The following is a 67,098-nucleotide window of genomic DNA, read 5'->3' as shown; positions in this document are numbered from 1 at the left end:
GAAATCGATTCTGTAGCTGTAAGCTTACAGAATGTTCCCTGGTTTCCCTACTTCTGTGTGTGACCTTCCTCCAACTATCTCCTTCTGTTGTGTGGTGAGAGTGACCTCCTCCTCCCCAGCAACTTTCTTCTGTGTGTTTCCTGTCCAGGACCATCTGGTCCGTTCTGGTTCAAGGAAAACCTCTTGCTCCCTATGATGGCTGGAGTGTAAGTGACCTGAGCCTCCAGCTGCTGAACTTCTCTCTGACGAGGGCTACCAACTTGCACTTAGTGCAGGTGAACGTTCCCCATATCCATAGGCAAGAGACAAAACATCCCACAAGTGTTGCAGGTGACTGCAGCAAACCTTCAGTGTCCATACTAAGTCTTTAGGAGACATGAACCAAGACTGTGGGACTCCCCTGCTAAACTTGGCCTTTGTCCCCAAGCTCTGGCACTGAGTTCAAGCACTGGGCCCATAGTTATGTAGAGCTCATGGTTACTTGCTCCTTCCAAGAGGAAAGTCTCTTGACTCACTTCCTCTGAGGTAAAGTCCCTACAAGCCGCCTTAAGGAAAAGCAAAAGTTGAAAATTTAAAGCGCCCCTCCAAACAATGTTTTCAGAGTCAGCTTTCTCCTCTATTTCCCAAAGCTCTGTGACTATATAGAAAAATTAAAATTCGCGCGCCATTAGACGCACGCCTCTGCCAGCCTTCTGTAGAATTTAGGATTCAAACCCCCCCCAGCAGTGACTCCCCCGAATGCAATAATTCAAAGTATAAGGTTAGATCTCCCACAAAGCCATGTGAGAAAAAGAAACCAGCCCCTTCCTCCTTATTGTTTTGTTTTGCTTTTCAACAACCATAAGAGTTCCACTTGCCATGCTAGCTGGAGGAATTTCTGGTAGAAGTCCAAAAAGACCCTAAAAAAAAGTTTGCAAACTGTGGCTTTTTATTACATCTATTACTTAGCCATCCTATTGTTCTTATGAATGGGATGACTGAATTGTAGACTTGTGGAATTTTTCACCGTTTTCCATGCATACTTGAAGGCAAAGAGAGGATTTTTAAAGGTCTTTGTTAGTGGCCAGAGTGCAAACAAATATTTTACTTGGATCCCAAGTAATTCTCTTGGCCCAGTTTATTTCTTACCTCTCTCCATCCTCCTGTTTGAAACAGATGACTCTCCCATGAAAATGCTTTTTTAACAACAATTCCAGATCACTTTGTCATGCCGCTTTGGTTGGGTGAACGACTACTGAGCAGACAAGTTCACATTTCTTTTATATTTTTGGACCAGCTCTCCCAGTGCCAGATTCCATATATCTTAGCCAAAGCAATTATAGTTAATGTGTAAGTATGCTACATTACAAATATAATGTAACAAGGAATAAATGAATTCTGCTGAAATGTGTGGCTGTAATTTTAAAAGTTAATGTTTTACTTTTAGGTTGTGGTATTCTACTGATATATGGTGGAGGAAGAAAACATCACCATGGTTAAAGTGCTGCCATTGCAATATTTGCTATTGTTATGCATTGGAGTGACCAGGCGAAAGGAATAGAAGGAACAGTGTGTTTTGTATCACAGCCCCCAATATGCCATCACTAAATGTTTCCTCATCTCAAAATATGTAATGAGAAATAAGAATGTAAGAATGGCTTTATATACATTTTAACGTTGGGGATGCTTGTAATGTCAACAGTAACCAATTACTTATCCAAAAGTTAACTTTCCAGTGCCTTGATTTTAGACCAATTAATTTAAAATAGAGATCAAAGAAATCTTGATAGGTCTGGAAGCTAGGCTAGTTTGGAGTGAAGGGCCAGTTTGGAATGAACGGCTTTGTTGCCAGGCAATTCCCAAACTGTATAAGCATGCTTTATAATCTGAGGCTGAATGTCACTCGTACTGCATCTGGAAGAAGTTGGTTGTATCCACAAAAGTCTGTGCTTTAATAATAATAATAATAAAAATTTCCTTACAGGTACTGCCACATTCCCTTTTTTTCCTTTTCCCTTCCTTCTTCCCTTATATTATTTGCGAGTATATTCAATAGTTTTCCTTTGAAGCTGACCTTCACAGATCGGAGGGAAATCAGTTCTTCCTGACCTAGACCAGAAACGACTTCAGTTCATTCCGCCAGTGATTTCAATGGAGTACAAGCACCTACAAACATAGCAAATCCTGCTCGGGATGGGTTTATACAGCACGTTAGGGGACTATGTGGCTCTACCAGGGTCTAGTCAGGGTCTGGGTTGGTGGTCTTTACTAAGGGATCATTCACACCTTTGTTTGTTTTTTTATGTGCCAATTATGTTAATAATCTTATATTACACATTCCAGGTTTGTTGTTCACACTATGGGAACCGCATCTGTGCACATATCTGGCAAATTCTGTTGGTCACACATGCCAGCACTCAAATAAAGGATGGGATGATAATGGTCAAAAATACAGCAGGTTTTGAGGTTTGGGAACTGCTGGATCCAGTTTTAAGCAATAAGCCCAAGGTCAAAAGAGGCCTTATAAACCTGGGTAGTCATAGAATCATAGAATAATAGAGTTGGAAGAGAGACTGCAAGGGCCATACAGTCCAACTCCCTGCCATGCAGGAAATCCAAATCAAAGCATCCCCGACCGATGGCCATCCAGCCTCTGTTTAAAGACCTCCAAGGAAGAAAGAAGACTCTATCTAACACATTCCGAGGGAGGTGTTTTCCACTGTCGAACAGCCCAGCCCTTACTGTCAGGAAGTTCTTCCTAATGTTGAGGTGGAATCTCTTTTGCTGTAGTTTGCATCCATTGTTCCAGGTCCTAGTCTCTGGAGCAGCAGAAAACAAGCTTGCTCCCTCTTCAATATGACATCCCTTCAAGTATTTAAACAGGGCTATCATATCACCTCTTAACCATCTCTTCTCCATGCTAAACATCCCCAGCTCCCTAAGTCGTTCCTCATAGGGCATGGCTTCCAGACCCTTCACCATTTTAGTCGCTCTCCTTTGAACATGCTCCAGTTTCTCCACATCCTTTTTAAATTGTGGTGCCCAGAACTGGACACAATATTCCAGGTGGGGCCTATAGTCATAACATATATTAGTTAATTGATGTTCTCTGAGGTCATGTCTTATTGACAGAGCTTTTCATCTACTGATCTGACAGAGCTATTTAGCTTAAGCAAGATGAATGCATTATGTGCCCTGCTTAGAACATGCCCTGACACCTAACTGATATGTCTCAGTATCATGCATGGGGGGAAAAACAGAGGCCTAGATGCCATAGAAAGACTGTGGAGCAGAACGTTCTACTGGCATAGTAATGTGGGATTGTTGCTGTTTATCATTTCACATAATATAATCCCCATTTGGAAGCTGCAGCTTCCACTCATTCAGTTAAATCCTCAAAGTCTCATTACACAAGTGGCCAGTATGTCCCTGCTCTCACCAAGTCCTTCATGCAAGCAGTTTGTATCAATAAAATCCTGTCTACAGTGTTCCCTGGCCTCAATTGCCACTGCATCCACAAACAGCCCACACTGTGTTCTACCTGAGGTTGATCAAACAAGCTTTCAAGTTAGTTTAGTTATTCTTTCTCTCTTTCCTCCTGCATTCCCCAGCATGTCCTCCAAATATGCTCCAGAAGGATCCTCAACTCTTTTGATCAAATGTAGTGTGCGTGCCAGGAGCTGGATAATATTGTACAATTCACCAGTCATGACCATTGTGCTGAAGCCAAATACAGACCCCCCCCCCTTTGCTTGCTTTGCCTGTCTTTCCACTGGCCAGTCTGATGGGTGGCTTTGGTCACAGAACATTGTGAAAAGGCTATGAAACATTCATCATTCTTCCCTGTGCAGTTATGTAACTGAATCAATTTACAGCCACAGCATGATATATTGCTATCAACCTTCTTTTATTAATGAGAACAATGATGTCCAACCTAATCCCAGTATGGCAATTCACAAACCTGCATTACTGATGTATTACACTGCAATTTTGTGGGTCCCCCCCACATTTCTGAGTGTATGGTATATTTCTGTTGAATTAAGTATTAATCTCTATTGTTTGAACTGCTTTAAATTTTTTTGGAATGTTTTCAAACAAATAACTTCTTGAAGGAATGTTTACTTACGATTTTCAAATTTCTCTTTAGTTATTTGTCAATGGCTATTTTAATGTGGTGTTCACATCTTATATTTGTCTACCTCCCACCCAGAACACAGTGTTCCACAGTTCAGTCATACTGGTTTTTAATAGGCATGGTCTCCATTTTATTACATTATTCTAATAACCTTAGTGACTTGTTTAATATTTATTTTGTTTTAGGATTTATGATTGCTCCTTGGAAGTACAGGATGCAAGCAATATTGGTACATGCCTTTCTTTTTAATTACACTAATTAAGGGATGACAAACCACACAGTCACTACATTAGTCAAACATCCCACAAAGGTATACTTAAATGAGCAAGCTAGAGTGTTGGCAGGAAACAGGATCCAGTCCTGAAACTGGGTTCAAGCACTAGTTGGATATACCTTGCAGTGCAGTGCTCTATGTCTCTACCTGACTCATGGATTGAAAACTTAAGCTAGGGTCCTATTGAGTCATTATATTAGTATTATAGAATCCTAGAGTTGGAAGAGACCACAAGGGCCATCCAGTCCAACCCCCCTGCCATGCAGGAACTCTCAATCAAAGCATACCTGACAGGTGGCCATCCAGCCTCTGTTTAAAGACTTCCAAAGAAGGAGACTCCACATAATGGTTCATTTTTGCTAGTGAATTATCTTCCTCTGAACTAGTGTTTTAGTCATATTTTTAATTTGCACATTACTGTGTTTTACTGGCAACCTTTTCTAACTATGTTGAAAGATATGTTGTATCCAAACCTGAAAAAAATATCATATAGAAACCAATCAAACAAACAATATTGGTGAGAAAAAGATGAAGAAGCTACCAGATGTCATGGCCAGCCAAGAGCCGGACTCAGAGGAGGAGGATGTAGCTCCTCTAGTGCAAGGGGAAATTGAGGCTACACCAGGTGCTAATCCTGCTCTGTCAGATCCCAGCTGTGACCTCTCAGCCCCAGAGGAGGAGGCTCAGCCAGGTCCTAGTGCTGGAGGGATTTCTCCCGAGGCTCAGCAGCCTAGTGGTGACTCTGGGGAAGGCCTGGAGGTGCCTTCCTTTAAGCAACGCAGGGCTGAGAGTGCTTGCATCCGTTGGTTCAGGAGAATTGCTGGGAGACAACTGGCAAACAAGCCTCAGCTGGCACCAAGAAGAGTCTCCTACTTAACCACCTGGGAGAGGCTGACTTGGTGCCAGAGTTTATTGTAGTATCCTTCTGTGTGATTACTGTCAGCACTGGCTCCTTGCTCCCTGGAACCCTTGTTTGCCTTGAACCCTTGTTTGCCTTGAACCCTTGACTTTGGAACAGACTGGACTCTTGTTACCTTCTGTCTGCCCTGACCTTGGACCGAACTGACTTCTGTGGACTCTGAAATCCTGACCTTGGCTTTGTTACTGGTGTGCTTTTTGTGGACTAACTGAAAGGTCTGTAGCCTGCCTTTTAGCTCCTTTTTTGTTAAACAATCCTTATCAGTGTTTGTTTGGACTTGTGCTGGCTGTAGTCCAGGATAATTTCCTTATAAAATGTTAAGGTACAAATATACATGAGTACACAGACCAAAATATGTACATTAATCAAACAAAATATTTTTATTTCTATACTGTATTGATTGGGAGTGCGTGCAACATCCACATGTCAATAAAAAGTCTGAGAACCATTGGATTAGCTGGTACGTGTCCATGTTTCAATTTGGTAGTGTTAAGCCTTTCTTCCCTTTGTAGGATCACCCACCCAAAATTCTTATGGTGGTTATTTTCATGTCTCCCATTATTTAAATTTGAATTGTTCCAGCTCAGGGCCATTTCTATCTTTAGAGATTGGAACAGCTACTTGAGGCAGCAGACTCCAGATGTGACAGAGTACTGGCACAGTATAGGGAGACTTCTGTCTGTAGTACACGGCCTGCCTTGTCACTCATCAATTAACCAGTGGCCCTCTGGTGCATTGCAGAAGCCTGTCTGTCACCACTACTGACATAAGGTTCAGTTATTAGTCTAATCAACTTCTGTATGTGGAAATGATGGATGTGCTATATTGACCTTTCCCCAGCAACATTTCTTAATTTACTTGGGCACTCCATCTTTACATTGCCTGCATCTAAATATTTTTCTTCTTTTTGCATTATTTTTGTTGTTGTTACCCACCCTCAAGTTGATCTTGACCCATGGCAACCCTGTAAATGGATATCGCTAATCTCCAAGACTGCCTGCTCTCCACTGCTGTTCCTGCAAATTCATACCCATGACCTCTTTTATAGAGTCCATCCATCTAGCATGCACCCTTCCTCTCTTTCAGCTTCGCTCCACCTTTCCTAGCATTATGTTTTTTCCCATTGAGTCATGCCTTCTCATGATGTGGTCTCGAGTCACAAGACTGCAAACTTGACAGCATGGGATCTTCTGGCAGCAACTGTTGTACTCTGCCAACTTTGGGGCATTTGGCTTCATACTGAGAAGGAACAGATTGGGTCTTAAATTAAGAGACTTTATGGCTGCAACAAAAAACTGAAATGTTACTGCTTTCTTTTATTGCCTTTGTTCCTGTCATTTCTCTGTTTCTCTTTTGATGGAAGGCAGAATTGGAACCTTTGTTTAAATAATCTATAAAATTGTAAACAAGATGCAGATCTGTCACTTATGACTCCAGCCTTGTCACTTTTCTTGCCTTGCATGATTTTTGTACCAGCTTTGCCTGATGAAGGCTGTAGGCTTCAAAAGCCAGCTTTTTGTTTCTTTTTGGTGCCTTACAGTGGGCATAGCAAATATATCACAAGTGTACATTTTGTTTAATGGGCAACACAGCTATTGCTGCATTTTGTAAAATCAGGAAATTACCTTTGGGGCTTACTTCTTTTATATTTTGCAAATGTTGCTGTCCTGCTTTTGTTGCATCAGTGTGATTGTCAAAGAAAGAACATCCCCCGCAAATCCTACAAGTTACTTTTAATGATTGAGGTATCCATTCATCCTGTTCTGTTACACCCATCCAAGGCATAAACAACTGACATATGTGCAAGGCCAGATGAAAGTGGTGGAGACCTGGAGCAATTCCAAAAATGCCCATTTTCACATACAAGTTAAAGACACTCCACTGGAAGGCCTACTTTGGAGTATAATGATTTGGTGGTAATGAGATGGGAAGGGCTCTCATCAGGACCAGAGCAGTGACTGAGGGGGATCTCTCCATCTCATTATGGAAGCAACGAGCTCCAGTCAACCAATGAAAGTGCAATGCAGAGTTCTTTCTTGGAACAGAGCGCTACAGACAGATGGCAGCCCAAAGGATGCAGAAAGAACAGGAAAAATAAGGATACTGTGTGGCATATTACACAGCAACTGGGAGATGACAGCAGAACAAACTCTCCAGTGCCACCTTTTCTGTCTGTCTCTGGATGGCCATACAGCAGTTGAGACATGAATGAGGGGGCTGTTCTGGGCATCCTCCTTACCCTTCTCTCTGCTGGTGGCTACATCTTGGAAGCAATGAGTAAAATGTGCCACGTGTGTCTTCTTCATGACTATGCAATTTGAAAATGGAGCCAAGGCAATAGGTAAATATTACCAAGTGTTATGCAGGTTGAAGGAAGAGAGAACTACAGCTCCTTTCTCCCCAGGAGCATTACTCTCTTTATACAACATCACAGTACATGCAGAGTTAGGGCCCTCAGGCATTTTTTTTAAAAAACTGTACCCATTGATAATCTAGATCTTACCTATGGACAGTATTGAGAAACTACAAGTCTGCAAGCAGCCAGGCATTTTTAATTCAAAAGATCACAACCTATCTTATTTGTCAGTGATTCAAATAAAATATCATTGCATGTATGAGCATTAGAGAAAAGGATGAACTTTTAGATTTAAAAACTTGGCACTCTAGCATCCCATCACATCAGCCTGGAAGATGGCATCTAACATGAGCCATCCAATTTGGAAGCTCAGTCTTCTGCATACCGTAACTGGAATCTTGCATACAGAGCTGCTGAAAGAAGCAAAAGTTGAAGTGCTCTACTTAGTTATGTGTCAGTCATTACAAAATATAATGCTTGCTTTCTTGTACAGTCCTCAGTAGTTAAGTTTGCAATCTGATACTTTTTACTGCCACACAGCTAAGGTGACCTCCTGTTGTCTACCAATCACCTCCCATAGGAGGATGGTACTTTAAGTACAGTATGTCCTTTTGGAAGAAGTGTGCGCGCTAAATGCATCAGATCTGATCTGAACTTGAAAACGAAGTAGGGTCAGCCCTAGTTAGTATTTGGATGGGATACCGCCAACAAATACCAGGTGCTGTAGGATATATTTCAAAGGAAGGGACTGGCAAAGCCATCTCTGATTATTCCTTAAGAAAATCCTATGAAATTCATGAAATAGCTATAAGTCAACAAGCAACTTGAAGGCAGGCAGGCATATCTTACCAACCAGTTATGCCAAACAACCTTTAATGTGTGATTTATACATGCATGTGACTGTTGTAGAGGAAAGTATTATTTATTAATTTAGAGTATTTATACTCTGTTCTTCAGTTACAAGGGCTCTAAAGGGTATCTTTTTTAAATTTTTTAAAGAACAAGCCATATTGACTTGAACTGGTTTTTATCCTGCTCCCCTCTCCCCCCTTGCTCTTTCTCTCTCAGCATACTGTACTTAGTATAGTTTGCCTTTAGGAATAGTAAAAGGAGTAGGATATAATCTGCAGTTTTGGTAGTGGAGGAGTTGATGTGTTGCTTACTATTATCAATACATAGTTACTATCTTCTCTTCTTCAGTGAGAAAGTTCATCATTAAACCAAATGTAAAATAAGAATCCCAATACTATACTTTGGTTGAACAAAGAAAACATGCAGCTTCTCTAATATATTCCAATCCTACTCTCCTATACCAGAGCTACCTAGAACAACCTTCCTATGTCAATTCATGGACAAGAACCATGATCACCAAATTACTCGGATTCCTTTTTTCAGGCAATGACTTTGGATGTTTTGTCATACTACAGCCAACCTGTTTTGTCATACTACAACCAACCCATGGCATTTATAATCTAAAATGCAAAGCTTCCTAACCCATGAACTAAAGGATAGAGGCCATATCCCCTGACACATTTCTGACTGCTCATCAATCAGGTCTTTCTCTGACAGGTCTTTATGTAGATAATCAGATTTCTTTTTATATTCTAGTTATGATGAACATGTCAACTTTTCCAGATATGGATCAAGTGCAACTTCCATCAGTCCTATCCCATATAACTAAGGTTCAGGGAATGATGGGAGCTGCAGTTCAACAACATCTGGAGGGCCATTAACTCCCCATCCCTGTTTTATATCATCATCCAAGTGTATTCTACCAAATGCTGACAGTTTGTTTCACAGGCAAAGGTGGAGATAATCCTGTTTACCTTTTGTCTCAAGCATTACCAAGATGATGACAGAACAATGACATAGATGAAAATCAAACATATGAAAGTTTGGCATATACGTGAATAGGGGAAACTTCTACTTTTTTGTAGATCTGGAATACATCTGCCAAATTATTCCTCATGAATTATAGTGATGCTGATTGATACAACAGAGATACTTAAAATAAGAAACGTTCAAATGAATGTTCCAAAACTGTTATTATTATCCTTGAGACAATTTAGTGTATGTCCACTGCTAATATACAATAGCCTGCTCCCATTTAAAATAAAATTTAAAAAACACACAAAGAGTAAAAAGACCTTAAGATAGCAAAACAAGATTTTTTTAAAAAATAAAACACTCCAAACTCTTGACACCAATTTGTAATGTTTTGTTTTACAGTAAACTTACTCCAAATTATGAATTAGTAGGCTTTTAACATCTTTTTTTAAAAGCCCAGAACATTCTTTTGGAAAACTTTTCCTTGACAAATAAAAATGAATATTAAGCTCCCATTTTAAACAAGGTATTTCAACAAAATGTCTGCCAAAAGCAGCCTTTTGAGCTACCACTCAAATTCAGTTTTCAGTTCCTCATTCATTTGTACCAGAAGTCCCAATTAACAACAGCAGATTAAGAGAAAAATGTAACAGTCAAACAACAAAGCTACATGTATAGTTTACACCAAATCAAACCATGGACAATGCTATTAAAAATAATACAATTGGGGGAAAATCACTGTACATTACGTGAGGTTGTTAAAGTGACAAATCCGGAAACTGTACAGTGTAAGACATGTTTTTCCAGTTATAATTTCAAAATGAGCGGAGTGCAAAAGAAATTAATTTTTTTTTGTATGAAGTCAATTTACTTTTTAGGATAAAGAAATCTGGAACACAGTATTACAGAGAGTTCTTGCCACATAACAATAAGTTCTTTTGTCAACAGAAACTTTTAAAACTTGAACCATGCCATAGCAAACCTGTATTGTCCAACAATTAATAGTCTTTTAAAACTTCTAACAAGCATCAGTAGTGTAGCATGAGAAACCCAGAGACAAAAAGGAACCAACCTCTGAAGAACTACTTTAGCTGAGTACCTCTGCTATCTACAGGCAAGTAGAAGTTGCAAAATAGCTTGGTTTATATATTCTCCTGCAGAGGTGAGACAAAATTGCCTCACAGAAAAAGAAACAGCTGTGCCGAAAGTATATGCAGAGTCATGGCTAAGGAGCCAAGAAATTGTTTTACAAAAAGATGGGAGAGGCCAACAATTTAACAGCAATTTCAGGCAAATGCTTTACCAAGCTGACTAAGCAATGCATGCATTCCTCCATGCAAGATAAAAATATGGCTCCTGATGCTTAGAAGTAGGGTATGCATTTGTGAAAACTAGACTGACACCCCTTGCTTGTTAAATTTACAAAACTATATATAACCAATACTGTAAGCTTAAGAAGTCATTTTTACTTGTTATGCATACTCTCACATGTATAACCTACATCTCAAACATTCTAAACAAGGTCACTTGCAACAAAAAGTTAACCTTTTCCCCTCAAAACAAAATAAATTTTAAAAGTGGGTCTTTTTGAGTGAACAGGACATCTGCTGTTTATCCATTTTTAAATTTATAACCAATTAATTCTGGATGTATTTCAGATGCTGAATTTATGGGAACAGATGCATAAACATAGGTTTCACTTTAATAGTTATCTGCACAGAAAATGAAAATTAACCTCTGAGAACATGATAGAGCAGTTCTGGTTAGTACAAATCTATGGCAATTTATAATGATCCTGTGCAGTAGGCCCACTCAAACAGAAGCAGGGAAGGTTTGAAAAATAATGTCTCAGCAATGAGAGAAAGTCACTGTTTAAGTCTATGGTGTTCTGCTGAACCAGAAGCTTGAAATGACACCATGCTGTGAATTGCAGGATCTAGACCAGACAACCTGCTTAGGGCCACTAAAGCAGTGCATTCCTTTGGTGGTGTCATTTCCCCCAGTTATTTATTATTTCGAAGGCGTTTTGACTTTCTAAGGGAGCCTATTGATTCAACAACCTTCTTCCTTTTCCTAGGAGTCTCCTCACTTGGTGCTGACCGCGAGGAATCTCCAACTGCGCTTTCCATGACTTCTCGTAGTTTGCGTTCGAGCTCAGCCAGTCGGGCATTCTGCTCACCAATGATCTGGGTTTGTTCAAGCAGTTTCTGATCTTGGTCTTGTAGCTGTTTCTGCTGCTCTTGCACTTTGGTGCGAAGCTCTGAAATTTCACGCCTCAGCACAGTCACACCTGCACCATTGGTTTTAATTTGCTGCTGGAGTTTGGTAACTTCTTGCCTTGATGGGTTTTGTTTGGAGAAGAGCTGCATTGTAGTTAAGGCTGCAGAAGGACCTGGAACTGCAGAAAGAAGAGATTTAAGCCTTCCCATGCCTAATTTCAGATTTTAACAGAGTATCACAAAATTGAACTTGATGGTTTGTAAAGTCAATATGAACAGGCAAATCTATTATTTTACAAGGTAACAAACAAAACCTTGGGCTTCAGGTGGCAAGGCATTATTTGAATATTTTAACATGCTTTCTTATCAGGTAAGGAGTAAAACACTGGTTAGTGCAGCTAGGACTCTACACTGCAGCCAGTAGAACAGGTTGCACTTCAAGCTAACATATCCCTTTTAACTGTGTGTTGTTTCAATGCCACATTTCAAACTGTGTATTCTGTCCTGTAAACTTTTACCCTAGGTGCATCAAAAGTGCTTTTCTGTGAGAAACTCCTGTGTCACTGGGATAGCATATAAATGACCAAACCATGTTAGCAGAGGCTTATTCTATGATTCTCTCGAACAAAATCAGTACTCTTCTCCTCCTACCCTACTACCTACCTGGTGATGCACTGATACCATAGTCAACGCTCATATACCACGTTTTCCCATATGATCTTGTCATTTAAATGCCATCACAGCCATGCAGGAGCCATTTGCAAAAGGTACATTCAATAACAAGGACTACAATGAACTGGACATATTCTGCAGTATTAGTATGGATATCCGCACTGCAAATTAAATCATCCAGCCTGGGGTGAGAAAAGATGCGAGACTTCCATCGTTTTGCTTCAAGTTCCTTTCCACTAGTGGAACACTGCCTTTTCTTAGGCAATAATCAGAGGTATTTTTGCCAGTTCCTTCCTCTGAACTATAGGGACTGGACAGATGGGGGGGAGGGCAGGCAGAGGCTGCCCCTTTATCCCCTGCATCGTTGCTGTGGCAATGTGCTCCAAAATGGAAACGGGGTTCCTTACTGCGCTGCTGCTAAGGCGTCATTAGCACTCTGGAGCAGTGCGGTGACATCTCTTGTGCACTGCGCCATTTAGAGGCGGTACACAAGGCACGTCATTGGTGCGCGCACCCGTCTAAATGTGTGCGTGCCCAAAATGGCACCAGGACAGCACAAAATGGTCGGACACTCCATGCTCCCCAGCCCTAATTTTGGCCCCATGCTGCCGCAAAGCAGCAGTCTGTACCAGGCCATAGTCCACAGCACCTAGGTTTTTCTCCCATTTAATTACTAACCAGGACTCTCTTTGCTTTGCTTCCAAGACCAGAGAGGGATCTGGTGCCTTTAAGGTATATGAGTATAATGCTGATCATAAAAACTGAAGTTGCCACAGGCTGCATTTGTCTGGTTTCTACATACAAAATCTGTACTCTTAGCACTGATGTTTCACAGCCACTTTTTGACTGAGTAGGGAAGCAGAATGGATGTGGTCATTCAGCTGTGAAGAAAAATGTTCTGAATATGCTCAGAAACTCTCAAATATTTCAGATTTAAAATTCTTCCTTTCTTGACTCAGTGACTGATCTTTGTAGTTATCCACTTCTTGATATGCTGTCAGTGCATCAGTGCCCTTTAACAGATATAACTCTTTATTAACCTTTAACGAACAAAGTATTTGAAAAGTCAGTGAAGCATACATGTTGATGGGCGGAAAAAAAGAGATGCAGCTAAGTGACAAACAGAATTGAAATGATTGTAAGCTGAGATGCTATGCTTGCGACAGCATTCCCCAGTCTTAAAAGTTCCCAGATATGCTGCACTCACCCCATTCCTAGGCAACAATCATATTATGGCCTCTGTAGCAGGACTGCAAATGACTATTATTATTTTCCAACCTTCTTAATGGAAAAACAATGACTATTTGAATTTAAGCTTTTTAACTTTAACAGTTACTGTCAGCTGTTCATTGTTAGACCAGTATCCAGTATCAGCTGCTGCTTTTAAATCACTTTACTTGATAGTAAAATCTTCAATTTACAAATCCTTCAATTTACTTAATTTCAACCAAAACAACTCTAAAAGTATTTTGTGTATAGTCTACATATATTAAGATTTAATAGGAATAATAAGCAGTAAAAAATGTTGTTTTATATGATGGAGAACATATAAAAGCCTAATAACCGTTAATGTTAAAAGGCATTAAAACATGGTGGATCAAGCTAATACATAAAATAATGTTTTGCAGTGTTGATAATAGTTGATAATAGCCAAAAAAAAACCCCAAAACAAACAAACACACAAAAACCAAAACGACCCAGTTTAAACCAAAAACACATTTTAAAGATTGTCTTTTCTGGAAGCTTCCAAGCATAGATAACATACTTTCTCTATTTGGTCTGGAAAAGGGGGGTTTGGGAGACTGGAGAGGCAAGGGCCACAGTCTTGGGTGCTTCACATGGCCCCAGGCCTGCATATGACTCATGATCAGAGAGCTGGTTATGAAAGATATGATTTGTTACTTCCAGAGGTCATGATGCCTATGGGCAACCACCATGAAGGTATCCTAGATCTTAGAAATTTTTTAATAGTACTATTTGGTAAGAATCACACTCAGGCTGGCTTCTGAATTGAAAACTGAAAATCATCGCAAACTTGAAGTTCCAAGTTTGTTTTTGTTGTGTGACTTCAAGTCATTTCTGACTTACGGTAACCCTAAGGTGACCCTATCATGGGGTTTTCTTGGCAAGATTTGGAGTTCCAAGTATTATTCTATAAAGAATGTGGTGACACAAAATACAAGAAACATTAGGTGAGATCCCCATCTACTGTCCAATGCCTCAATCCAAGTCATGACATGATTTCTGAATATGTAGCTTTACTTTAATAAGGATACCTCGGATATCTGCCTGTCTTAATGATGTTTCTTCAAAACAATTTTGGTTCTAAAGTCAAATTTCAAGTATAGACCTAGTACTTTCCCTGGTTGCAAACCTCCTACCAGCAAGATGCAGCTGAAAGTTATACTCCCCACACCAGTTCTTAAATGCATGTAATTCTTCAGTACTCTGTGCTACATCTTGTTAATGCAGCTTTACCAAATCAGGTATAGTAATAATATGAAGTTACACTTATTTGTGCAAGACATTAATGAACAAAGTTCCTAGAGAATAAAGGCTCTCTCTTTTAGAAGCCACAGTATTGGATCCAAAGGGCTTCTTTCCTTCAACGAAGGGCATTTAATCAATTGGCGGTCCCCACAAGCTGATTTATTTGGGGCTATATTGCAGCTCCTTCCCACAGTTTCTAGTCTGATCTTCAACCATTCACTCTGAGCTTGATGTCACAATTGCTACAGAATCAAGGCAAGTGCCCAGTGATGCCACTGATCATGGTATCCTACTTGCCCAGCAATATAAATTGAGAGAAGGGGGCACTTTGTTTTGGTGATTCTACTCCTTTGTACAGATTCCAGTGGCAGTGGGGGATTACTGTTCAAGCCCATGGCCACTAAAGCTCTGGTGTGCCAAATACTGTCCTTCACATTGTTTAATAGCTTGGTGAAGCCATTACATAAGGCCATTAGTAGTTTTGGTGTTGGGTATCATCAATAATTTTGTGATACTCGGCTCTGTTTTTTCTTCTCAAAATGAGCTGGGGCTATGTAAGTGCTGACTAGCTCTTTTAAGCTTAACGAAGTAGAAATTGAAGCTGAATTGCACACAAAATTGATGCTTTGTGGATTGGTGGTTCCTGGGTCCAGGAACTATGTATACAATGAGAAAGAGAGAGAGAGAGGAGTTTGCATGCAGGAAATCCCTATCTGTCTTAAGGAGGGAGAAAGTGAATGCAGAACCTGCCATGGATAGAGTTTGCCTCCCTTGGGGGAATAAATGCATAGCTTGGGAGTACTCCTAGATTCATTTGTCACAGGAAGCCCAAGTAAACTCTATGAGGAGAGTTGTGCTCTTAGAAAACATACTTTCATTTCCTGTGCTTGCTTATTTATATAATGTTTATATCCAAGCAAGTGAGCAAGCAAACACAAATAGAAACAGAAACGGCTGCATAACAGAAGATGCCTGAAACTAGTTAAAAGAGGTACCTGGAGCTGCTGCTATAAGTCGTCCTGATACATCTGATCCTGGCAACTTCCTTTTGAGAATTGGAACTATCTTCTCATCAAAATATTCCATTGCCATAGATGAAATGTCTCTTAGTTCCTGAAGGACTTCATGGGCTCTCTGTGGTGCTTTAGTAGAATTTACATACCTTAACACACGATATATTTCATCGATTACCTAAAAGAAACAGAAAAGGCTAAGACACTGGTACTGCCAAGATCAAAGAGAAACCTAACTTTTAATACGAACTTTGATCTTCTACAGTTTATTAAAACTAAGTGAAGGTTTCTTCAAATGACCTAGAAAAACTAGGGGTAATTTATAGTTTTTGATTTAGAAGTACAGCAAAGCCATAGTATTGGGAATTGGGAAACTAGCCAGTTTTAATTAATGTTTTGTAAATGTTCTCAGTGATTAATTTTGTATACCATACAATCAAAGCCCTAGCAACAAGATAAATCAATCTGTTATACAAATGGAACAGCAGCCTCACAGAAAATCCTTTTTAGAGAATAGCTCAGAGAAGTTATGAATGCCCTCAAACTCCTACAGGGGATTCTCAAAACAATATGTAGTCCAAGCAACTTGGCATTTCTTGTATTCCATTACAGTTTAATGCAGCACTTTTTACCTTTCCGGGTATAAAGCAGCAGAGATTAGAATCCACATACTTCATAAACGTCATATTTAGCAGTGAGAGCCTTGTTTCTACAGCAGCAAGAATATCTGCATGGCGAGCTAATGAGTGATTTCTCCTTTCCGATTCCCGTCTAAAAACAAAAATACATTCAAGGCAGCCATTTCAAACACTTTACTGAGATCAGCAAGTAGCAAAAAATGTGAAACACTATAGGAAAAGGGAATTTTGAAGTTTTGACCCTTACAGAAACAATTTAGATGTGTGCCAGAAAAAGAATCTGACCCTAGAAAGGATATATGTTAACAGGATCAGGAGTAGAATAACTGATTACAGGATGAAACAGTTGTCAGTTTCACCTTCTGCATCCTTTTACTGTGGTTCGCATGTCAAAAGCCTACAATGGGCTATAGGAACATGTAGGCCGTTGACATGCAAACCAGATGGCCCTTGGTATCTACTGGGGATTGATTCCAGAACCCCTTGTGGATACCAAAATCCATGGATGCCCAAGTCCCATTATGTACAATGGAATAGTAAAAAGATGTCCCTTATATAAAATGGCAAAATCAAAGTTTGCTTTTGAGGTTTTATAGTAATATATTTTCAAGTTGTGGATGGTTGAATCTGTGGATACAGAATCTGTGGATATGGAGGCCTAACAGTATCAAGAATCCTTTAGATTTTTTTTCTTCTCTTGCCCTCCCAAAAAGCTCTCCTCAGGTGTCATTTAAAAAGAATTTGAGAAAAGTTCTCTTATTGAACTTTTTACATTTTCCCTGTTTCTCAGTTTCTGATACAGTCAGCCCTCCATATCCACCAATTATTTATTCACGGATACAACATCCTCAGCTTGAAAATATTTTTAAAATGTAATAATTCCAAAAAGTAAACCTTAATTTTGCCACTTCATGTAAGGGACACCATATTACAATGCTATCGTATTTAATGGGTCTTGAGCATCCACAAATTTTTTATTCACAGGAGGTCCTGGAACCAAACCCCAGGAGATATGTTATTCACCCTCTGGATGTGGCATTGTTATTCCACAGTGCATTTTGATTACTTCTAGAAGCAGACAAAATGAAGCACTTCATACCTTACTATCACAGAAAAAGCTGACATTGCTCACTTTTTCTTGTCAGTATACAGTAGGTTATGTTTCAGGTTCTACTACAGTATCTGTTGTCAAAGGTCAACATGACTCCATAACCACCCAAACATTATCTCAGTAGAGTACAAACAGTAGTTTATTTCATAATACCATATTAAGAACCTAGATACCAATGACACTGGCCAGTTTTTCTATTCTAAGTTAAACAAAGTAAGAACCTGAAAGTGAAATACTACAAATACTTGCTATTTTGTTTTTACTTCAGTTCCTTTTCATATGCTAAAACTGTTTATCAGCTTCTAATAAAGTTAAAACATGAGCTGCTGCTGGAAGGGAAATTGGTGATTACGCACAAGCACCTATATTTCCTCCCTTCAATTTGGTATAGACATTTCTGAAAGAAAATAATGCATATGACTTAGCACATCTGCAGTTATATAGAGCTGGAAGACTTTTGCTGCTACAACACATATAAAGCCCTCCTTTTATTTTCTAAAATGTACAACTTGTCCTTCAGTGGGAGTAGGTACATATAACAAATGCTGCTATTATACTGTGAGGTTATAATGTACTCTTACATACATAAATACATTGAGTTGCATCCAGACTCAACCACTGTGGCACATAATCTGTGTTTTGTCTTTGATGGTTTGAGGTGGGATGTTCCCTAATGCTTTTGTTATTGTTATTGGCCAGCCAAAATACACAAAAACACATAGTGCAAGCTTCTGAAACTGGTTCTTCATCAAGCAAAAGATGTTAAATCATACAGAAGGAAGAAATGTGACAATGTTGGCATCACAAGCCTATGTTTTGTATAGCTGTTGTCTCTGCTGTAGTTCAGTTGGTTTGGAGGGATTTCAACATAGCAGAGGCCATGCCTCTCTTGGCAGTGTGGGGACTGAGACAAAGAAGAGCAAATTCTAAACTTCATTAGCTGCAGTAAACTAACTCCTCTTGGAATTCAGGGCCTCTCTATCTCTTGTGAAACCACAGGACTCTTATTTGGGCTGAGAACACTGAATTTCACAAGAAGTCTCTGTAGTGCTGCATCTGGAAAAACCTCTGGCATTGTACAGGTAAAGCTCAGCAGGAGGTATAAATCTCAGAGTTAAGTCCCAGTCCTTATTTCCCTCTTGTTTACGATTCCCCTGTTGTGACTAGTATCTTCAAATTTTTTGTAGATTTTCGATTTTGTTTTATTTTACTGCATGGCCAGCATGGATACCCTGCAATATGTTTTTTTTTAAACACCCTTTGTAACTTAAACTGCTATGGTTTTATGCTTGAAGAAAAATGGAGTATAAAGTAAACAAAAAGATAACAAATAAATATTATATAAAATTGTTTAATCTTTTTAATTGTTTAAATTGTTTAATACACTTTTAGTCTGTTTAAAATTAGCTTTTACTTAATTTTAATTTGCTTAAATTATGAAGTTGTCTAATACACTTTTAGTTTGTTTAAATTATGTTTTACTATTTTAAACTGGTTACACTTATTGTATTTGTAAAGCAGCCTAAACATATTTTAATCAATGGACAAACTAAATAATCCATGTTTGTGTTGATTTTTTATTATTTATTTTTATTTATTTATGGTATTTATACCCCGGCCTTTAGCCCTAAAGGCTCTCAGAGCGGCTTTTAAATTTTAAATTCCTATCTCAGATTACCAAACTTCCTGCCATATGAGTGTGGACACAGTGAAACTAAACAGATTAACTTGTCATGACTAACTTAAATTCAAGTGATTTAAATGGCTCTCCTCCAAGTATGATCAAATCTGGATGTATCCCAAAATTTATAATGCAGTTTGTGATCACACAGAGTTATTATCGTATCTCATTATTGGAGCACCTCTTCATCGCTTCTCCAGTCACAAGACAAATCTGACTTTCATGAAGAAAAAGGTAGTGTAAGCCCAGGCAGTAGGAAAAACAGAACCTACCCTTGAAAACAGTCTATGGCCTGTTACAGACTGCCCAAATAAAGCTGCTTCGGGTCTCTTTGGAGGTATGCTATTTAAATGATGCATGCATCCTAAGAATCTGGAAGCTTCACCAAAGCTGCACTCCAGTGCTTAGGAATGGAGTGTGGCTTTGGTGCGACCTCCGGACTCTTAGGACCCATGCATCATTTAAATAGCATACCTCTAAAGAGACCCAAAGCAGCTTTATTTTGGCAGTCTGTAACAGGCCTCTGGTAGTTTGTAGTTTGTGAGACATTTAGCCTTCTCTTCAGAGAGCTCTGCCAGAGAGCTGCAACAAATTACTGTTCGCAGAATTCCATAACATTCAACTTTGGCAGTTAAAGTCGTATCAAACTGGATTATTTCTGCAAAGTGGGTGCAGCCTATGTCTGAAGAAGGCACATATAGGAGACAGTGTGATGGATCCTCCATGCCATTTAGAGGTTTATCTGTCACCATAAATATTTCCAGCACAAGATGAAAATATCTTCTTCAACTTTTATATATTTGTACCAACTTTTATATATTATATAATATACCACAAGAAAGGTTTCCTTGTATAATTTTCTATACATGCAGAATTTTAAAAGGATTACTCCTGACCTTCAACTGTAGGGAGCGCTTACCTTGGAAGCTGTGCTTTAACCTGTTTCTGGCACAAATTGTGGTATCTTTCCACTTTCAGAAATCCCTGATTCAACATTCTCTGGCAGACCAAGTCCATTCGCTTACAAACCTACATTGAAAAGCCAGAAACAAACATTTCAGACATATGAAGTAGTTAAACAACTGGAAGTACCCTTCATCATTAACCAACTTATATTGATGTGAACATGGCACATCGTGAATTGAGGATAAAAGTGAACTGATAATGAGAACATCACTCTGCCCTTTCTAAATCACTGGTTCCACAGTATTTGTCTTCTAAAATCTTCCATCTCACCACTTTTAATTTTAAGAGATGCTAGCTGAAACACAAAAATACAAATAATGACAAACTATTAGATTCCAGCTAAAAGCTTTCTTTTTTTTTGACAAACTTATCTTCCCCATGACAGCAAGAAAACTGGGCTTTTAATACTATGAAGAAACTATAATTCAATTATATTTGCTATTTTCTTCTTTCACGTACATGCACAAATGCAAACAATAATACGCATGTGGCTGCTTTAATGTATTTAAAATTTTGTTTTAAGTTCACATCAATTCTATGGGTATGAAAAAAGTTCCCCTATTTGAGAATCCATTATTTTCAGAACTCTAATATGGCCAAATGACATACAATCACATACTTAAACCCCAATTGCTGCTTTTTCTTGGGAGGAAAAAGAGACTGTTTACGAGCTAGAAATATAGTTGGATTAGAATTGCATGAGATGGTCAGGACATCTATACATAATAGCTCTGTCACTTGGACTCTCTCTTTTCCTGTATGCTGTACCACTTTCCTTTTTCACATTTGCCCTAGGATGGCTTTTAGGGAATGCAAAACAGTTGATTTGGGGTCACCAATTGTGTTGTATAGTAGCCCCAAAGAAAATATGATCTTGAATAATTTATTTTCAACTTCCATTTACTTATTTACTTCCATTTTGTTGATAGTTTATTCATCATAGTATTTTTAGCTGATTATTGTGAAGATGCCTTCAGAAAAATGGGGGGGGGGGGGGGGGGGGCAAAAAAAGGATTAAACCAGGACTGAAAAATCAGACAACTAGTTCCTCACATCCAAGCCACAGGAACTTTTCATCACACATTTTTTCAAAGGCAACCCCACCCATGCCAAACCATTTCTGAAAGTGCAACCATCTCTGTGTTGTTCTTTTCCATTTTACCAATCATACCCAACCCATGCACAAAGCAGTTTCTGGGACTCTGCTTCAGAAGGTAATTTAGTCAGAACTGAGAACTCTGCTGCCACTCACTCTGAAAAGGGTTGCCATTACACCATTTTAATTAAAGAACAGGGGAAAGTTCAAACTACAGTAGTTTCAGTTGGAACCAACAACCCTTTTCTGGAGTTGTAAAGAAACAAAAACAGGAAGTAACTTAACACCAACTGAATGTCAGGGATGATGGGAGTTGTAGCTCTTCACCTCTGGCTCGAACTCACCACCTTGTTACGCACCGGCGCTGACCAGTTTTGGCCAGTGGTTAAAGCTTTGCTCAAAAGCAGCAGAGTTACAGAGAATAGGCTGAAGACCCTGACAAACTCTCCAAGCCTTCTCACTCTTGCTTCCACAGAAGTCTTCACCCTTCTTCAGGATCCAGCTGGCTCTTGTAGCTTGACCCAAGACACCAGACAACTCAGTAGTCTTATATTTATTCTTTATTCTACTATATACAGCTCCAATACAACTCCTCCACTACTACCCACACAATACATTGGAATTCATAGCCATTATTATAGTCATTGCAAAATACCACCCACTGTTGTCTGTTTCCACCCAGTGGGCGTGTACAACCATTCTCATTGTTCTCTTGGTTCATCCCACAATTAATGAATTTAATCATCTCACCTTGTCCCCTTAACATTCTCAGTGTGTTCAATTATTCACTTTGCATTTCGGTCTTGGCATTTAGGACTTGTTAATTACATTACCTTTTACACCTGTGTGGCTCCTAATTGCTTTTGCTGAGTCATCCTGACTCTCACATACATGTTTTATTTCAATCACTGTATATCCCATGTTGCTTTTTCCTTAACACTGAATGCATCTAGACAGTAACAAAATGTACTTATTATCAGCACACATCCACAGTGCACATGCTGTACTTGCTCCTCTGAAGACAGAAACACAGAGGATAACAGCAGCAATGATTCAAGTGCAATAATCTCATGATGAATACTACCAGCAGCCACTCCCTATGGTTGTTATCCAAAATCAGCCGCCACATTCATGGACTAATCCCACAGTTTGCTCCTATGCAAATAAACTGGGTGAGCCCTGATCTTGTGTGGTTCATCCAATAAGGAAATCTGACATGGGAAACCTACCTCACGAGAGATATAATTTGAGATAACCGTTTTAAAAGTTGTTTTTGAATTACAGCCCTCATCTTCCTACACCTATTCATTCCCACCTGAAATATGGGATTGCTTATCAGAATCAGGAATTTAGAAACATCAACACTATTCAAATTTGACATGGCACAAGCTTCAGCATTTCTCCAACTTCCAGAGGGAGAAGACTGGGGCCAGTAAACCAAGGGAAAAAGTGAATGCATGAAAGTTATGATGTAAGCAAGCCTAGCAAGATGTCTTGAAAAGTGTTTACTGTTTATATGACACAGTAGAAAGTTTAAGGATGAATGCTTTGAACTTGCAATTTCCATGCCTTTGGGCATGTGAGTCTGTGAGTGGTTTAATGAGTCTCTCAAACTGAAAGTTTAAAAATTCTATTAATGTTGTTTCCTGTTTTATTTATTACATGTTTACTGAATCTGTAAGATAAATATTGTCCTTGAAAGAAGCTCATAATGAGGGATACTGCCCTCATTTTTACAAAGTAAGAATGCAAGACATACAAGGGCAAGGAAGGAGTGCAAAAAGGCAAAGAGAGAGGTCAAAGATATTGCCAGAACAAAACTGTATTTATCTGGAACAGTGTGATTCCTGCACTGGCATTCTTGCTTCAATTGAGGTGGGAACACTACCTTCTGGGCCTTAGCCCTTTGACACTGCTGCCAGTTTCCATCCCCTTCTTTCTGCAGTTCCAGGGCTACTGAGTTAACTATGGCAAGAAAGAAGAGAAATAAGGTCCAGCTACTATATCTCTGGTCAATGACTGTAGCCAATCTGGTCTTTCCCTTGCCCAGTGTTTTTCCTTGGGGAGGACTGGGTGCAACTTTTCAGTGACTCTTGTCCTCAGTTAAAGTCAGAGGAGGAAAGTATTCCATCACTGTGAAAACAACAGATGCTAACACTGACGTTATTGCACAAGAATGAACAAAGTACAGACTTCTCAACCAGTGATACAAAGGTCCTGAACAACACATCAACTGGAAACTAAGTGGACACTTGGGTAGTGCAGCTAGATCTCTGGTTTGGGTCAGATTTTTGAAAGAATGTAGAAAGACTGGACAATATGAAGAAAGCAGAAATGATCAAAGGCTCATAATGCCATATGCATGAGGCAAGACTGAAGAAACTGATTCTGTTTATCCTTTTTAAAGGCTGAAAACAAATATTACCAAAACAGGTTCAGTTGAAATTCTGAGAAGTATGAAAGAAAGAAAGCACATTATATCCAAGTGGAATTGAAAAGAGAATGGAACAAGGCCCTTTGTTGTCCTACCTCAGTCATCCATGAGTAAGCAGAAGGTCCATGTAGATCCTCTACATGATCTCTGGGCACTGGCAGGGGTTCTGAATTCTAATTGTTTAATAATATCAAGAAACCACAGCCTTCTTCATATCCTAAATTACACTGTTGGAATGAATAAGGCTTGTGTTTACCAGAAGGAGACTTGTTTGCAGAAGAATTCTGAGTTCCATTTAGTTGTGCTGCACAAAACAAGCTTCTGGACACAGAATTCTTGAATTCCTTTGAATTCCTGAGGTTGGTGGACCTCCGGATTACAAGAAAAACAAAGCAAACCTGACATCAGCCTAGACCTGATTTACAACTAAGGAAAACCAGGTCAGCAAAAGGCTGCTGCAGAGTATATTTGCTTTTTTCCCAAAACAACAGCAAATAAGAAACATCCATTTCTAAAATTATTTAAAAGACAATCTTGTATAGTTTAAGGAGGAGACTAGAAATAATACAATGAAATGCAACTCAAAAATAAGTTCTCAGACATGTCATAAATCCAGTAATTTCAGCTACTTGCGGTATTTTGATCATCTGCTGTTTCAAAACACAAAACAGATATACATATACAGTACAATCTTTCAGACACTATTCTTTACATTCCTATTCATATCACAGGATACAACTAAATGCAGCAAGTCTCAAAACTGGAAAGCTTTGGCAGTTTTGTCCTGCCTAATCATAATGCACGGCAGAAGGAAGGTGGCTTTTGTTTTTTAAATTATCTATCCCGATGAAAGAAATATTTTTTGGACCTCAACAGGAAAACAAGCAAAAAAAGCACATTTTAAACATAAAAATAATATGTGGACCAGAACACAGAATTATAGAACGTGTATTGGAAATAATATTTCAATACAAGAAATGTAGATGCTAATGATTCAGCACTGAACAAGGGTAGTCAACTCATCAGAACCAGGACTAAATGTATACTTCTGAGACACAGGGGAATGGTGGTACATAAACTGCCAAAAATACCAAAAAGTGGGAAGGAGAGGAGTGACTGAATCTAGGTGTTTTTAGCAACCTGCTTAAAAGATGTATTGCCACTTGTATTGCCACTCCTGGAAGATTCCACAAAAAGCAATTCATTTTTTATTTTGTCCAGAAGCATGGCAGTTCAAACAGCCCCTTTGACTCTAGTAATTAAATTCTGTCATGAAAGCAACAACACTGTTCAATAAAGAGTTTATAAACTGCAAGTCTCTGGGAGAGAGTAATTATAACTGTCCCTTCTCCCTTGTAAATAAATGTAAATAGCTATGGATCTTCTGTCCTATCATGAAAAGATCTGTACAGGGATGACAAGAGATTACTATGTCATGCCAAGCTTCTTCACCCAGTATAAGGAGCTCCTTAATGGACAGACTATACAGCAGTCACTAGGAAAATCAGTAGGAACAGGCTGGCATCTAGTGGGAAAGCTAAGCACTGCAGCTACCGGTAATCATTTTATTATTAGAATATTTATATTCTGCCCTTTGTAGTGGGCTTTCAGGACAATATACAGATAAAACAACAACTTAAAACAATTTCAGCTTAAAACAGTGTACATGCACTGGTAATCTCTTGCCTTGATTTCTGTAATGCGCTCTACATGGGGCTACCCTTGTACCAAGTTCGGAGGCTCCAATTAGTATAAAACAGGGCAGCCAGATTGGTCACTGGTTCTTCAAAATTTGACCAAATAACACCTATTTTGAAAGATCTTCATTGGCTACCTATTAGCTTCCAGGTGCAATACAAGGTGTTGTTAATCACCTATAAAGCCCTACATGAGGGCCCGAGTTAATCCACCCCGCACTCTCAGAACTTCTGGGGAAAATCTGTTGGAAGTACATCCAACCAGACTGGTTTCAACTTCTCAAAGAACCTTTACTTCAGTGGCTCCTAAACTATGGAACAATCTCCCGGAAGAGATCTGTCTTATTACCTCCTTGGAGGGTTTCAGGAGGGCAGTTAAGACGGATCTCTTCCAGCAAGCCTATTCACCCAATCTTCTGTAAAGACATCATTGACTCTTCTATTCTGGATCAGAATATTATATCTTATGATTGTTTGACTGTACTGTTTTTAACTGTTTTAATATTTGAAAATTATATGTTTAATTCTTGTATCTTATTGTTATTGTTGGGTTGTAATCCTGCCTCTATTCACCTGGGAGAGGCGGGGAAATATAAATAAATTTTATTATTATTATTATTATTATTAAAACAATAAAAGAATTTAAACAAAATTTAAAAAGTATTAGCAAGTTAAAACAGCTTAAAAGACTACAATTAAAACAATTAAAACCATATACATTTGTTCCTCCATATTAGTGATTTTGACTTTTGCAGCTTTGATTATTCACTGATTTTATTAATATCTTCTTTCTAGGAATATCTAGGTCCTCCAGCACAGTTCTATGGTCAACCCACTCAACTAAAAATCGCACCGAAGGACCTAGAGATTCCCACAGAGAACCCTCCAGTAGACATTAGTAGCTTCTCCAGCGAAATTTTATGGTCAGTGTCTGGCAGATGTTGACCACAGAGTTGCACCGGAAGACCTACAGATTCATAGAAACGTGTTCGCTCAGGTAAAATCATAGTGTTTCTGTTATTTGCAGTTTTTAGTAATAGCAGCTTGATTTATATACTGCTTCATACTGCCTAAGCAGTCTCTAAGCGGTTTGCAACTGTAAGCTAATTGCCACCAACAAGGTGGGTACTTATTTTACCGACCATGGAAGGATGCAAGCCTGAGTTGACACTGAACCCCTGGCTGATATTGAACTCGCAACCTAGAATCAAAGAATCGTAGAGTTGGAAGACACCACAAGGGCCATCCAGTCCAACCCCCTGCCATGCAGGAAATCTAAATCAAAGCATCCCCGACAGATGTCCATCTAGTCTCTGTCTGAAGACCTCTAAGGAAGGAGACTCCATCACACTCCGAGGGAGTTTGTTCCACTGTCGAACAGCTGTCAGGTAGCTCCTCCTAATGTTGAGGTGGAATCTCTTTTCCTGGAGCTTGCATCCGTTTTTCCGTGTTCTAGTCTCTGGAGCAGCAGAAAACAAGCTTGCTCCCTCCTCAATATGACATCCCTTCAAATATTTAAACAGAGCTATCATATCACCTCTTAACCTTCTCTTCTCCAGGCTAAACATCCCCAGCTTCCTAAGGAGTTCCTCATAGGGCATGGTTTCCAGATCCTTCACTATTTTAGTCACCCTCCTTTGGACATGCTCCAGTTTCTCAATGTCCTTTTTAAATTGTGGTGCCCAGAACTGGACACAATATTCAAGGTGGGGCCTGGCCAAAGCAGGATAGAGTGGTACTATTACTTCCCTTGATCTAGACACTATACTTCTATTGATGCAGCTTAAAATCGTATTGGCCTTGTTAGCTACCGCATCACACTGTTGACTCATGTTCAATGTGTGGTCTACCTGGACTCCCAGATCCCTTTCACATGTAGTTTCATTCATCCAGGTGTCACCCATCCTATATCTGTGCATTTCATTTTTCTGCCCTAAGTGCAGTACCTTACATTTCTCAGTGATGATTTTCATTTTGTTATGGTTTGTGATTGAATGCCTGCAGTACAGGCATTTAATTATGGCACTACCAGGTTTTTCCACATTCACAGGGGTCTTGTGCCCCTAACCCCAGTGAATGTGGAGGGACAATTATGGAGCGTATATTTAAAAGTAACTTGAACCACTGTCAAAACCCAGCTGGATGCCTGGGAGGAAACAAGCCAGAATCTCCTCAACCAATTCATTTCATTCACTAAATGTACAAATAATTAATTTATATTTAATTCAATACAACTCTAACGGTGAATTAGTGAGGCAGCCAAGTTTGCAAACTTATAAACAGTTTTTCATGAAGAAAAATCCTCAGTAAACAGATCAAAATCTCATCTAGCCAATATGGATTTACAACATTTAAGTCTTTTCCAGGCCTGCCTGGGGAAACCAGGGACTGAATGTGGGACATAAAAGTGCTTCATAAATGAGTTTATGGACCCTTCCTCAACTCATGCACTTGGTGACAATGGGAAGCTGACCAAAAAGATGACGTGCCATTTTGAGGTATGGGGTATAGGAACCAATATTCATACTAAGTCTCAAATCTTTCAGGAATAATAACAACAAACTTGCTTAAAAGAATACTTTCATTTGAGCCTGAATACATGGTTCTAGCCCCTGAGATTCTTCAGAAAATACAGAGATATTCACAAGTGTTAGTCATAGTTATTGAATGTCTCTGTATTTTCTGAAGAACTGCAGGGGCTAGAGCCATTCTGAAAAGAGTCAGTACAACCTTTCTCAGCCTGATACCACTTGTTTCTTTTATATTAAAATTTCCATCATTTCCTACCATGCTGGAGAATAATCTTAAAGGGTACCAACCTGAGGAAGACAATCATAGTAGCAAGCTCAGGAGTATAGATGTGGCTTTAAGTCATCTGCTATGGAGACCCTATTAATTTCAGGTTTTTCTTATGAAAAAAATACTCAGAGATGGTTTTGCCAGTTCCTTCCTCTGAAATACAGCCTACAGTACCTGGTAATAATTGGTAGTCTCCCATCCAAGCTGACCCTGCTTAGCGTTCAAGATCAAATAGGATCTGGTGGCTTTAGGGTATTTAGGCCTCCAGTGGCACAATCACAATCAAGGAACAAAACTTCTTTTAATGTTTCAGCCATGCATTAGCAACTGAATCTATGGTATAAGCATCTGCTTAATTTGATATGAACACCTCTTCCTCCAGCCATTCATTTGGATAATTGCCTGCCCTATGATAATGTGTATCATAACTAATAATGTCCATTATTAATTTCAAAATATAGTAAGCCAGTTCTATTGCATTTGGGGGCTTTCCTATTCATGCTTTTGAGCCCTCAACTGCTGCCCTCAGGCCTATCCTGATAGAACCAATGAGAACAAGACCTTCAAAACATTTAATATAGGGAGGTGGGTACAACATTTACAGGTACTTAAAGGGACAGGGTAAATTACTTTTTCTACCCATTATCATTCAAACATTGTGGCTCAATAGATTGCCCAGAAGGGGCGGCATGCTGCCTCCCCTTTCCTATCCAGATCGGGGCCACAGCAACTGCACACTGTGGCCCCAATCCAGCCTTTCCAGGGCACAAAAAGTGGCTCCTTTTTACACCCTGGAAAGGGCAGCATAGCTGCACTGCCGCGGCTTGGCAATGCTCCTTTGGCACTGCGTCATATGGCCAGTCTAAAGAGGGCCATTGCTAATTATGAATTCTCATACAAGCACAATGTTTACTAGGAAACGTCTTTCATATATTCAGCGCAGCTTACTCTCAAACAATTATGTATAGGTTGCAGGCAGCCTTCATTATTACTGGGGGGGTGTTCAATAATAATCACTATCTTAACTCGGGCTCCGGGACCAGATGGGTTATCGATGATCTATTACAAAAAAATGGAAGAGATCTTAGCACCATATCTTAAAGATACAATAAATGATGTTCATACTTATGGCATTCCGGAGTCATGGAAAGAAGCGTTAATCATATTAATTCCAAAAAGTGAGGATAACAAAACTGAGTTAAGTAACTATAGACTGATCTCATTGACTAACTCAGACTATAAAATATATGCTAAAGTACTTGCGGAAAGATTCAAAAAAATTTTAGTTAATCATATCTCTGAGGATCAATGTGGGTTCTTGCCGAATCGTCAGATTAAAGACAATGTGAGGGTGGTGGTGAATATTATTGATTATTTTGAGCGACATAACGAGAAAAAATTAGCTTTATTACTGATAGATGAGGAAAAAGCTTTTGACAGACTTAGTTGGACATTTTTATTGGAATTATTGAGAGATATAGATGTTGGTTCTAGTATGTGTAGTTGGGTTTCTTCAATTTATCAGAAACAGCGTGCTCAACTCTTGGTGAATAATGAGAAAACAGAACCATTTAGTATTGCACGGGGCACTAGACAGGGTTGCCCCCTGTCTCCAATTTTGTTTGTCTTAGCTTTTGAAATTTTGTTAAATGCAATTAGGAAGGATCCGCTTGTGAAGGGTGTTAAAATCAAAAATTATATTTATAAAGTAAGGGCGTTTGCGGACGATTTGATTTGTCTATTGGAGGATCCGCTTCAAAGTGTTGAATACCTTAAAAAAATATTAGATGGATTTGCTGAATATTCAGGACTAGTAGTCAATCAAAATAAGACTACATTTATTACTAAAAATCTCTCGGTAGAAGAGGATAATAAGTTAGTGGAGTTATCTGGGTACAAAGTGAGCAAGAAAGCAAAATATTTAGGCATATACCTTACTAATAGGAATATAGATCTTTTCTCAAACAACTATGGTATTTTGTGGAAGAAAATAAAAAGTGAATTAATTTCCTGGTCAAAGCTGCATTTATCTTTTTCTGCTAGAATTGCAGTTATTAAAATGAATATTCTTCCAAGATTTATCTATCTTTTCTTAAATCTTCCGATTATTTCAGATGAAAAACCATTTGAGTTATGGCAGAAGGATTTGTCTAAATTTCTTTGGGAAGGAAAACGTGCAAGGGTAAAATGGAAAATCTTATCAGATGACTGGGAAAGAGGGGGTTGTGCACTCCCTAATCTCAAACTGTATTATTTTGCCGCAGGTTTATGCTGGTTAGAAAATTGGTGCTTATTAACTGATGATAAATTGTTAAATCTGGAGTGTTGTGATTTGAGTTATGGAATACATGCTTATCTGTGGTTTGGGAAGGACAAGGAGCAAAAAGAATTTAAACACCATTTCTTTAGAAGATCGTTGAGTTGGGTATGGACTAGAATTAAAAAATGGTATTATGTTAATCTCCCATATTGGGTTTCCCCACAAGAAGCCTTTTACAATAGAACCAAGAAAAATTCCAACAAATGGTTAAATTATGGAGACTTAATTGATAATCACAACAAAGGCACACTAACATTAAAAACTAGGAATCAATTGATTATGTCAGGATATGAGATAGATTGGTACCTTTATTTGCAACTGTGTAGTAGATTTAAAAAAGACTTGGATAAGACAGGAATTATGACGATGAAGAATGAATTGGATGTCATTATAGAAGATAAAAAAGGGAAACATTTGTCAATGTATTATAAGCGGTTTAATGGAAGATATTTAGAGAATGAGACTATAAAACATACAATGGTTAGGTGGGCTCAAGATATTGGGAGACCGATTCAATTGGAGGACTGGGAAAAGTCGTGGAAAGTAACTAAAAAATTTACCGCTTGTCAAAATTACAGAGAAAATTATACAAAGATGTTTTTCAGGTGGTATATGACCCCCACAAAGATAAACAAGATTTACAAAACGGGCTGTACCAAATGTTGGAAATGTGGCATCAAGGAAGGAACCTTTTTTCATATATGGTGGACGTGTGTAAAATCAGGAGAATATTGGAAAAATATTCATATGAAGATGGTGGAGATAACAAACGTTGATATTCCACTTGATCCGTTATTATTTTTGTTAAATATGACAAACAAACTAGATAAAGTCTCAGAAAGAAAATATTATAAGATAATTGTATATATGATTACTTTAGCCAGAATATTGTTTGCACAATGTTGGAAAAAACCGCATTGCCCTAATATGGATGTATGGTTATCTAAACTGAAAGATGTAAGAAATCTAGATTTACTAACTGCCTCTCTGCAAGATAAAAAAGTAGAAGAAACGGAAGATGCATGGTATTGTGTAGATATGTACTTGAATATTTGTATATAATAGGTACTTGCCAGCAGATCTTAAATGTGTTTTCTTGGTTTTTTTTTTTCTTTTTTATCTTTTTTTTCTTTTCTATAATGGTCAAGCGATTGTATATTTTTAGTATCTTTATTTATGTACTAAGGTGAACCATACGTAGGAACTTATGTAATCTGGCATAGGGAAGGAGTCTTGGAAGAATTTGAACAGAAGAACGAACATTTGGTACAAGATCGGGTATCTAATGTATCTAATTTATCTTGTAATTAGATGTGTGTGTTTCTTTTTGTATAAATACGCTTGTTTGTTATGTTACTTAATGATTATTTATATATTAATAAAGGTTTAAAAAAAATAATCACTATCTTAACATACCTTTCTCTACATAGTATGAAAGGCTGAAAGGTCAGTATATTGAATTAAAAAAAAGGGTGGTGGTGGTGGTGGACCAACAGAGCTATGGTTTTGAAGCTGACAATGCACAAAATGTGAATAAGGAGCAAAACCACTCAACCAAACTGCCAGGACAAGGAAGCACTTCGGCCAAAACCCCAACAGTACTGGGGAAGTAGTTCCACAGCAATGACAAGTTGAGCCCATGGCCCTGCCACAGTTTACTGTTCCTGTTGCACTGGAATGTGACCCATACCACCAAGTTCAAAAAACAATGTAATTGCTGTATATACTCATGTATACTCATCTACAAAGATGTCAAAAAATTGACCCCCCCAAAAAAAAAAACTGGGTCCACTTATGCATGAATCAACCCTTATTTTAAAAGGAACCATCCCGTTCTCTGAATAGATTGACAGAATGTGAATGCTTAGTCCATCCCAGGATTACCTTAAAGAAACAGCAACCCCCTGTACTCTCTCCTCCAAGGCACTGATTCTGACCTTTTTAAATACCTGGGCAGGAAAATGGCTGTGGTATCTTCCCCTCAAAGGAATAACAAGAGGAATAGGAGTTTGAAGGACCTGAATCTGTGTACATTTGTCAGCTTTTCTGAGTTAAAATCAGGTCAAATTATCACATTATAAAGATGGCAAATGTAGTCACAATTTGCTTTGCCTTGCCTTTTCATCCTTTTGGACGTGTGCATTTTCTTAGCCCCACCTGTGTCTGGTCGCCTCCCCCACACATTGCACAGCCATGATTTATCGGAGTTCCCTCCTCATCCACCTAGCCTTTATGCCTGCTGGAATTTTCTTTGGCATAATTTTCCTTTGCTTCGTCCTTTACATTGTTACATGTCCCTAAATTTTACTTTCAACTTATCCATGGGTCATATCAAAATCCATAATTTTGACCCCAAAACATCTCCGCAATTTATAAATGAGATTGTCTTATAGTCAAGTATAAACGGTAGTAAATGTTCAAGAGGGCTGAGATTCTAGGGAGGGAAATTCAACTAATAGGTACACCTCAGTTAACAAAGCTTCTTTATGAAGCTCCGTTTTACAGTCTTTTATTATTATTATTATTTTTAAAAACCTTCTCATCATTGGTCTGTTTAGCAGGAAGGTTGTTTTTTTTGTTGTTGTTGTTAGCAGCACTGCCATTGGTAAGATGGTGAAGAAAGGCTAGAGAAACACAGACTTCTGGTGTTAGGCTGCAGGAGCACCTGCAGAAAACAATGTCATAAACAACCTTGAGCTGGGAAAGAGTGGGATTTTACTCTAGCTCATCCTACTGTAGTCATGTGTCCCTGCCTACAAAAGGTGAGGTAAATGGAAGCTATCTCTTACTGAGCATGTCTGAACAGCAAAACAAGAGAGGCAGAGAGATAGGTCTGGCTTTCTAACTCCCTCCATTGCGTTAAGAAAGCATAGGTATGTAAGTTTGGCCACCAAATGAAGATCATAAGAAAAGTGAATGCTGGTGAAGGAAAAAGCCATCCTTTCTTCTTCATGGAAGAAACCATGAAGTGGTCTCTAAAAGGTTCAACACTTCTTGTTTATTTATGCCAGTTTACTTGACCTGTATTTTATTTCACGTAAGTATACTGTTAAGTTTTGAATTTAAAATGTTTGCTGAAACATGTTAAATTGCTCTTTTTTTGTGGTGTGGGAAGCTATCCCTATTCTTTTCATGTTGTTTTTGCATCTAGAATAAAGTTTTCTGTAAAAGAAGTACTGCCCAGGAAAACATTTCTTCATTAACTGAAGTGTACCTGTACAACTTATTCTAGTATCTGAGGGCCTGAACAGACAGGCCAAAATAAAGCTGCTTCGGATCACTTTGGAGGTATGCTGTTTAAATGACATTCACATCTTAAAGAGGCCAGAAGCTGCACCAAAGCTGTGCTCCAGTGCTTAGAACTGGAGCATGGCTTTGGTGCAGTTTCTGGCCTCTTAGGACGCATGCATAATTTAAACAGCGTACTTCCAAAGTGGCCCAAAGCAGCTTTATTTTGGCCTGTCTGTTCGGGCCCTGAGTTAGCATTCTGACCATCTTAAAATGTACTTGTTTTGGCTTAAAGCACTTAGTCATTGCTATGTATTTATGTGGGGGGGAAGAATCAAGACCAAACGCATGTATGGGACTAAACTTCCATCTTGCTGCATGTGCACTAGACCTTGCTGGATGTCCACTAGACAGAGAGTAAGAAACATACTGTTTACTATGGCAGTATCAAGTTTCTCCAGCCCTGTATACACAGCAGCAGTTTTTGGCATGCTACATATATAATTTCAGTAAGTTACTACCCAGATGTGCCCTTCCTTTCTCCATCTCTCCCAAGATACACAGAACTGCTGGTGATTCCAGGCAAACAGCAAGCCTGCATCTATATTTGACTAATCAAATATATGAACCATGGAGATGGGCAAACAGTTGTAGCTGAAGCATCTAGAAGTGTCATACCTAGTTGATACAACTGGGCGCTGTACCCGGTTCTTCTCATCTGCTGCTGCCAACCTTGTCCGGATGGTAGTAGTGGGGACTCACCACTCACTCCAAACTCTGTTTGGTCAGGCTGCTTTTGCTTCTTAAGTGCAAGTAGTTGTGAATTCAATTCTGATATTTTGTTTTGTTACAAATTGTTCCTTTCTTTCCAATTATAATTTCTGTTAAGTTGATGTTTATTGTGACTATAAATATAAATAATATGAAGTTCAGAACATTAACGGTGACTTTAGCATGAAGTGTGGGGGGGAGAGCATTAGATACAAAATGCAAGTGTGTATCACTAGCTGTCAGAGTGTTGCAACTTCTGTTTATTGAACAGGTGACACCAAGTTGTTCAGTCTGGAATGATTTTGAAAGAGGTATGTACACTGTATTGCTGGCAGCTTTTCATAAACTATTTTAATATGGCAAAGTATATAATGATCAATATACATCCCCATCCACAAAAGCAGGAGACACAAAAGACTGCAGCAATTATATAATTGTAACATTAATTTCGCATGCAAGCAAAATTCTGCAGAAAATTCTTCAGCATAGACTCCAATCATATATGGAGATAGAATTGCCAGATGTCCAAGTGTGGTTCAAGAAAGGAAGAGGCAGTAGGGGCCACATTGCAAACATATGATGGATAATAGAGAAAGGTAAAGAATTCCATTAAAAAAAACCAGTATATGCTTTATGCAACCTTCAACTGCATAGATCATAAAAATCTATGGAATGCTCTTAAAGAAATGGGAGTGTCATTACATTTGATAGTTCTGAGGTGGAGGAATCAGTACTTAGGACAAGAGGATACTGTAACAACAGAATACAGAGGAACAGAATGGTTCCCAATTGGCAAAAGGGTCAGGCAAGGCTACTTTTTATCACCCTATCTGTTCAACTTATATGCAGAAAATATCATACATAGAACAGGTTTAGACATAGAAGGAGGAGGAGTGTAGGAAGGAACACCAACAATCTAAGACATGCAGACGACACCATATGACTAGAAGAAAGCATCACAGACTTGGGACAATCACTTAAGAAAGTCAAAGAAGAAAGTGTAAAGGGAGGCCCGATGTTAAACAGAAAGAAAACAATAATAATGATCACTGAGGTTTTATATAAATAAATTCAACCTAGATAACGAGGAAATTGAAATAGTTAAAAATTTCCCATACTTTGGATCAAACATTGATCAGAATGGAGTCTGTAGTCAGGAAATCAGAAGAAAACTAGGAATGGGAAGGGCAGCTATGAAAGAACTAGACAAAATCCTGAAGTGTAAAGATACACAGCTGAATACTAAAGTTAGAATTATCCAAATCATTGTATTCCTCATTACCATGTATGGATGTGAGAGCTTACAAGTTCAATACTTGGCTATGTAACCATTTTTGCTGATCCTAACAAATACCAGCTTTCCATAGTTTTTTTTTTAAGAGTTAGAAATCATGCAAGATTTCATACCCAATAATTTATGGTATGCTGTTCTATTCATGCACTGCAGTGTCCAGCCACTGAGACCATCATCTCAATGTACTACTGCCGGAATCTACTTATCTCTTATTAGTGATATCTTGGACTTTTCTAAGAGTTGAATGGGAGAGTGTTATACAAATAAAACAAATCAAAATCACTGTTAGGTATATGTTAAGATAGTTGCATCATTCTGTGGATCCCAGTAGATAACTTCTTCTCAAGGTGCAATTCTTTGCATTCATTTTTTGGTAATATCACTCTTATGCTTGCTGTTGTGCATATTAAGACAAAACTCAGAGCTCTGAACAGACAAAGCAAAGCAGGACCCCTGTTGCTGTTCCATCATGATTCATATGCTTGATGAGAAGCTGCCTGAAGCTGGCAGTATAACAGTTTATTCATAACTGTATATTAACTTAATTGTTTCTTCCTGTAGTCCTCACAACTGCATATTTCAGAAACACTAGACGATTGTCACAAGATAACCTTCTCAGCTTTGAGTAAATCTTGAACTCAGTCTTCATAACTATTAGCATAATCTGCACACTAATTATATTGTTTTATTTTGATCGAACTATAGTCAATAATACCATTTTGCTGCACAAGATGGTAGTACCCAGTTGCACAAATAATGGTATGCTGGCAGTTTGGAAATAAGACAGATAGAAGACTAGCTAGCCTGGGCATGCTTATAGGAACACACCACAGAATCAACCCCTTTTTCATGGGAGGAACAGTATGGTTATAACTGCCACATGTAATCATTTCCATGAACAATTGCCATTGTCACTTGAAGTGGTGAAATGGCAGGAGAGCACTGAATAAGACATTTACAGGGTAACACATCTCATGGGATCATATCTCTGCTTTAACAAGCAAGAGCTAGGAAGGGCTGAGAAAAGAAACAGACTTAATCACTTCTAAATCTATTTGCTAGGTAGTATAAATTCCAGATTTTCAGTACATAAAGTTAATAGACTAATTAATTAATACAGTTAAATAAGCTTAATACAGTATAGTTAATACATACAGACTATAGCAAATCTTTTGACTGCATAGATCATAAAAAGCTATGGAATGATCTTAAAAGAAAAGGGAGTGCTCAAAGTCTAGCAAATTCCTCACTGGTCTTGGAGACAATTTCACTGTCCAAAAGGTGGAAGAGGCAACAAGGGGGTCAGCTATTTTGGATCTGGTCCTAACCAACAAGGATGACTTGGTTAATGGGGTGCAAGTGGTGGGATCCTTAGGTGGGAATGATCATGTGCTCCTGGAGTTTGTTATATAACGGAAAGGAGAAGCCAGGCATAGTTAGACACGCATTCTAGACTTTAGGAAAGCTGATTTTAAACTTAGAGAAATACTGGGCGTGATCTCATGGTCAGGAATACTAAAAGAGAAGGGAGTTCAAGATGGATGGGAGTTTCTCAAGGGGGAGATACGGAAGGCACAATTTCAAACAGTTCCAATGAGGAAGAAAAATGGGAAATGTCTCAAGAAACCAGGATGGATGACTAAGGAACTTTCAACTGAGCTAAGTTTTAAATGGAACATGTATAAGAAATGGAAAAACAGGGAAATCACCAAAGAGGAATTCAAACAAAGAGCAAGCACATGTAGAGGTAAAGTTAGAAAAGCTAAAGCACAGAATGAACTCAGGCTTGCTAGAGAGGTTAAGAACAATAAAAAGGGCTTTTTTGGATATGTCTGCAGCAAAAGGAAGAAGAAGGAAACGGTAGGGCCACTGCGTGGAGAAGATGGCAAAATGCTAACAGAAGACAGAGAAAAGGCAGAATTACTCAACACCTTCTTTGCCTCAGTCTTTTCAGAAAAGGCAAAGAGTGCTCAACCTGAGGATAATGGAGCAGGGGACACAATAGGGGAAATTCAGCACAGAATAAGAGATAGTTCAGGAATATCTGGTTAATCTAAATGAATATAAGTCTCCAGTCCCTGATGAACTACATCCAAGGGTATTAAAAGAGCTGGCAAATGTAATATCGGAGCCATTGGCAATAATCTTTGAGAACTCCTGGAGAATAAGAGAAGACCCAGCAGACTGGAGGAGGGCAAACATTGTCCCCATCTTCAAAAAGGGAAAAAAAGAGGATCCCAACAATTGTCTTCCAGTTACTCTGACATCTATACTGAGAAAGATTCTAGAGCAGATCATTAAACAGAGTCTGTGAACATCTAGAAAGCAATGCCATAATTACAAAAGGACAACATGGGTTTCAGAGAAAGAAGTCATACCAGACAAATCTGATCTCTTTCTTTGATAAAATTACCAGCTTGGTAGATGAAGGGAATGCTGTGGATATAGTATATCTTGATTTCAGTAAGGCCTTTGACAAGGTTCTCCATGACATTCTTGCAAACAAGTTAGTAAAATGTGGGCTAGACAAGGTAACTGTTACATGGATTTGTAATTGGTTGACCGGCCGAACCCAAAGGGTGCTCAACAATGGCTCTTTTTCAGCCTGGAGAGAAGTGACCAGTGGGGTCCCACAGGGCTCTGTCCTGGGCCCAGTGTTATTCAACATCTTTATCAATGACTTGGATGACAGAATTGGGGGCATACTTATCAAATTTGCAGATGACACCAAATTAGGAGGAATTACAATTACCCCAGAGGACAGGATCAAAATTCAAAATGACCTGAATAGACTAGAAAGCTGGGCCAAAGCTGACAAAATGAAATTCAACATGGAGAAATTTAAGCTACTGCACTTAGGGCGTAAAAATGAAATGCACAGATATAGGGTGGGGTATACCTGGCTGAATGAGACTACATGTGAAAGGGATCTGGAAGTCCAAGTAGACCACAAGTTGAACATGAGTCAACTGTGCGATGTGGCAGCTAACAAGGCCAACGCGATTTTAGGCTGCATCAACAGAAGTATAGTGTCTAGATCAAGGGAAGTAAAAGTCCCACCCTATTCTGCTCTGGTCAGGCCCCACCTGGAATATTGTGTCCAGTTCTGGGCACCACAATTTTAAAAGGATGTTGAGAAACTAGAGCGTGTCCAAAGGAGGGTGACTAAAATAGTGAAGGGTCTGGAAACCATGTCCTATGAGGAACGACTTAGGGAGCTGGGGATGTTTAGCTGGAGAAGGTTAAGAGGTGATATGATAGCCCTGTTTAAATACTTGAAGGGATGTCAGATTGAGGAGGGAGCTAGCTTGTTTTCTGCTGCCCCAGAGACTAGGACCCGGAGCAACAGATGGAAGCTACAGGAAAAGAGATTCCACCTCAACATTAGGAGGAACTTGCTGACAGTGAGGGCTGTTCGACAGTGGAACAAACTCCCTTGGAGTGTAGTGGAATCTCCTTCCTTAAAGGTTTTTAAACAGAGGCTGGATGACCATCTGTCGGGGATGCTTTGATTTAGATTTCCTGCATGGCAGGTGGTTACACTGGATGGCCCTTGCGGTCTCTTCCATCTCTATGATTCTATGAAATATCAGAGACTTGGAACCATTGCTAAGGAAAGTTAAGGAAGTGCAAAGGCAGTCTTACTGCTGAACATAAACAAAAATAATGACCACAGAGGAGCTACATAAATTCAACTCATATAATGAGGAAATCAAAACAGTCAAAGAATTCCCATACATTGGATCAAATATTGACCAGAATGGCAACTGTAGTCAAGAATTCAGAAGAAAACCAGTAATAGGAAAGACATCTATAAAAGAACTAGACAGGATCCTAAACTGGACAGATAAAGAACTAAGTACTAAATTGTACAAAGCACTGTATTTCCCATCACCATGTACAGATGTGAGAGCTGGGCAGTGAAGAAAGGAGACAGGAAGAAAATGAACTCATTTCAGATGTGGTGCTGGAGAAGAGTGCTGAAGTTACCATGGATGACCAAAAAGACAAACCAATGGCCCTGCAAAAGATCACGCCTGAACTCTCCCTGGAAGCCAAGATGATGAAAGTAAGACTGTTGTAGATTGCTCACATCATGGAAAGGCATGGTTCACTAGAAAAGACAATAATGCTAGGAAAGGGAGTAGAAAGAGATAGCTATATAGCTAGATTCAACCACAGGCCTGAATCTGATGAACTTAGTCAGAGCAATGGATGATAAGTTTTGGAGGTGTCTCATCCACAGGGTCACCATGAGTTGGGGTTGACTTGAGGGCAGTTTACAACCATAACAACAATTAATGCAGTTGACGGTACCAAATTACTTCCACTGTGACATACTGAAACTAATAAGCCCCTACACACTTGAGCCCACCTATCAGTTGGTACGCATAGTGAAAATAGGTAGATTTAAAAAAGAATTTGACACCTGTTTTACAGTCACGTAGAGGCTCATTGTAACTTTATAACAATGCATTAATAATTTATACAGCTAATTTTAAATATCACTATAATGAAGTGGCATTAACAACAGTCCTTTGTAACACTTTTGCAGTAATCCTAAATTCACTTACCTGGAAAAAAGGCCCAATGAACACAATGAAACTTGCTTCCAATTATTTGAGGGCATTCCTACCTCACCACCCAAGGTCAGAGGAATGTATGGCAAAAGTAGTGACATATTTTCATTACCCATAACCTGGCTTTCTGGATATTACTGGTGTTCATCATGATAAAACATATATGTACCTGTCTTTTCAAAGGGCTGCAATGCTGTTTATGCAGGAACAAAGAAAACTGAAAGGAAGAAACATTCTAACTGAACAAATCCTACTGTGCTCTATAAATAAATGTTGTTATTATTATTATTATTATTATTAACACATTTCCACAGTCTTAAAATCTGTTTTGTTTTGTTTGTTTTTTGCTTGTCTGGACTGTAGGTAATAACATATAAAAATAGAAGGAGAAAAACAAATTACTTGTCTAATAAAAAATGTAGTGTTGTTAAAAATGCTAAAAAACCTCAAGACATAGCATGTAAAAGTAAATTATCCTTACAACAGGCAGGTACATGGTTCTGCATATAAAGCTGTGGTGCAATTCTATACATGCCGTCTGAAAAAAATAAGCAAGACTTATTCCAAGGGCTTGCAACTTTAAACAGAATAACCCTGGAATAAATCCTATTGAAGAGTTTGAGACTTATTTCCGAGCAATTGTGCATAGATTACGCTATTAATATATGTTGCTAAAGCAAAATCAATCCTTTCCATAGTAATTTTTAAAAATTATATGGATAGGGAATTCGGTAAAGCAACTACAAGCGAAGTATGGCCCTCCAGATATTGCCAGCCTGCAAATCTCAGCATTCTTCCCCACTGGCAATGTTGGCCAAGACAGATGGAAGCTGTAGGTAAAAGAATTTATGGAGGGCTCCACTTCGCCTAGTCCTGCATTAAGAGATAACAATGACTATCAGTGTAGCTTAAAGCCCTTTTCTCAAGCAGTTCTTGGATGAAATATACAGCAGCAGCACACCATTATAACAAATTATTTTCCCAGTGACTTTTAACACAATTTGATATAAAGAAATACTGGCAATACTCCTTGCTGTTGTTCCTCATCTAGCTTTATAATGTGCCTAGACCAAAAAGGCAACAAAAAGCATACTATTTTAGGGGAAATTATATAAACCTTAGAAAAGCATATTTCTATTTCATTATTTTGAAATTGTTATTGCATCTAGACATACTGCTCCTTTAACAGAATGCCAGTTAGATATATGCACTAAGGTCCAAATCACACCACAGAAATAATCCAGTTTGAAACTGCTTTAACGGCCCTGGCTCGGTGTAGTCTGTTGTGGCACCAGAGCTCTCTGACAGAGAAGGTGCATAACTCACAAAACTGCAATCCTCAGAATTCCCTAGCATTGAGCCAGGGCAGTTAAAGCGGTCTCAAACTGGATTATTTATGCAGTGTGTTTTGGCATTAAAACAACCTTCCACTATTTAGCACAAATATCTATCATCTTCATAGCTGTTGTATGAAGAAGTTGTAGTTCTCCATATCTGACGGACTGGAGAACAATGCAGTAAAGATAAGCTCCTTTTATTCCACATATTTCTTCCTAGTGCTACCACATTAATTTCCTATACCTAGGCTGAGAATAGCTCCTATCACTATATAAATACCTGACATCAACCCTTTGAAGTATTAAAGCCATAAATGAGACCACTGCTTTAAAAAAGCACTGAAAAACCCAGTATACGACCTCACCGACTATTTCAGCTGCAGGAAGAAATTAAGTTTACAAGAGAAACCTGATCTAACCAGGGAGATTTATAGGGACAGTATTATGCTATAAAGATATGTCATGCTCTGAAATGGAAGGGGAGAGAAACACCAGAGCAGCCAATGCTGAGGACAGGGTTTTCTAAAAGTAATGCTGAATCGATGACTAACGGAGACTTCATTCCCACCATTCTCCTGTCAATTTTCGGTCCTTGTGGGGGAAGAAAAAGGCAGAAGAACGGGGGCAAGGGAAACACTTGTCTCATAAGGGCTGCAACATGGTTTTTCAATACTCCCAAAAGAACTTGAAATCCTTTCCCAAGTGGGAAGGTTTGGTTAAGAAGGAAAAGCCCTTCAAGGCTGCATCTGCACTGTAGAAATAGCCCATTTTGACACCACTTTAACTGCCATGGCTCAAGGCTATGGAATTCTGGGAGTTTGTTGTGGCACTAATCTGGCTTTACCCTGCTTTAAATTCCATGGCTCAATGCTATGGAATTCTGGGAACTGCAGTTTGTTGTGGCACAAATCCATGTTGACACTGCTTTAAATGCCAGGACTCAGGGCTCTGGAATTCTGGGAATTGTAGTGTCGAAACAGATTATTTCTGCAATGCAGATGTAGCCAAGGAAAGCAAATCCAGAGGTCACCCAGTCAAACGCCACCCGCAGCAACCGCACTGAAGGTCCCCCATCCTCTCCTAGCAGATGGGGAAAGGCCAGTAAGAGTTCGGAGGAACCTACACTTCCTCTCCCACTGGATTCTTAGGCTGCATCCGCACCGCAGAAATAACCCAGTTTGACTCCGCTTTAACTATGCTATGGAATTCAGGGAACTGCCGTTCTGTGAGACATTCAGCCTTCCCTGCCAGGCAGAGCACTGGCGCCACCACAAACTACAACTCCCACAATCCCACAGCCTTGAGCCAGGGCAGTTAAAGCGGCGTCAAACTGGATTATTTCTGCAGTGCGGATGCGGCTTGAGAAGAGGGCAGCAATGTGCAAACCGAAGCTGAAGGGAAGGAATGAAAAGAGGAAAAGGAGAAAAGGAAGGAATGAAAGGGGGTAAAGAAGGAGTGAAAAGAAGAAAGGAATGCATGAAAGGAGAAAAAGGACTGAAAGGAGGACAGGAAGGAATGAAAGGAGGGAATGAAAAGAGGAAAAGAAGGAAAGAAGGAATACAAGGAGGAAAGGAAGGAATGAAAAGAGGAATGGAAGAAACGAAAAGGGGGAAAGAAGGAATGAAAAGAGGTAAAGAAGGAATGAAAGGAGAAACAGAAGGAATGCAAGGAGGAAAGCAGGAATGAAAGGAGGAGGAAAGGGGAGGGCAACCAGAGGCAGGATGCCCCGGCGCCCTCTTTTCCCAGGACTTGTCCTCCATTCCGAGGACGCATTTACAGCCAGAGGAGGAGTGCCGCTGAGGCTTTTCCAGGCTGTGATGTCCTCCATAGCCCCCTTGGGCGTCCTCCATTCTCTCGACGAGGACCCCGGGCGTCCTCCATTTCCTCCTTTGTCATCATCATCATCACCATCATCACCCCCCCCCCACCATCATCCTTGGTCCTTAGCCCTCACCAGGCGGAGCTGGCTGGTCTCGTCGTAGGAGAGGAAGCCGAGGATGCCCTCGATGGCCACAATGGGGAGGCCCACCAGCGTGTTGCTCTGGGGCAGCTGCTCCAGGGGCTGGGCCTGAGCCTGGGGCTGCGGGGCCAAAGGAGGCGGCGAGGAGGAGCAGGAGGAGGAAGGCGGCGGGGGCGGCGGAGGGGAGAGGCGCCCGGGGTCCATGGCGCCGCCGCCTTCCCCCTCCGACAGGAGACGCTCGGCCGCCGCTGCCACCACCGCCGCCGCCATCTTGGGGCCTTTCCCCTTCCTCCTCCGCCTCCTCCTCCGAGGCTCTGGGCGGGGACGCTTCCTGTGCAACTGCTAGCCTAGGCCCAGGCAGCGACGCCGCGCCTTCGCCCTTCCTCCTCCTCCGGGGACTACGGCGATTAAGGCCCCGCCACAAGCGCCGCCTCCGCCTCCCTCCCTCCCTCCCTCCCTCCGGGAACCTGCTGCCAAGGAAAGAAGAACCGTTGATGGCTTCCCCTTCTTTTTCTTGTCGTTCTTGCTTCCCTCAGGCGAAGCTGTCAACGGTTTTTTTTTCCCTTGACAGGTTTCCTCAAGGTTTGGCATCTGAGGCTGAGACAGTGTGACTTATAGACACCCCCCCCTCAGGGTGTTTTCTTAGCAATTGTCCTCAGAGGAGGTTTGGCATTTGGCATCCTCTTCTGAGGCTGAGAGAGTGTGACTTATGGACACACACACACACACACACATCCCTCTTTCTTATGGTGTTCTCATAACAATTTCCCTCAGAGGTTTGGCATTGGCATCCTCTTCTGAGGCTGAGAGAGTGTGACCTATGGATCCCCCAGGGGGGGTTTCTTAGCGATTTTACACAGAGGAGGTTTGACATTTGGATCCATCCTATTCCCCAATTGGAAGTTTTAATTGTATACAATTGTGCTGTATTTGTCTAATCAGAATCCTTAACAATCATCGAATAGTAGCTATTTGCACAACTGTTATTGATTTGTTTATTATACATATTTATTGCTATGCCTTCAGTCAGGTTCCCAAGGCAGCATAAGAAATGCCAGGACACAGCGGACCAAATTAAATTCAGACAGAATGCACTATGTAAAGCAATGTCTTAGGAAGATAAATATTAAAACATCTGTAAAGGACACATAACTCCTTGTTGTGAGTGGTTCAGTGTGCATGCGTGTGCAAGGCTTTTCAGCAGATCTGCATTGTGCCACAAGTCACCCAAATGCTCAGTGATTTAGTTCACAAGATGGATGCTTGGGGACATAAAATGACTGCCTCTCACAAACAAGATGAACACAGTGAAAAAAGACAAATCTGTATTTTCACAGTGAAGATGGGTTACTGTTAGTGGGGCTGCCAGAACTGAGTATGGCGTCTACGAAGAATTAAATCTAGCTAGGAGCTCAGTGGGTTTGCCTTGGTCTATGAGAGTGTATGTGGTAAAGTCAAGCCCCTCTAAACTGCTTGAAATTAATAAATAGTATCAAGTAGGGAAGGCATTTTGTCTTATAACAATCATGTTTGCCTGGGATGTTGTTTATTTTCATACTCTGGGTGTGTTGAGCATGCCCTCCATCTGATTTGGAAGGGACAATCGTCTCTTATAGAACTGGTTGTTGTTGTTTTGTGCCTTCAATAGCAATAGCTTTTATATTTCTATACCACTTGATAATGAGCTCAGTACTCTCTCTAGGAAAGGATGGAAGGCTGAGTCAACCTTGGATCCCTGGAATCAAACTCACAACCTTGTGGCTGTAGTACCAGTGTTTAACCACTGCGCCACCAGGGCTCCTTAAAGTCCTTTCTGGCTTATAGTGGACCTATCATGGGGTTTTTTGGCGAGATTTGTTCAGAGGACGTTTGCCATTGTCTCCCCCTGAGGAATAGGCGTTCCTTATTATAAGAGGTTGGAACAAAACGACTCAAAATTCTGTTCCTTCGTAAAGAGAAGTGTGTGGGCATCATGTAATGTATAAACATGGAGAAGTGTTTTCTCCAGTGGAATCTCTATGTTCTTCAGCACAATTCTGTAGTCAGCTTCTGGCAGAGTTGCGCCGGAGGACTCAAAGATTCCTAGAGAAAACATATGAATCAAAACCGCAAATTATCAAATCTGCAAAAGTGGAGGGCCAATGTGTTTGCATAATGGCTTACTACTTTGCCATATAAATTGCATGTGTGAGCACACCAAACTGTGTCAGGACCACACAACAGAGGATAATAATAATAATAATAATAATAATAATTTGTTTATGGCCCACCCAATCACAAGGAATCAGGGTGGGTTACAACAAGAAAGTACAAAGTAAATAAACAATAACAGTAAAACAACAAAGCAATTCACAATAGCAATAAATACATAGCAATTCACAGCAGCAACAAAATTTAACAAAGCAAATTACATAGCAATAAATGAGGTCACAGGTAGAGCTCACCCTAGAGTCTTATTCAGATCAGCCCTACTCCTCAGGGTTAGTTAAGAAAACAAGAAAAAAGCAGAGATTCACTGCTAGGTATATCTTTAAAGTAATGTCTGCTTTGAACTTGAATCAATGTGATCAAAACATAGAACTCTGAGCATCAGGAGTAAATTGTATAGAGGGGTCCCAGGGAAAGTGCCCTCCAAGTAGGGTTGCCATAACCCGGTGCAACCGGGTTTTTCCAGGTTTTGGCTGCACCTGCCCGGTCACGGCACGGGTGCAGCCAAAAACCGGGAAAAGCCCGGTTGCAGCGGGGTTGCTGGGCAACCCTGGGGCCTCGCTGCCCTCCTCCTCCTCCCCCGCGCATGGTCGCGCGGAGGAAAAGGAGGGCAGCGAGGCCTGAGGCGGAGGAGGCTGCAGGGAGGCAGCGCCTCTTCGGCACAGCCGCACCAACCTCCCCGCCTCCCTGCAGCCTCCTCCCTCTTTCCTGGCCTCCGCGGGGGCCAAGAAGGAGGCAAAGCCCCGGCCATCGCCGGCGGGCTCCCCCCTCCTTCCTGGTCCCGGCGGGGGCCAAGAAGGAGGCGAGGCCCCGATCCTGGCCTCCGATCGCGGCAGGGCCCAGGCGGGGAGGGAAAGCCTCCTTAAGTGGAGGCTTTCCCTTGCCGCTTGGCCTCCGCTTCCCGCCGCGATCGCGGTAAAATGTAGGACAGAATTTTCAAATGTAGGACACACTCCTACATTTTTCCCGGTTTGGAGGTCCGGCACTATGGCAACCCTACCTCCAAGGGTTCCTTTCTCTATTGGTGGACCCACTGGCTTTAGCTGGCTGTGGCTGGTGATAATGGGCAGCATACTCCAAGTAGTGCTTCTATCAGCACCAGACTAGTAAATCTAGCTACCATTTTAATTTCTCCACAATGCCCTCAACATTGTACAACTATAAAAAGCATTGTGGGAAACTGAAATGGAAACACCAGGCCAAGAGGAAGAAACAAAAACAAAGCAGAAACTCTTTTACTAGAGCATTAGTGTCACAGCTACTGCCCCAAACAACCCAAATGTTGACACCAGCCTTGAAATCATATCTTGATGAAAATTTCTGGAGTGGTTTATGAATGATGCCATGTCTACACCTTAACACAATTATTGGGCTACCAATTATAATAATTGTAATTAAAACCTTCTGAATTACACTAAGGGTGTGTATTGTGTTGAACAGGAAGGAGTTTAGGGTGTAAGAAAAGAGAAGGGGCTTGCAAGGACAGATCTATGACTGCATGCCCAGACTGTTTTGGGTTTTTTCCCACTGTAAGAAAAGGCACTCCATGGGACTCCAAATACCAAGAATGCTTAGGAAGGGAAAATTCAGCATTTTCTTCCATGTCTGTTTAACTTTATTTTCTTTCTGCAGGGAAATTGGGTGGGAAACAGGGTGTGAAAAAAATTAAATTCCTTCTCTCTTGGTACTAATCACAGATCCTCCAACTAGGGACAATCTCAATTAATTCTCTATCATCTCACTTTTTTGCTGCTTTTTAAAAATGTCCCAGTTTCGCTCTTGTCTTCCCACTTTTCCCCTTTGTCCTCAGGCTTGCTTCAATTGCTGCAATTTGAGTTCAAAGTGCAAAAGTAGTTGGCAGCCACTTAATTTGTGGAGGGAACAGAATCTTGCTCTTCCCAATAGCCTCAGGCAAAAGCAAACTGCTGCAGGCTATCCTAGCTTGGGTATTTTTCAAGAATAACCTGACTACATTCTTGTTATGCTTGGCTATATGTGTCTTGAGTTTACATCTACAAAATGTTGTAGGGTATGTAGTCAAGTTTAGGACTCCTAGGCCCATCCTGAAGTTAAAAAAACAAACAGCTTTTTGGAATACAGTATTAGCTGTGGCTGTTCAGTTCGTGTAGAAGCCAACCAACATTAAACATTTCATAATCTCATTGATTTAAAATCAGCTGATCACATCCTCTGCAATTTATGAGCAATTAATTCCTTAGCCCTATGTGTAGATACATTTTTTTGCTAATGGTCCTCCGGGAGCCATAGAATTTGCTGACAAGAGGCTGGACTCAGTCCTGGGTTATCCATAGGTAGGGTTGCCATAAGTGAGGACCTCCAAACCGGGACAAATGTAGGACAAATGTAGGGCAACATTTTCAAATGTAGGACACATTTTTTAAAAATGGAGGACGCACAAAAAATTGAGGTTTTTTTTTTTTAAAAATGTTAATATAAATGCATGTTTTTAGGCATGATCAAAATGGAGGACATTTTGGCATTATTCTTAGACAGATGGCAGAAATGTATTTGCCCTCGGGTTCAACTTTACTTCTCAGAAGTGTGTACTTGGTCAAGGGACTGTGGTTTTTCTTCACTGCGCATGAGTTTGTAAAAATCACAGGAAGTTACATTGGCCGTGCCTCAGAGGCTTGTTGATATCAATATCACCATCATCATCATCATCATCATCATCATCATCACTATAATTGTGCATGAAAGGCAGACTTGTTAGCATTCAAAGCGCCATAAATACACAGAAAATGCACTGACCCCTGCTGAGGCCTGGGCAGCGCGCAAGCCCTCCCAGTGGGGGCGCGGTGGTGGCGGCGCTTCTGCCGCCCACCGAGGAAGAGGAGGAAGGCGGAGCCGGAGGAGGAGGTGGGTTGGCGCCGCAGCAGCCGCATTAGCAGCAGCGGCAATGGCCGGAGCGGGCCCCCAAACCGGGAACAAGGCACAGGTGGGGGCCCAAACCGGACCGGGACCGGGAGGGGCCCCCCGAAACCGTGAATGGCATGGGGGCCGCCGGGTTATGGCCACCCTATCCATAGGAGGATTAGTTGAAACTACAGTACAGGTTGAGTCTCTCTAATCCGCAATTCCGAAATCCAAAATACTCCAAAAACCCAAGACTCTTTAAATGGGTGACTGAGACAACTGACACTTTTGCTTTCTGTTGGTTCAGTGAAGACAAACTTTGTTTCATATACAAAATTATTTTAAAATATTGTGTGAAATTTATCTTCAGGCTATGTGCATAAGGTATATATAAAACATGAATGAATTTTTTTTTTTTTAGATTTGGGTATCATCCCATCTCCAAGATAGTTCATTATGTATGTATATGCAAATACAAGTATTCCAAAATCCAAAGAAATAAATACAAATAAAAAAAAATCCAAAACATTTCAAGCTATATGTTTAAATTCTGGATCACCATGGCCAAGATTTGGCTTGTGAAATTAGTGTAGCTGATGCAAGCTGTTTTGTTCTGCTTCTGTGGCCTTGATCTTTGCTTCCTTCTTTCCATCTCCCAGCCTACTGATCCACTCATTTATAAATGGCATAGTTTTTACTCCAAGACTCCATGCAAAAAAAAGGCAAGGTGCTGTATATTTTATTGTATACGGAAATAGAAAGATTCATCGGATGAAAACTGATCTTTCACACAACTATTAAAGGTACAGTAGGTTTATCCTCTTTACATTTGGCCCACCTATTTAACTCTGTGGCTGAAATTAAAGCAAAACAGGGAGAAGAGCAATTAAGACATTCCTAGACTTTGTGTCCTTCCAGATATTTGGGACTACAGTTCCCACTAGTATCCATTAGAATTTACCATGTTGGCTTGGGCTGATGGGAATATAGTCCAAAACATGGAGAGAAATACATCGGAAAAGCTACAGAGTATCACATTCAGACAGACTTTAACCTTGGAATTAATCTCTTATTTTAAGAAAAGCAAGCCTTGATCATATGCATGCAATTCTTCATCAGGCGGTAGACACACGATCAACTATTGTTAAATAACTACAGTGTATTTTGTTTTCATTTAGTAACACCTGGAGCTCATCTTGGCTTTTAAAACCCTAAATTAATTGGGGTAGGATATCTCAGGCACCTCTTTTTTAAATATGAATATACTGTACCTCTAATTTTCAGAATGTCTCCTGTGCCTCCCCACTTTACTGTCTGAAATGAGTGGGAGCAGAGGATTTACATTTTGGACTCCTTTTTGGGCTCCCTGGAAGTTGCAGGATTCTGAAAGTTGTACTCTAAAAAGTAATTTCTCCAAACTGTGTGTTGGAAGCTACTAGAATAAAGCCTTACTCTCTTCTAGCTTTCTGACATAGTACTACAGTAATACTGTTTATCTTGTGTATTTTGCTCAATTATTTGCAGGCAATCTTTTCCATTTATCTCCTGGCTGCTTTTATATATTTCTAAAATGTGATTTTTATTACATCTGATATATTTATCTCTGCTGTAAGCTGCCCTGTGGTGGCTGGAATAGCAGAATACACTACACACACACACACACACACGTCTACCACTAAATGCCAGTAGTGCTATTTAACTGAGCACCTGTCAAATTAATTACTTTACAAATGCTACAAAACAGGAAGCCAACGACCCCTCCTTGAAAATAAACATGAGCTTTTATGGAACCTCAACAACTAATGAATGTATATTGGTTGCACCAGAGAGCCAGGGACGTAGCCAGGATTTTAGGAAGGGGGAGTCCAGACTAAGTGCCACCATTATAATGGGGCTTGAGCGCGGCGGTGCAGCAGCACGCACCATTCATTTTTCTAATGGAAGGGGGGGTCTGGACCCCAAGACCCCCCCCTTGGCTACATCCCTGAGAAAGCCAGCATGGTATAGTGGTTTGAGTGTTGGACTATGACTCTGGAGACCAGGGTTTGATTCCCAGTTTGGCCATGAAACCCACTGGGTGACCTTGGGTGAGTCACACTCTCTCAGCCTCAGGTGAAAGCAATGGCAAACCTTCTCTGAACAAATCTTGCCAAGAAAACCCCATGATAGGGTTGCTTTAGGGTTTCCATAAGTTTGAAATGACTTGCAGGCACACAACACACATTGATAGCACTACCAAAATATCATCCTTCTTCTAAAAGTGGTCAAAGTAGTTTTTGATAAAGAAATAGAGATTTTTTTTCTGAGTGGTTAAATAAATGGATTAGAAATATGTTGAATTGTACCCTTCAGGATCAGAACTCTAATCCATGCTTAATTAGAAGTAAAGACCTGTGAGTTTTACTCCCAAGTAAGCTTGTGTGCACTAACTTTCAATGGTGGTAGGACTGCATGCTTCTGTGATGGAAGAGGCTATGCTGCTGGTAGCAGTGTTGCTGACAGGGTCTCCCATGTCAGACAGGATTTTTTTTTAGCAATGTCCAAAAGAAGGCAATGGTAAACCACTTCTGAAGACTTTTACCTTGAAAACTCTATGATGAGATAATACAAAATGAAACAAGGCATAGTGTCAAAAGATGAGATTCATAGGTTGGAAAGTACTCAGTGGCGGGATACACACCGCCATAAAGTACGTATTGTATACGTACTAGGGTTAGGAAGGGGTGGTGCTTCCGCACCCCCCTAACCCTAGTACGTATACAGTACGTACAAGATGGCGGCGCCCCTTCCACATGGGCGCCGCCATCTTTACGTACTGGACGCATAGCGTCCAGACGTGTCGCGGCGCTTATGACTTCGCGAATGCGCCTGCGGCGCCTCGCAACGTCATAGATGCGCCGCAGAAAGAAGCTCCAAAATGGAGCTTCTTTTTTGCTCCGCGCGGGAGTCGCGCGGTTTGGCTGCTGTGGCTCCCGCACGGAGCAAATGGCGGCGGCGGGGGAGCGCCGCAAAGCGGCGGTCTGTATCCCGCCAATGAGCTGTTGCAGAAGAGCAGAGGATGAGGACAAGTAGCACTGTGGCTAATGATGTAACTGAACTCAAGCTGAAAGGACATTCAGCTGTTCAGAGGTGAAAGGAAAGTCCAAGGCTGCACAACACATATAGGAATATGGGATGTGAGAAGCATAAATTAGAGGAAGCTAGACATTGTAAAACAAAACAAAACAAAAAAACCAGAGCATATAAACACTGCAATACTTGGGATGGGTGAGCTAAAGTGGACAGGAATAGGACATTTTGAATCAGATAGTGTTATATTGAAGAAATTAAAATCTAAGACGAGATGGGTGGCATTAATAGTGAGACATGTAGCCAAATCAAAGGATATACAGTCAGCCCTCATCCACGGATTCAAGCATCAACGGCTTGAAAATATTTTTTAAAAGTATAAATTCTAACTAAAATCTGTCAACAAATATGGAAAACAAAAGTTTGGCCAACAGATTGGAAAACACACATTCCAATCCCCAAGAAAGGGGACACCAGAGATCGCATTAACAACCAGACTATTGCATTAATCTCTCACATAAGCCATTGATGGAGCGAGAAATGTCAGATGTCCAAGCTTGGTTGAGAAGAGGAAGCAGCATCGGGGATCATATTGCAAACATATGTTGGATAATAGAGTGCACCAAACAATTTCAGAAGAAAATCAACCTGTGCATGATAGATTATAGCAAAGCCTTTGATTGTGCAGATCATTAAAAACTAAGGATCACTTTTAATGAAATGGGTTTACTACAATGTTTTATTATCCTAATGCATAATCTATATTCAGGACAACAGGCCACTGTCAGGACAAAATATGGAAAAAAATAATGGTTTCCTATTGGCAAGGGGATGAGGCAAGGCTTCATCTTATCATCCTATCTGCTGAACGTGTATCCTGAACATATTTTACACAAAGCTGGATTAGACTCTTGAGGAAGGAGATGTGAAAACTGAGGGAACAACAACAATTTAAGCATCTAGATTGAGGGAAGTAATAGTATCACTCTATTCTGCTTTGGTGAGTCCTCACCTAGAATACTGTGCTCAGTTCTTGGCACCACAACATTCAAAAAGGATGTTGCAAAGCTGGAGTGTGCCAGAGGAGGGCAACCAAAATGGTGAAGGGTTTGGAAACCATGCCTTATGGGGAGCAACTTAGGGAGATGGCTATGTTCAGGCGGGAGAAGAATATTTGAACGGGTGTCATATTGAGGATGGACCAAGCATGTTTTCTGCAACTCCAGAGAATAGGATCTGGAGCAATGGGTTCAAGCTACAGGAAAAGAGATTCCAGCTTAACTTTTAGAAGGATGTCTTGACAGTAACAGGTGTTCAACAGTGGAACACATTCCCTCGGAGGGTGGTGGAGTCTCCTTCTTTGGAGGTTTTTAAACAGAGGCTGGATGGCCATCTGTCAGGGATGCTTTGATTGTGAGTTCCTGCATGGCAGGAGGTTGGGCTGGATGGCCCTTGTGGTCTCTTCCAACCCTTATGATTCTGTGAATCTATGATCTTGTGATTCTAAGGTAAGCAGATGACACCACAATACTAGCAGAAAACAGCAAAGACTTGGAACGACTACTGAAGCAAGTCAGACCTTGAATTTATAAGATCTGAGTAGGGCTGTTGGAGTTCTCTCATTCATAGGGTCGCCATACATCAAAATCAATTTGATGGCACTTAACAACAAGAACAAGCTTGTATTGAAAGAGAAGGGAACCTGTGGCTAATTAATGTTCTGAATCCAGCCCAGAAAGAGAATACATATGTGTGAAGATAATGCCCTGGCTTGTTGCCTAGCTACATATTTCCCCGTGACCTACCCCTTGTGGATGCTCTCGTCTGGCTTACTATCTCAGTTGGGAACATCAACACAATCGGGGAAACCATCCTATTGTCAAAAGTACATAGAATCACTGGTATAACTTGATGATCAATGAGTTACAGTGTGTTTGTGACCTTTGAAATTGAAATACATATGAACATGTTGTGTACGTACTTCTTTGTTATTAAAAATATTTATTATCCACCTTTCAAGTGAAACAGTGCAGTCTCACCCAGGCAGATTACAAACAGAAAGAACACTAAAACAAGTTCAAAATGGTTAGCTAGGTCAATTGTAGCGCCATCATTAAAACCTCAGTACAGTAATTGAGTATCAGAACGAAGATCTCCTAAATCTCAGAACATTGCTCTAAAACAGTACACTACTACCCTGACTATTAGAGAGTCACTTAAAAAAACAACAACAAATTATAAGATTGGAAGGTTGGGCAGGAGAGTGTTAATGGATCCAAGAATATTTAAATATTTTTAATCTTCCCCTATAATATACAGCTCAAAGTGTGTGTGTCTCTGTTTGTGGGGCAAACAATAAAATAATCTTAAGAAGATCTCACACAATTTAAATACTTAGTTTGAAATGTAAAATACTTAACTTACAATATAAAGATTTAAAATAATTAGTTTTTATAGTAGACCTTAATTTTATCCACGTTGTAAAACACTGAGTTTAGCCATATGCTTGTCTACAGAAATTTAAACTGTTGCAGAAATGTCCCCCCCCCTCCATATTGATCAAAATCAGAAACAAGTGTCACCCATGTCTTACCAGAGTTTGGAAAAAAATAACTGTTTTGAGCTACAGGTCTCAAAATCTCTCAGGCAGCATGATATGTGGACATAGTAACCAGAGCAGTCAGAGAGATGTGGCCCCAAAATGTAATTTTTCCAAGGTCTGCATCTTAGCAACTTAAAGGGGGGAACTATGCTTGCAACTTTAAAGCAATCACCATAAATGAAATTCAGTTTATATAACATACATGAAAGAGTTAATTGTAGAGTTTGTCTGTTCCAAAGCGTTGCTGAGAAACAGTGTTGACGCTTATCCAATGAAATGCACTAGTGATGACATAATGTGGTATTATTCTTTCTACCTTGCTAGTCAAATATTACTGGAAATTTGAAAGGTTGTGCTACTCTGGAAAAGCTATGTTTTCACTACTGAGGCAACAGCTTAACCTTTTGCTTTATCTTAAAATTTAAATCCTTTTCTAATTTACCTGAAAATTTAACCCTCTCCAATTCAGCAACAACTTAAAAGGCACGTTATGAATGGCTATACAACTAAATGGTCATGTACTTTTTTAAAGAAATGTGATCAAAACGTGTTTCCAGCATTTGCTGTGATCTGTATAAATGAAAACAACAGTGACATGGTGTTGTTTAACATCTTGGCTATGTAATGTGCACTGAATTTTCTGTATGGATCCAACATTTTTTGTCATGCAATTTGGTATTCTGTTCTAGATTGTTATCCTGCCAAAGCATAACTGTCATTGAGTTAACCTAAGGCTCATGACTCAAAGGCTGACTTGAGTTAGGCAATCTCATAGACAGGATCCAAAATATTTACTTTAAAAAATGTTAATGTTAGAAGAATCAAAGGAAGGCTAATTTTTTTTGTCATTACCACTTGGCTTGAAAGCACTGTGACGTCTAAACACACTTGCATAGAACTGCACTGTTAATATCACAATTTTATGTTGATAATAAAATTTGCTATTGCCAACATGAAAATTAATATTTAAACTGAATAATAGGTAGTGGGATAATTCTGTTGTTATTGGTCTGTACTTGTTCAAGTTAGAGTAAGTGTAGGACAGGTTGAAATTAAAATCTTTAGAACATACTTCTCAACTTTTAATCCTCTAGATGTTTTTCACTTCACCTCCCAGAAGCAGCATGGATGTTTGTCAGGGATACTGGTCTAAAAGACTATAGGATTAGAATTGCTTTAGAATGAACTTATTTTCAGCTAGCATTTGTATACAATAGTATTATATATAATTAGTATATACAATATTTCAAAATCTTTATTTTTATTTTCTGGATGACCGTAATGTGTTCTCATGCAAGTAATGTACAGTCATTTCAACTCAAAGACATAGCCCTGTTAGGCTGGATCAGTATGCAAATGGAACTTGTAGCACAGTTACTTAGACCACATACAATCACTGAGCAGTGCTTGTAGAGGATCTAAAAAGCTTTCCTTTAAAAAATGTGCTAGTTTTAGATGGACTGCTGTTGGAAACAGCTGAGAAGCTGCCGTGAATTGAAAATATGGTTTCTGGGTGCTGACAGAAGAGAGGCAGAACACAACAGAGTTGCCAAGTCAGAAACATCCCAGACCTTGATATTTCAGAGCCAAAACATGAGACTTCTCCCAGTATTTTCTCCTCCCTTTTTTAAACATTGTTCCAAGCTCTGCTATTAACAATGCACAAATTGTCAGGATTGGCAAACTCAGTTCCCAGTAACCAAGAAAACAAAAGAGTTTTATTTCAGGTACTGAGACAGAAGTTACTCATCTGAGGTTTTTGTCAGAATTAAAAGTCTGTTCCCAAAATTGTAGTGTAAAAGTTCCCATTATCCAACACCAACCCCCCCCCCCCCCGGCCTGGCTGCATCTCCAGCCTTTGATCCCGATCAAAGCAACCTTTCAAGTCCTCTTTTCCCCCCTCCCATGTTTATCATTCAGTCACCTTTACAGAAGGGAAAGAATTATCCCTTCTTTACAACCAGATCCTCTGGCAGGAAAGGAAGAATCATAAACCCATAAACGTTTACCCTGTTACCATTTGCCCCATCCATTTCTTCCCAAATCCAGAGTGCCCACTGGATTAATATACAGTTCGCCCTCCGTTTTTGTGGGGGATCTGTTCTGGACCCCCCCTGGCAAAAATGGAGGCCCGCACATATTCAAGCCTCAGGCTTGAATAGGGCGTGCCCCCCTGTGTGTGGCCCAGGCATGCGCCCATCATTGGAAATAACAGAAGATACCCCTCTACAGACATTCAAGGGCACAGATCCTAGCTCTGCAAGTTAGGAGGGGCGACTGTATAATGCCCTTAGATATTCCCCATGTCCACCCTCCCAATCATTCACCAGGTTATCACAGTATTATAACATAATGTCAGCATGTCATCATATTATAATATCACCTTATCATCATGAGAGAAATGGATTTGAATCAAACACATAAGATTTAATAAGAGTTAGAAACACATGACTAGTGTAGAAAGGATTATATAATCATATGCTATAATTAGATTACATATATAAATAGCATGGAACCACATATATATATGTATACTATTATAATCAATATATCTATTCTAATAGGATTGAGTAAAGCTCAGCTGAGGCCCTTTAACTGAAAGGGAATTTTATAAAAATATATAAATTAATAAAAGAAAGAGTTTTTAGATAAGCTTTTTATAACACTATTATTTATTAAATATTAAATATATTTTATAAGAATAAAGGGGGGTTATATCTTTGATAATAAATAAGATACACTTATAAAATATGCTGGACTTAGTTATTTTAAATAGTATTTTTGTCTCTGTTAAGATTATCAAAATGGCTAAGTGTTCTGTTTAAAAAATAAATAAATAAGACTGCACCAGGAAGTCAAGGACAACTTTGCAAAGGAGGCAAAGCAGATTTTGGAGCCAACTGATAAGAGAGCTCCATCCTCATTAAATTTCAAGAACACTATTTTTTTTTTGGTTGGGTTACTAAAAGTCAAGAGATATCCCCTTTTGAGCATGCGTAATGGGAGGTGATGAATATTAGAACACACCTATGAATCTATAATGACTAATTTAAATGGTCGTGAGACGTATGATGAGATATGTTATGCATGGAGTTTTTACATACTTAAAAAGGTGGGCTTAAAATTGATCACATGTCTAGATTTGGCCAATAAAAAATGAGATAGAAATATTGTAACAGAAAATGTCTTATAAATACTGTGTAAAACCTCAGACGGTGTGCCTACTTGCCTGAGACACCCCTTCTTGCAAGATTGTAATTAATAAACTGGAAATTGCTGCTTCACTTGTTTTGTCCTGATTAATTTGATTTGGTACTTTGGTACTTAGAAGAAATCTGTATCTCACACATCATGATAGAACCATACATGGTTCTGATACAAACTAGAGATTATTTAATGACTTTTATGTTTCTAAAATAACAAATTGTCTTACAGTTTGTAAAGCAGGGAGTTAATGCTGTATTTCTCACTTTTTCTGAAAATTTCGACACACACACCCCCTTGCCAAAAAAAGAAAAAAATAGAATAAACTTGTTGAGTGGAAACATATACTTAGTAGACATGCTGGCCATGCAGCAAAATATAATACAACAAAATTCATTCATTGGGCAAACTAAAAAGCACAAAATAATCATGTAAACTTTTGTGGCTTTTGTGTAAACTTTTCACCGGCTTCACCAGGCAAAGATATTAAAAACCATACAGGCAGAGGCATCACTAGAGGGTGCAGGGGGTTTGGAGCACACCTGGTTGGCAGTACACCCAGGGAGACTGCCACGGCTACTGGGTCACTTCCCTTTCTGTTTGCTCAGCAGTCACACCAGACCCTAAACGGGCTCTCAGGAGGCCACAGCATACACTGCCTCAGCAGTGGTCTGGACAGGTGGGTGGTCAGGGGGGAGGGCAAGATAGTCCCCATCTACCCTGACTGATACCAACCTCAGTCACACCACTGCATACAGGATAAGAAAAGTGATGATGTTGGAGTCACAGGCCTACATTTTATCACAAGTGTTAGTTCTGATGTTAGTTAAGATAGTCTACAGGGATATCAGAGAAGGCAGAGCTATTGGAGAAGGAGTACTAGAGAGAAGGAGAGGGACTAGAGAAAGGGGAAGAAGATGAATGCAACTAGGGCTGCATCAACACTGCAGAAATAATGCAGTTCGACACCCATTTAACTGCCATGGCTCAATACAATGGAATTCTGGGAACTATAGTTTGTTATGGCACCAGAACTCTCTGATAGAGGAGGCTAAACGCCTCACAAAACTACAACTCCCAGGATTTCATAACAGTGAGCCATGCTAGTTAAAGTGGTGTCAAACTGCATTATTTTTGCATTGTGGATGCAGCCCAGGATATATGAGAAGTGAGGAAAAGAGAAAAGGGAAAGCTGGAATGTATCAGAGTTGTAGGATAAAGATAAGCGGCAGGGAGTTCAAGAGCAGGAGAGAAGGGAAGGAGAGCTATGACTGAAGAAAGATAAAAAAGAGAAAGAAGGAATAGGGAATGAAGGAGAATACAAATGTAGGCTGGTGTTGCAAGGATCAGAGAAAGAAGGTAGGAAAGGATTTAAAAGATGGGGAAGGGAAAAGTTAGCTAGAAGTTGCAGGAGGCTGGGGGGGATAGTAAACGAGGGAGCAGATGAATGGGGGTGGGGAGAGAAGGGGGACAAGAATATGGGAGGAAAAGATATTTAGCCACATGTTGCAAGGCGGAATAGGAGCTAGAGAACAAGAGAAAGAAGTTAAATCAATAGTTAAAAGAGGAAGAAATCAAATGCCTAAGTGGAATTGAAGGAGAGCAATGTAGCATGCTTTTTGCTAACAATGGAATTTGTGCCTCAGGCTAAGGATATTGTATTGTGTCTTCACCATTCAAGGTAAAGTAGAAAATTGGGAACAAATCTGGGGAAATTAACTGTAAAGTAGGAAAACTAACAAAACAACAATCCAGTATGTATGCCCTGTTAAATAGTTTCTGAGGCATGTGAGGCATGCTGATACCTCCCTTCCATTGAGCCTTAGCACTGGACCCGTACAGACAGGCCAAAATAAAGTTGCTTCAAGTCACTTTGGCAGTATGCTGTTTAAATGACGCATAAGAGTCCAGAAGTCATGCCAAAGCCACGATCCAGTCCTAAGAATCCAGTCCTTCTGGACTTTTAAGACACATACATCATTTAAACAGCATACCTCCAAAATGACCTAAAGCAGCTTTATTTTGGCCTGTCTGTATGGGGTTGGCTGCTTTTCAAGAAACCTTTGAGAGAAGGAGCCAGTCTGAAACACTTTCACCTTGAGATTCCTCTCCTTGCTCTGATGCCTAGAGGACAGAGTCCAGGCCTTGAGATGTGGGGACTATACTGCAGGTTGAGTCCAAAATGCTTGGGACCTGATGTGTTTTAGATTTTGGAGTTTTTCAGATTTGGAAACATTTGAATAAACATAATGAGATATCTTAGAGATGGGACCCAAGACTAAACATGAAATTCATGCATAGCCTGAAGGTAATTTTATATGCAATATAGTAAATAATTTTGTGCATGAAACAAAGGCCCGAGACAGACGGGCCAAAAGGAGTATGGTGGCAGCGACACTGGGGTTCCGGACTACACAGCAACTGCATGGTCTGGAACCCTACTATGTAATGGCAGCGGTCTTATAATGGCTTTCCGTCCGCACGGCCGCCACCATTTCCACATAAGAGATGCATAGCGTCCACACGTCATGGCATGTCTATTACGTCACGAGTGCCCCATCGCGATGTAACCTGGGCGCTGGTAAAAGAACTTGGAAAAACCAGGTTCTTTTAACTCCAGAGGGATGTTGTGTGGTTTAGTGGCTGTGGCATCCTTCCGGAGTTAAAATGAGTCCCTGCAGACCGCCGTTTTCGGGCGGTCTGTACTGTGCCATAGTTTGTGTACACTGAATGATCAAAAAGCAAAGGTGTCAGTATCTGAGCCATCCATGTAGACAATTTTGGAATATTTTGGGTTTTACAATTCCAGATAAAGGAGACTCGAACTGTACACACAGTGTTTTTTCCTGTTTTCATTGCACTGTTTGCTGGCTAGCACAACCTCACATGGACATGTGATCACCTTTATACGCCTAAATACAGTAAGCCCTCCTTATCCATGAATTTTTTATCCACGGATTCAAGCATCCATGGCTTGAAAATGTTTTTAAAAAATAGAAATTCAAAATAGCCAACTTTGATTTTCCATTTTATATAAGGGACACCATTTGGCTATGCCATTACATTTAATGGGACTTGAGCATCCACGGATTTTGTTATCCACGGGGAATCCTGCAACCAAACCCCAGTGGATAACAAGGACCCCCTGTAGTTTGGGTTTAGGATGATACTACACTATTTTACACTTACACTGTTTTAACTTGCCTGAGCCGGGCATTAATTAGATCTGATTGGTCAAGAATGAAGACAGAGTGTTGCAGTGGTGGCTCCATGAATGTGGAACTCACTTTCCCAGGAAACTTGCCTTTCTTTATTATTTTTGGGCATCCTGTTTTAGAAGCTCTAACTGATTTGTTTTACTAGAGTCTTGTTTTGCATTCATGTTTAATTTAAAGTTTGATATTGTAAACCACTTGTGAAGACTTTTTCATATGAAAAGGAAGACAAAAGTACCTTATAAATGAACACTGTATTACTATGCAGAGCAATTTGGTGCTGGCAATTGTGTTATCAATTGTGTTTATAAATTCCTCTCCCATCAATCAATGCAGTTTATGAAATCATCAAGGAATGTTTATGTAGTCTTTTTAAATAAGTGGGCAATAAAACTGGCCAGTCTGACACCAGATGCTGTCTGAACTTGGAAGCTATGCAGGGTCAGCTCTGGTTTGTACTTGGATGTAAAAAGTAAAGATAAAGGTAGTCCCTTGATATTAATGTCTAGTTGTAACCCACTGTAGGGGTGGTACCCATTTTTGTTACTAAGCCAAAGAGCCAGCGTTGTCCGAAGATGACTCCAGTGGTCATGTGGCCAGCATGACTGCACCAAACGCTGTTACCTTCCCACCAAAGTGGTACCTATTTATCTACTTGCATTTGCATGCTTTTGAACTGCTAGGTTGGCAGAAGCTGGGACTAGTCATGCAGCACTCGGGGCTTGAACTGCCAACCTTTTCAACTTCCGATTGTCAGAATTGGCGTCTTCTTAACCACTAAGCCACCACACCCCATAATGAATGGGACTTGGATGGGAGACTGCCAAAGAATACCAAGTGATGTAGGTTGTATTTCAGAAGAAAGAACTGGCAAAACCACTTATGACTACAGTATTCCCTATGTGAGAAAACTCTGTGAAATTCATGGGGTTTCCATAGGTTGACAGGTGACTCGACAGATTGACAGGTGTATGCAAACACATATGCACACAACTGGTCAACATGAATAAAATTAAAACCTCCCTCCTAAGCCATTATTCTTGTTTTATTCTTTATTTCCTGCTCACCCGTAGTTGTAATGTTTATCTATTGCATCAAAAACTATGGTCCTATACCTTCTTAAACAAATGCCACAATAACGTTAAGTCTTTTAATGTACAACAAGGCTCTGTCATATGTATTTGTACTTAAGCTCTCCCTCCAGCTCTCAAGTTTCTGAATAGTTTAAAGAGTACTGAGACTACAGCAAGAATATCCACAAGAAGTCTTAGCAAGTGGAGAAGCTATACATCCATAAATTTAGAGCTTACCTAATTGGGGTGGAATACAGATTCACTTAATTTTTCTGGCTGTCTGAGTCATTTTTCACATACCTGTATTTATTTTCTCATTCTGCCATCTGAACCACTTCATTAATAATATTACCAAATTATAAACAAATTGGTACTCAGTGTTGTAAGAGGATACATTTACATATGCTACAGATGATTTTTACCTGTCAGTTCCTGCTCTGTTTATACTTTAAAATCTATAGTTCCTGTTTCCTTATGTTGTTTCCTCCTGTTGCTTGTTCGTTATTAGTAGTACTGTAGTTGAAAAGCACAGGCTAGAGAACGAATTACTGCCATCATAGATACAAATTGCAGTTTATTAGGGGAAATTCCCACTGTATTTAAACTTTTACAGTGTTCTTCTTTGGAAGATTTTAGAGAGATAAAGCAAAGACCAATGCAAAAACAAATTGTTTGCTTTTCTGATACCTTTGGTTCCTTAAAAAACACACAACCCTAAATTATGCTGCATTTGTAAAGTGGCATATTAAAATATTATTGTTCTACATACTTATTCTGTTTTGGAAATTCTGATTTTCAGAATTAGATTTCAGTACAAATTCCTGTAAAAGTGGCTTATTCACTTGTAGAATCCTACATCTTCTCCATTCAAAGCAAGATTTCATAGGACTTGCTCCAAGGTACAAATAACAAGTTAAACCTTGTATGCTTGCAAGACTTAACGGTCAACTGAATGGAGAAATATTGGGCTCATTCACACTGGCATTTTTGTGACTAGTAAATCCTGGGAGATTCGATGGTACAATACCGAATCAATGTTCCCACTATGTTTACCCTGATCGAATCTCTCCATGGCAATTTAACCCTGATGAGGTTCACATGACCATTTGTATCAATTTAAAATGGAGTCGCCATTTCAATCGTTCTCGTTTTTTTAAAAAAATGTCAGTCAGATTATGCACATCTACTTCACACTGTTTGGCCAACCCCCCCCCCCTTGGAGGATGGCAATGGCAAGCCCCTCAGAACAACCCTTAGCAAGAAACCCTGGGATAGGTTGGCCTGGGGGGGAGTCACATTCTCTCAGTCATATGTTAATATAATAATATAATTTAGTATGTGTGCGAGAGCTTTAATTTGCACCATCTTGGGAGCAGAGTCTGTTGTGGGTTTATTTCATTGGAAAGAAGAACAAAACCGACTCCTAACCCATAGCTCCACTGATAGTTTTTTAAAAAAATGTCAAGCAAATTGTGTGCACCTTTGTGATACTGATGACGCAGGTATTTAAAGGTATCTAAATTCCCATTCTGCCATGGAAACCCACTGGGTGATCTTGGGCAGGTCATATTCTCTCACCTAAGAGGAAGACAATGGGCCAGTATAGACGGCCCTAAAGGGGTGGCTTGATGCCACTCCTTTGATTGCAGGATTGGGGCCACAGCAACCACATGCTGCAGCCCCTATCCAGTGGTTTTCCAGACCAAAAAGGAGCAGCAAAATGCTGCTCCTTTTTGGGGTAGAAAAAAAAGCCACCCTTTCTGCTGAGGCAGTGCTTTTTCGGTGCTCCTGCTGTGTGTGGCGTATAAATGCCATGCCACCAGAGTGCCACAACACTGCCTGCCATCTAGTTGGGTGGGCGGCATGATGCTAGCTTGGGGGCTGCGCCAGGGCGTGCATCATCTAAACACCAGTCCCCATGCCGCCCCCAAGCCGGCTTATTCTGTTGGTCTGTTTTGCGCCAGTGACAATCCTCCTCTTAACATATTTTGCCAAAAGACACATGATAGGTTCTCTTCAGGGTTGCTATAAGTCAGAAATAACTTGAAGGCACTCACCAACAATAAGGTTCTGGTAAGCTAAAAGAATGAAAGGGAAGAAACCACAGTTCAGTGGCAGGGCTAATGCTTCAGATGCAGAATGTCCTTGGCATTTGCAGATGGGTCTAGAAACCTATTCTGCCTGAAACCCAAAGAGCTGTTAATAGGTAGTGTTGACAATACTAGCTAGATGTATCAAGTGTCTGACTCAGTATAAGTCAGCTTCCTATACAAAAAAGTCAGAATGACTTTCTGTAGCTTCTTGCTTCAGAACATAACATGGACTTTCAGCCTTTTAGAATGCCAAACCCATGATAATGTTCATGTCAGGGTGCTGGTATCTGTGTGTCAATATTGCTCAGTACATTCCAGGTGTGTGGGAAAGGATAATTTTATAACATGATGCTGCAATGCAAAAATGACATTTCTTTATTGGTTTTTATTTTTCTATTTCTTAATTCTTCTGTCACACAGCTTCTTAGATAATGTTAATTATTATAATAAATTTCTTTTTGTATTGCAGAAATCTTTTTCAAAACTCTATCTGGGCAAGGGAGTCTGTTATTGAATTAAAACAGCATTCTGCTATTGAGAATCCTGAGGAACAGTCCCTGCTGCTGTAGTAAATATTAGCATGAAAATGCCATCCTAACCAGTATGAAAATGTTCTATTGCACAAGAGGGTGGGGTTCATATAAATAACAAAACAAAGGTAGGTGTAGTGTAGATTTGTGACTCAGAAATCTATATTTAGGTCCCCACTAAGCTATGCAACTGATAGGATGAGTGTGGGCTCCTCATTTTCTGTTTGATCGACTCACCTGATTTTTTGAGGATAAAGAAGGAACTGTAAAGGAACCAGACAAAGCTCATGCTACCAACTTTTCCCTTTCCGTTAGTGTCAAAGGTGATACAAAATCAAAATCCCTTTGCATACTAAACTGAGGTTGTTGTATTTTGGCCATATCACAAGAAGAAAGGACTCACTGGAAAAGATTATAATGCTTGGGAAAGTAGAGGCCAAAGGGGGGAAAAAGGGAGACCACATTCAAGATGGATAGACTCAGTCAGAGAAGCCACATCCATGAATCTGCAGGAGCTGAGCAGGGCATTTGAGCATAGGGTGATTTGGAGGTCTCTCATACATTGGCATGGGTTGATGTCCACTTGAAGGCAGCTAACAAGAAAAAAAGAAGGAAGGATGAGAGCCACATAAGGCTGGAGGAAAGATGTGCTATCAGTATAACACACCACCAGCAGAGACATTATCAATGGGACTGCCACACTTTTGTTGTGGGTCCTCACCACTGACTGGTTCAACAGATGGTATCCTTTGTAGATATACTGTAGTAGCATAGAAGAGCCGGCACGGTGTATTAATTTGGGTGTTGGACTATGGAGTTTATTATTTCAGTGGGTCTCAAAAGTGCTACAAGATCTCTCTACAACTGATTCTATAGACTAACACGGCTATACCTTCGAATTGTTTCCCACCAGTCGCTTATTAGTACATTCCCTGTTTTCTGGCTTCCACTTGTTGCCATTTTCTTTTTTGCTTCATGATTTGCTATGTCAGGTGTCATCTGGTAAGTTTATGTTCAAAATTTTAAACAATAGTGGGTTTGTTTATTTTTCCAAAGTGGGAATAAAGCCCTTAGAGTTCAGGATGGAAAACTATGAGAGGCTCGATACCTTTTGAAGCAGTCTTTGGAAAGTTCTTTGTGTTTTCTTTTGGCCCATGAGGCCATGTTCTAAAAGAGCTTATTCCTGACATTTCACCAGCATCTGTGGCTGGTATCTTCAGAGAATGCTGGCATGGAAGAGAGGGGGGGGATATATACTATTTCTTGAGATGAAGCAATTTACGATGGGAATTATAGTAAGTTAATGATGAATCGGACAAATATTTTATAAGCTTACTAAGAATGATATGTATTATTATTTGATTTGATTACCTTTGATTACCTTTTAAACGACCAACCCCCCCATTGTAATAAAAGCTCATTGTTTACTCTAAGAGGTTCTTATTTATTGATGTTTATCTTTTTATTGTTTCCTGTTGAAGTTGCAGCCAGGTGTTTATGGGTTTCAACGGCCTCAGAAAGGAGGGGAGGCTACCCTCAGCCCAACTCCAGCCACGCCTGAGGCCTCCTGGCTCCCGCTCTCCCTTCCCTTTGGCCTGGGCTTTATAAGGGAGGCCTCTTTCCCCTTCGGAGCCCAGCCCAGCCTCTCTTCGGGGGGCGGGGATACTTTCTGGGCGGCCTCTGAGGGGAGACAAAGCGCCAAATAAGCCTAGGCCGGGCGAGCGGCTCCCTTTGCAACAGGTTCCCCGGAGGACGCCAAGCTAGGCCTCAAGCCCCGGCCTTTCCTGGCTTCCTTCCCCGTCGAGAACGGGGGAGACCGGCACTACCCGCCTCAATGCGGTTCGGGGCCAAGATGATGCCGGTAAGCGAGAGGGACCAGAAAGAGGGAAGAGCGTGAGGGCTTTCGCCAAGGGCTTCTTGGTGGTGGTTTACGGGTCACTGTTTTTCCTTCTTCTCCCAACTTTTCCTGAAGGGAAGCGGTTATGGGGCGCCATGAGGGTGGGAAACGGGGCTTCTGGAGGCTCAGCCGCCCTCCTTTTCCAGGACACGGTCCTCCTGCCCGGGAGGGCTTCCCCCAAAACGTCCTCCATTTTGAGCACGGCTAGGAGACCTGTACTTCTCCTTCTGTGTGAGGGTTTCTTAGTCCCCTGGACTGCCCTCCGTTGACCAGGCGGGGCCCCTCCTTTGGAGCAAGCCTCAGAGACACGAGTTTAGAGAGGTTTCTAGGAGTGTGTTTTAGCTGCTTTGATTCTATGTTGCCCTACATTTTCCTTGGCTGCCCAGAGGGACCAGTCCTCCGCCTTTTCAGCCTCGGTCCAGGAGGAGCTCCGGAACGTCCTCCATTCTGAGCTAGGCTTAAAAGCACGAGTTTAGAGAGACATATATGTCTCTCTAAACTCGTGCTTTTAAGCCTAGCTCAGAATGGAGGACG

The 67,098-nt window shown here is 40.2% G+C and overlaps 1 protein-coding gene across 1 annotated transcript; it reads right to left on the bottom strand.

Annotated features, from left to right (window-relative positions):
* Positions 1-9,689: 9,689 nt before the first annotated feature.
* Positions 9,690-44,154, bottom strand: FBXO28 (F-box protein 28). The gene is made up of 5 exons (XM_042476816.1): positions 43,791-44,154; positions 20,234-20,343; positions 16,517-16,655; positions 15,867-16,062; positions 9,690-11,888 (listed from the first exon to the last, which is right to left on the bottom strand). The coding sequence occupies exons 1-5, from the start codon at positions 44,064-44,066 to the stop codon at positions 11,494-11,496; spliced, it is 1,116 nt and encodes a 371-aa protein (XP_042332750.1). The 5' UTR covers positions 44,067-44,154; the 3' UTR covers positions 9,690-11,493.
* Positions 44,155-67,098: the final 22,944 nt, after the last annotated feature.

This window comes from Sceloporus undulatus, chromosome 1 (genome assembly GCF_019175285.1).
Source record: "Sceloporus undulatus isolate JIND9_A2432 ecotype Alabama chromosome 1, SceUnd_v1.1, whole genome shotgun sequence".
NCBI classification, from domain to species: domain Eukaryota; kingdom Metazoa; phylum Chordata; class Lepidosauria; order Squamata; family Phrynosomatidae; genus Sceloporus; species Sceloporus undulatus.
This window is presented reverse-complemented; position numbering and strand designations above follow the sequence as displayed.

Excerpts from the sequence above, each read along its gene's own strand:
- FBXO28 (XM_042476816.1), bottom strand. The coding sequence starts at position 44,066 with ATGGCGGCGGCGGTGGTGGCAGCGGCGGCCGAGCGTCTCCTGTCGGAG. Across the intron at positions 20,344-43,790 it reads AGACCAGCCAGCTCCGCCTG|GTTTGTAAGCGAATGGACTT; the intron begins GTGAGGGCTAAG and ends TTTTCAATGTAG. Across the intron at positions 16,063-16,516 it reads GCTGCTTTATACCCGGAAAG|GTAATCGATGAAATATATCG; the intron begins GTAAAAAGTGCT and ends TGTTTCTTTTAG.